The 72089-nt window shown below is 39.1% G+C and overlaps 5 protein-coding genes across 5 annotated transcripts; all 5 read right to left on the reverse strand.

The window, feature by feature from the left end:
* Positions 1-8316: 8316 nt before the first annotated feature.
* LOC138404668 (uncharacterized) lies at positions 8317-9514 on the reverse strand. The gene is made up of 2 exons (XM_069509244.1): positions 8574-9514; positions 8317-8393 (listed from the first exon to the last, which is right to left on the reverse strand). Exons 1-2 carry the CDS (start codon positions 9490-9492, stop codon positions 8317-8319), a joined length of 996 nt encoding a protein of 331 aa, XP_069365345.1. The 5' UTR covers positions 9493-9514.
* Positions 9515-11482: 1968 nt separating this feature from the next.
* LOC138404669 (uncharacterized) lies at positions 11483-18158 on the reverse strand. The gene is made up of 3 exons (XM_069509245.1): positions 17218-18158; positions 15969-16159; positions 11483-11578 (listed from the first exon to the last, which is right to left on the reverse strand). The coding sequence occupies exons 1-3, from the start codon at positions 18134-18136 to the stop codon at positions 11483-11485; spliced, it is 1206 nt and encodes a 401-aa protein (XP_069365346.1). The 5' UTR covers positions 18137-18158.
* Positions 18159-39375: 21217 nt separating this feature from the next.
* Positions 39376-46076, reverse strand: LOC138404670 (uncharacterized). Its single transcript, XM_069509246.1, has 2 exons — positions 45207-46076; positions 39376-39471 (listed from the first exon to the last, which is right to left on the reverse strand). Exons 1-2 carry the CDS (start codon positions 46062-46064, stop codon positions 39376-39378), a joined length of 954 nt encoding a protein of 317 aa, XP_069365347.1. The 5' UTR covers positions 46065-46076.
* Positions 46077-46710: 634 nt separating this feature from the next.
* On the reverse strand, positions 46711-58843 carry LOC117996057 (uncharacterized). Its single transcript, XM_069509247.1, has 3 exons — positions 57988-58843; positions 53136-53321; positions 46711-52416 (listed from the first exon to the last, which is right to left on the reverse strand). The coding sequence occupies exons 1-3, from the start codon at positions 58819-58821 to the stop codon at positions 46711-46713; spliced, it is 6726 nt and encodes a 2241-aa protein (XP_069365348.1). The 5' UTR covers positions 58822-58843.
* A 10155-nt stretch (positions 58844-68998) lies between these two features.
* On the reverse strand, positions 68999-70220 carry LOC138404671 (uncharacterized). Its single transcript, XM_069509248.1, has 2 exons — positions 69256-70220; positions 68999-69075 (listed from the first exon to the last, which is right to left on the reverse strand). The coding sequence occupies exons 1-2, from the start codon at positions 70196-70198 to the stop codon at positions 68999-69001; spliced, it is 1020 nt and encodes a 339-aa protein (XP_069365349.1). The 5' UTR covers positions 70199-70220.
* Positions 70221-72089: the final 1869 nt, after the last annotated feature.

The raw sequence follows: 72089 nt of genomic DNA on the forward strand, positions 1-72089 counted from the left end.
GCACCCTGTATAGGATATCGATTGTGAACTGGCATAATGTCCTATCTCAAATTTTGGGTGGTTTAATTTTGCAATATTTCGTACACCGCAGTGTCACAGTTCAAGATGACTTGGAAGTAAAAATTTGAAAAACACGCACACTTCTTCTTCTTTGCTCTGGGCTGGTTTCCGCACTTAAACGTTTCCGTCTGTTGTGCGTGCATTGCCTATTGAACCTAAATGGCGCTCGCGTTGATCTGCTACGCCCGTGCACTCCAGGAGTACGTGCGTCGGTGTTTCATCAACCTCCATGCAGGCCCTGCACAGAGGACTGTCGGTGACACCTATAACGAAAAGGTTTTTGTTTAGTGGGCTATGCCCTGTTATGAGTCCCACCACCTTCCTAAGTTTACCTCTGTCCAGGCGGAGTAGTATGTTAGTTTGTCGTTTGTCTATGTTGGGGAAAGCCTCTTTGGCTAACCTGCAGTCTGTTGTGTTAGCCCATAGTTTAGAATGTTCTTTTAGTGTTAGTTCATGCAGCCAGGTTTTATACTCACTGAAGGGTATGGGTACGATAGGTTCTGGCCCTGTCACCTTCAGTGTCGTAGCCTTTCGTGCTAGTGCGTCTGCCGCCCCGTTCCCCTGGTCTCCATCATGTCCTTTGACCCACCTTAGGGTGATGTCGTTTGACATGGCGAGAGTTTGCAGAGCCTTGTGGCAGTCTTGTATAAGTTGGGAGGTCGTCGAGAATCTAGCCAAGGCTTTAAGAGCAGCTTGGCTATCAGAGTTAATGTTAATCTTAAAGTTTGTTACCTGTCTATTGGTCATGGATATAGCCGCGGTCATAATGCCTACACACTCTGCCTGGAAGACAGAGTTATCCTTACCAAGTGCGTGACTTATCCTAATGTTCAGTTCTTGGCAATAGGCTCCTGCACCTGTGCCAGTTTTGGTTTTGGATCCGTCGGTGTACACTTCTATTGCGTCTTGTTTTGACCTCGGATTCATGTTCTTTCCTGTGTTTATCTTGTAGTTTTTGTCTAGTATGTGTTTATTACCACTTGTGCTACTATCTGATTCATGAGAGACTTTTGACACCTCTTTTGTTTTGACCAAAGCACCTTTTAACTCGGCTTTATAATCCGTGTACATTTCTTCAGTAATGTAACGATAATCGTCAGTAAAATATCTTGCCTTAAGATCTGATTTAGGAGCAGCAACTATTTCTTTGTGCCGCTCAACAAAATCAGACCACAAGGACTCTAAAGACTCTAGTCGTGTTTCAATGTATACCCGAGTTAAACGGTCCTTCGGAGACTTTTTGAAGTTTTTGAAAGCTTTTTCTATACTAGCATTAACATCGCATTGAAGATTAAATAATGCGTCCATTGTGACGGATTACTTAATGACTAAGTGTAATTACAACAATATTAGGGGTTGCTATAGAGTACAATACCATCCATTGGGATAGGGGGCAGTAAAGGGGGTGCTCCTGAAACTCTAAGTTAAAATTTCAGAGCTCGAAAATCATTTTTTTAAATAAAATTAATCACTTTAATCACAATTAGCATTTTTAGAATAAACTAAACTAACACAATACAAAATCGCAAAATACAATAGATACTGTCATAGGTTACCACCGTTAACACCTGTAATACTTTTTTTTTTACTGATTTTACGGCTCTGGGTTCTAATCTATAATACTTTTGCTGCTGCTGTACAGACTACAGACCAGTAAAGTAAACTTTTTTTTTCTAAACGGCTTTAAAGCGAGTCTTCTGGCATAGCCTGTTTTACAAAACTTAAGGATTGGGTAGGTTAGGGGGGGGGGTTTATCCCCTTCTAACCTAACCATTCCGACTCGGAGTGCCCCAAGTCCCGAGCTCGCTTCGCTCGCTCTTGATGGTGGGAGCGGGGGGGAGGAAAGAGACCCCCCACCATAGTGGCGGTCTCTTCTCGTCGACCGGGGCCCGTCGACGGAGCCCCGCTTCGCGGGGCTCCTTTTTTCTGGGTGGTAAAAAAAGAAATAACCCACGAAGGGGATGGCGGGGTCTGTAAGACCCCGCCATCCCCTTCTAACCTAACCGTTCCGAGTCGGAGTGCCCCAAGTCCCGAGCTCGCTTCGCTCGCTCTTGATGGTGGGAGCGGTGGGGAGGAAAGAGACCCCCCACCATAGTGGTGGTCTCTTCTCGTCGACCGGGGCCCGTCGACGGAGCCCCGCGAAGCGGGGCTCCTTTTTTCTGGGTGGTAAAAAAAGAAATAACCCACGAAGGGGATGGCGGGGTCTTACAGACCCCGCCATCCCCTTCTAACCTAACCCTTCCGAGTCGGAGTGCCCCAAGTCCCGAGCTCGCTTCGCTCGCTCTTGATGGTGGGAGCGGGGGGGAGGTATAGATTAGAACCCAGAGCCGTAAAACCAGTTAAAAAAAAAGTATCTTGCTAAGTTTACTTTATTGGTCTTTGGTTCCCAGCAAGATTATTATAGATCCCAGAGCCGTAAAACCAGTTAAAAAAAAAAGTATTATAGGTTTATGTTATGGTAATCTTTATATGTGTTCGTAGTTCATACTTTGCGGTTTTGTGTTTCTAAAAATGCTAGGGACCTAATTAATTTCATTTTATTTACATAAATCTGTATAAAATACGCGATTACGCGTGTCTTGAAATTAAGAAATTACGTAAAGATCAGTGCAAATTAATATCTTTCCAGTGAATATTAACGAAATCTATGTAGTAATCGTGTTTTCTATTTATAATGTTAATCATTTTAAAATTGTATAAATGTCTATAAATACGTGTCTCCGAAACTTGAAATTACAGATATGTAAAGTGCAAATGAACCTCTTTATACTGAATATTACCGCTATACCTATATAGTATAATATTCGTGAATAAATAGTGGTGAACCTTTCTATAGTGGAGCCCAATATTATCATGCAACTAGTTGGGGTTTATCTGTCATATATAAACCTTAAAATGATATAGACTCGACTCAAAATTAACATTTAAATCCTATATAGAACTAAAATTGAGATATTTTATACCCAATAATTTATCTTATTTATTTCTTTTTTTAAGTTTCATTCATCATTGATGGTTATGATAAGTTACAAAAATGCCTACAAAAACTCAATAAGGAACTATTTTCAATCTCAAAGAATTAAGTTGAGTAGGTAATTATTTAAACCTCGCCTTACACTTTACAACAGTTAATGTTATACTAATGTTTAAAACTAAAATTTATATTAAACATACAGAAAGTTGAACTATGTTAAAGTTTAATTTGAACTTCTTGAGTTTGTTTGAAAATACTTTTAAACTTAAGTCAAACTTGTCAAGATTGAATGTCACCCTACCTCACTTGAACTCCTAACATTCACTTTTCACTTTGCAAACAACATAAAAGTACTCACAGCTATTCTTGATACCTTGCAACCTCTTATTGACTTCACCTGCAATGATGGTGCTACTTTTTCTTCATAACTTTGAGCAGCTTTGTTGAAACTTGAGAGCTAGTTTGCCCATCTCACTTTGCACAACTTTGGCGTTACCGCCCACCAAAACTGCATGACTCCATGCATGCATGTACTCTGTGACTCCTTCTATAACTCTTTATACTCGTTAGGGCCGTGTAGATTTGTCTCCGCCGAATGAGACACCCCCATGAAACTGGCCTATATGATAATACTTAAGTATTTCGGACTACATCAGCACAAAAATCCGACATTTAAGGACCACAATGTTCACTATTATAACAAGAAAAACCCGGGGAGAAAGTATTAATCTTTAATTTGCTCATAAACTTTCTAACAAAAACTTTTTAACAAAACTTTTTATCTATATAGAAACAAAAAACGTCTTTGACATACACAGAATATATTCGGACGGCGCTGCCTACTGTGGTAGCCGGTAACTTTGGTATAATTTGCTGAATCTCATTTCAACAGGGGTGTCCCCCGCCTTATACCCCGATTGCTATCTCAACCTGTCGCGGACTTATAGGTACGTGACAAGTACTTTTTATTAAAAAAGTGAAATACTCCTTTAGAAAGTTTTTGTAAATTAAGTTTTCATAAAATGATGATCAGTTACTTACGGGTTTTTATTCGTGACGGCATTTTTAATCATAGGCATTAAAGCGATGGACCAAAAGTAGAGGCTGGCGTTTAGAACGTTGGGAAAATTAAAAACAATTTTTCTGTATCGTGAAGTATGTTGAGACCGTAGGTAATAATAAAATGCGGCAACCGTAAAAGATGTTTACTCAGAGCCGGCTTATGATCTACAAAACTTATGGGCTAACAATACCAATAAAGAAATCTTACATACTATTGTCTTAATCGTATTGCTTAACTACCTAACCTACATAATTTTGCATCACCTCTCTTTCAATCCGATGTGCAGGCAACCTAATTCGATATATTGAGGAGTTGCATTTTTATGTTACTTAAACTGACAATTCGTACATATTACAACTCCCCTGAAAATGTATGCGGTTACCCCTCCCCTTAAAAGAAAAAAAATGTTTAGACGCTGGAATTGAAAAAAAGATGATTCACAAATGTGACAAATTATAATTAACACACATACAACCATATTTTTTTTTTTTTTTTTTTAATCACTAATTCTAAACAGTTTTGTATTATTCTTATGTACTAAATACTCTTTTCCATGTTTAATGATTTTTACATTTGGTGCAACTTCTTCTATCACTTCGTAAGGGCCTTTATACACGCTATCTAACTTATCTCCTAAAAAATTCTTAATTAAAACTAAATTACCTTGTTTATAGGTTATAGGGTTACATTTCTTGTCGTACTGGTGTTTTCTTAGTAATTTACTTTGGATTAAACTCTCTCTAGCATCATGTTGTGCTTTTTGGAGCCTAAATTTCATTTCTAACGGGTAACTATCGTAGTTATACAGAGAGTCGATACCACTCTCTAAATTATTCGGTAGAGAGCATTGTTTGTCAAAAACTAATTCAAAAGGTGTGTATTTCGTTTCGGTGTGCACTGTAGTATTGAAGCTAAAACACCAATAGGGTAACCAACTACTCCAATTGTTTTTATTCTTCTCGCATTGAATTCTAAGGTATGCACCAAGATTTTTGTGTGTATTTTCTAAACTGCCTATTGTTTCATGATGGTATGATGTTGAATTTAATTTTTGAATATGCAGTAATTCACATACTTCTCTCATCGTGGATGATAAAAATTCAGACCCCTGGTCAGAAATGATCTCTAGTGGCTTCCCAAATCTTAGAATAAAGTTATTGACGAAGGCTTTTGCTACGCTTTCCGTGTCCTTGCGTTGTAGCGGGTAAGCTTCTACGAATTTTGATAAGTCACACTGCAGGGTAAGTATATACCTATAGTCATCGTCGTCTCGCGGCAAAGTACCCATAATATCCATACTTACACGCTCAAAGGCACTATTGGCCGTTGAAGTTATAACTAAAGGTTCTCTAACCTGTCTGTTTGCATATTTTCGTAACTTGCATTGTTTGCATTCGTTAACGTACTGAGCAACATCTTTTGACATGCCTGTCCAAAAATAATGTTTTTTGATATTATTTAACATCCTATTAATTCCAGCATGACCACTAGTCGGTAATAAATGAAAATCATTTAGAATAACTCTCTTTTCGTCTTTATCTGTAATTCTATTCACTTCTTTGCAAATCAATAAACGCGGCGCGGACACTCCTAAATATTTAAAATTACTTGCAAGTAATTTTATATCAGCTCCATTATACTTATTTCTCATAAGAAGTATTTCGTTAATATTCAACTTTTTACATAATAATTCTAGGTCTCTCACTAACACCTGCGGGGTAGATAATGATCGAGAGTCTAGATAAATAGTGGATTTTGGAGCAACAAATGCGCAATTTTTCGCGTCTGAAAGAATAACATCTTTTTTGTTTATAAAGTCACGAGAAATATTTTCCGTGATTATTATTTCTCTAATATTATTAGTTTTCTTTAAAACTTCCACAGCCGACGGTTGTATTAACCTTTGACCTGCAGTATCATTGGTTGTCATAGCCGGGCTTATATTATTTAACTTATTTAACTTACGAGTTTGCGCGCGAGTCAGAACTGATACTACTTGTTCTTTTAATAATTTAAGTCATTAGATGACATTGTTATTCTACTCAATGCATCCGCCGCGGCGTTTTCTTTACCTGGCACGTATTCAACTTCAAAATCATACTCCTCTAAGTAAAGTCTGAATTTCGCTAGTCGACTTGAAGGGTCTTTCAATCCAAAAAGATAGACAAGTGGGCGATGGTCTGTAAATATTTTAAACTTCCTGCCATACAAGTATGGACGGAAATGTCTTACTGCCCAAACAATTGCTAACAATTCTAAGTCAATAATTGGGTATCTAGTTTCCGCTGGTTTTAAGTTGCGACTAGCATACGCTACTACTTGTCCATTAAAATTTGATAATACCGCGCCTAATCCTATTTTTGATGCATCTGTTTGCAATCTAAAAACGTTGTTATCGGAAAAGTCTGGGTATGATAATAAGGGTGGTTGAATAAGTACATTTTTTAATTTCTGGAAAGAATTCTCACAGTCTATGGTCCATGAAAATACAGAATTTTTCTTGCACAGCTTATTTAATGGAAAACTTATTTTGAAAAACTGTGGAATAAATCGTCGATAATAATTTGCGAAGGCAATGAAGCGTTTTACATCATCGGCATTTTTGGGGGTGGGATAGTTAAGTAAGGCATCTATTTTACTTGAATCGGGTAAAATACCCTCTGATGTTATCTTGTGTCCTAGATAAACTATTTCTTTGCGTAAAAATTCACACTTCAAAGGGTTAAGTTTAAGGTTTACTTTTCTCAACCTTTCTAATACTGACATGAGATTTCTACCATGATCAGAAATAGACTTTCCAATGACAACTACGTCATCCAAGTATAAAAATGCTTGGCTATAGTTAATACCAGACATTGCTATAGTCATCAATCTCGAGAAAACACTAGGGGAAGTCTTAAGACCCATTGGGCATCTTTTCATCTGATACATTTTATCTGTTGTAAAAGCTGTGTAGCCCCGTGAATTTTCATCTAGTGACAGTTGATACATTTTGTCTACATTGAAAGCTGTATATTTTCTACTTTTTTCATTAAGATTCAATTGGTAGTAACTTTGGGAAAGATCTAATTTGGAATAGTAAATATTGCCTGAAAGTGCGTCAAGAATATCTGTAATATTTGGGAGTGGGAACTTGTCGTCAGCGATTCTATTATTAAGCTGCCTGTAGTCGACAACAAGTCCCCACTTCTTTTCATTAGACCTATCAGCTGCTTTTTTTGGTACAAGGAGGACTGGACTAGACCACTCAGATGTAGATTCCTCTATGATATCATTATCTAACATTTCCTGTATTTGTTTTTGGACCTCCGACTTTAATGCATGCGGAATTCTGTAAGGCTTAACATACACTGGAGTAGCGTTGTCTTTAAGAGTTATAGTGTGTTCCATTAAATATGTGACCGATAATTTGTCACCTGGTAGATGAAAAACGTCTGCATACTTCGCGCAAATTTGCTTAAAATGCAGATTTTCTTCCGGATTTAAATACTTTAAATCTAAAAGATTAAATAGGGTTTTTACTCTATTTGCAGAATTTTTTTTCCTCACTAAAAGCGCATAAATCAAATTCTTGTTAATCATATATTTTCATATTCGAAAAATCAATTTCAATATCTTCATCCTTCAGGGTGTTTAACACCCTGAGAGGAATTAAACCCTCCTTCGGTTTAGATATAACACCGGCTACAAATACACCTTTCATAATCTCATCCGCTAAAGTTACACAATCGCCACTACAAGTACTACTTATGTATTTGATAGTCTCACACCGGGCTGGAATTGTATGCTTATTACAATTTCTTGACTCATTTAAACTAATCGATACATTATTATTGTTTAAACTTAATTCCAAGACATTTTTCCTATAATTTATAATAGCATTATATGTTTTGAAAAAAATTTCGCCTAGTATTCCATCAAAAGAACACCCTATATTCCTAAAAACATAGAATTTACAACTGAAAATAGCGTCTCTACACTGTAAATTTAAGTAGCCGTGACCTTCTGATACTAACTTGCCACTTATTCCTTTAATTGTTATTCTATCCTGCACTATTTTGTTCAATAGATAGCTATACATTGCTAGCCATTCATATTTAATAACACATAGACTTGCCCCGCTATCTATTAATAAATTCACAGTAGAATTAATTCCTACCCCAAGAGTGACGCTACTGCAATTATTATAGCTATAAAAATAAAATGTCTATCATGTTCGTTAGGAACGAAAAAAATTATCTTCTGGTTGCGAATTTACATTATCATTTTCAGCAGTATTGTTTTCATCCACCTGTTCTGCAATTTGCACTCGAGACAATTGGCTCGAATTTCCTGCTGACGCGAAATCACGCGCGTGTCGTTGACCGCGCGATGACATTGTTAAGTGTGAGTTATTAATATTTCGATTAGAAAAATTTCTATGGAACTGATTACTATTTCGATACCTCTGAAATTGATTATTATAAGAATCCTGACCTGGGTTGGGATATCTATTGTAACGCGTGTTGTTAAAACCTCTACGATTTCCACGATTATAATAATTTTTTGTTCGATGTCCTACAGTCATGACGTCATAAGTTTGTTGGGATTGTAATTGCTCATCAATTGCAGTTCTGATAGCCTCCGGCAACGAGTCAAACTGCCGAGAGGCGACAATAGTGCTGAGCCTAGTATCCGACAACCCATCCGCAAAGCGTTTTATCGCTATCTTTTCATTAATTGGCCTTAGTATCTGGAAATTGTCGTCGTTTCCGTCTGCTTGCGCTAACGTAAGATTTACAAAAAGTTCCTCGAGCTCAGTACCGAAAGACTCGATTGTTTTGTTGCCTTGATTTGTCCGTAATAGCTGTGTATGCAAGGCAACAGCAGATTTTTTTTGTATAAGAAACTTTTTCATATCCGCAATTAAGTCATCTGTAGAAGCGTACGACGATTTTAATCTTAGTTTACCGCTCGCGGAAAGCCTAGTTTTTAAGACAAATTCTATGAGGGTGGGTTTACTTACTTCGGAAATCATGGAACTGTAGAGTTTTATGGCGTCTTGGCCTGTCATCACAGGTAACAAGGCGATAGCTGTTTTTATGTCAAATGAAGCCATTGCGATTTTTGATCTCTCTGTGTTTGATTTTGGTCTAAATGTAACTAAGCTTTCTATATCCCGGTAAAAGGACTCTATTTCCTCAAAGACTAGATTATTTACTATTTTATCGGATGTGCTAATTGTTAACTTTTGTTTTTCTAACTCAAAGCAAATTTTAAGGCTCTGTTGATATATTGATTCTGCTTCTTGAAATTTTTTGTAAGCTAATTCTGTGTTTCTTTTCGTTCCTAATTTAACAACATACTCCTTTAAATATTTTAATTTTCCATGTAATACATTTAATTCGGTAGTCATTTAATTTATAAGCTTAATTCCTAATTTCTCTTCAGTTTTTCTTGTGAAATAAAATAAGTAAGATTATTAATATACATTAACGATTTGAACAGTTTAAAATATAACACCTACTGGCCCATTACAAAGTGATAAAATAAATATTGCACTCACTTTAGCAGTCTGCAAATCTTCAGCCTTGGGTGGGCCTCGTCGGTAGATCTCGATGTAGTCTTGACTTCGATGCGACTTTATTTCTGAACCGGTCTTGTAGCGTGGATTGGGCCGGGATAACCCTGGACACCTCTGCAACTGGGCCGGGGACACACTGGACACCTCCTGGTCGTGGCCGGGATAACCCTGGACGCACAGTGATGGCCGAGTTGACGATGGACTGATGATTCTCGTATTTTGAGCAGCTGTAGTTATGAAGCTGGTATTATTGGTCTTGCGCCGAAATGATTTTCTTAAATAATTTGCTTGCCGTTTTTCCTTGATTTCACTTGAAGTATTTTACTCAATTGGTCCGAATGGCTTGGTCGCCATGAAGTATGTTGAGACCGTAGGTAATAATAAAATGCGGCAACCGTAAAAGATGTTTACTCAGAGCCGGCTTATGATCTACAAAACTTATGGGCTAACAATACCAATAAAGAAATCTTACATACTATTGTCTTAATCGTATTGCTTAACTACCTAACCTACATAATTTTGCATCACCTCTCTTTCAATCCGATGTGCAGGCAACCTAATTCGATATATTGAGGAGTTGCATTTTTATGTTACTTAAACTGACAATTCGTACATATTACAATCGATGTTCAACATTTTTTTCTGGTCTTGTAACGCATGTGCCGCTGCCATGAAAACCTGTGAACAATTTAACTTGGATTTGGTATAGGTAAATACAACTATTGAGATGTCCTCTCAAATTAAACTTGCGCGGGATACAGGTCACGTCTTGTACCTATTCCCTTTAAAAAGTGAAACAATAATAATATGCATAGGCTCTGCAGTAATATTTTAATCAGAGCGTCGTCCCCAGCGTCCTGCGAAAGAAAATCCAAAATTAAAATTTTCAAAAAAATTTCACTTACCAAATTTTTCGGCAAAATTTATACCCCAAATTTTCGTAGTTTTCCTGTCTTTTCCGACTCGGACGGTGCCCGCGCGTGAGGACCGTGCGCCTGACCGCTTTTCCGCCATTTTCCGCGCGGAAAACGCGGAAAATCGTGCGCCGATCTCAGCATAGACATCTGTACCGAGGTGATATAGCAAAGCAAAATTTTGTCATACAAACTTTATAGATTTGCTTAAAAAGAAACTGCATAAATCCTGCGTCGTTGTCCCGGTTCTTCGAATTTTCACGTGAAAATCTCTCAGGGCGTTGCTTTCCACCGGCCCCAGCGTCCTGCGAAAGAAAATGCAAAATTAAAATTTTCAAAAAATTTTCACTTACAAAATTTATACCCCAAATTTTCGTAGTTTTCCTGTCTTTTCCGACTCGAACGGTGCCCGCGCGTGAGGACCGTGCGCCTGACCGCTTTTCCGCCATTTTCCGCGCGGAAAATCGCGGAAAATCGTGCGCCGATCTCAGCATGGACATCTGTACCGAGGTGATATAGCAAAGCAAAATTTTGTCATACAAACTTTATAGATTTGCTTAAAGAAACTGCATAAATCCTGCGTCGTTGTCCCGGTTCTTTGAATTTTCCCGTGAAAATCTCTCAGGGCGTTGCTTTCAACCGGCCCCAGCGTCCTGCGAAAGAAAATCCAAAATTAAAATTTTCAAAAAAATTTCACTTACAAAATTTTTCGGCAAAATTTATACCCCAAATTTTCGTAGTTTTCCTGTCTTTTCCGACTCGGACGGTGCCCGCGCGTGAGGACCGTGCGCCTGACCGCTTTTCCGCCATTTTCCGCGCAGAAAATCGTGCGCCGATCTCAGCATAGACATCTGTACCGAGGTGATATAGCAAAGCAAAATTTTGTCATACAAACTTCATAGATTTGCTTAAAGAAACTGCATAAATCCAGCGTCGTTGTCCCCGTTCTTCGAATTTTCACATGAAAATTTCTCAGGGCGTTGCTTTCCACCGGCCCCAGCGTCCTGCGAAAGAAAATTCAAAATTAAAATTTTCAAAAAATTTTCACTTACAAAAATTTTCGCCAAAATTTATACCCCAAATTTTCGTAGTTTTCCTGTCTTTTCCGACTCGGACGGTGCCCGCGCGTGAGGACCGTGCGCCTGACCGCTTCACACTAGCGAGACTTCACCTACATTGGCAGACGAAAACAAAAACTATTTAGCTGCAGGAAACAAACTCATAAAATTGAGATAGAACACGTTATGATAGCCGATACAAATAATAATATTACATCGACTGTGAACTGGTAACGGGTAGGTATTATGTTATCGATGACGTGTTTCTGTTTAGCCATTCCAAAAATTGCCTCACTTACCTTCTGCTTTCTTTTTGGTGGTAGCACCAGGAGAGATATAAAGAAAACTCAGGGTCGTTTTGCTTGGAACGGTAGTACTCGAGGAGTTTGTTCTGCTCAGCAATAAACCTTTCATATGGACCCATTACTTCACGGAAGTTCATAAATCCAATCCTCATTAATTCCCTATTGAAACTGCCGAAAGAATCTACTAATAGATTTTTTAATAAATAGATAAATATTTCCAAATATGTTATTTAGATTATGGTTTTTAAAAAGCAATAGCCGAGAATTTATGCAGATTTTCTCGGCACGATCCACGTGGAAGACGCACGGCAACTATGTAGTATGCGACCGATCGAGATGACATTCGGGGAAGGAACGCCCCGCACATCCGCAATTCTCCCGCGTTAACCCGGTGCCGGCGAGTGTGGGTGACGTGCGGGTGTGTGGGGTGTTCACTATTATAACAAGAAAAACCCGAGGAGAAAGTATTAATCTTTAATTTGCTCATAAACTTTCTAACAAAAACTTTTTAACAAAACTTTTTATCTATATAGAAACAAAAAACGTCTTTGACATACACAGAATATATTCGGACGGCGCTGCCTACTGTGGTAGCCGGTAACTTTGGTATAATTTGCTGAATCTCATTTCAACAGGGGTGTCCCCCGCCTTATACCCCGATTGCTATCTCAACCTGTCGCGGACTTATAGGTACGTGACAAGTACTTTTTATTAAAAAAGTGAAATACTCCTTTAGAAAGTTTTTGTAAATTAAGTTTTCATAAAATGATGATCAGTTACTTACGGGTTTTTATTCGTGACGGCATTTTTAATCATAGGCATTAAAGCGATGGACCAAAAGTAGAGGCTGGCGTTTAGAACGTTGGGAAAATTAAAAACAATTTTTCTGTATCGTGAAGTATGTTGAGACCGTAGGTAATAATAAAATGCGGCAACCGTAAAAGATGTTTACTCAGAGCCGGCTTATGATCTACAAAACTTATGGGCTAACAATACCAATAAAGAAATCTTACATACTATTGTCTTAATCGTATTGCTTAACTACCTAACCTACATAATTTTGCATCACCTCTCTTTCAATCCGATGTGCAGGCAACCTAATTCGATATATTGAGGAGTTGCATTTTTATGTTACTTAAACTGACAATTCGTACATATTACAACTCCCCTGAAAATGTATGCGGTTACCCCTCCCCTTAAAAGAAAAAAAATGTTTAGACGCTGGAATTGAAAAAAAGATGATTCACAAATGTGACAAATTATAATTAACACACATACAACCATATTTTTTTTTTTTTTTTTTTTAATCACTAATTCTAAACAGTTTTGTATTATTCTTATGTACTAAATACTCTTTTCCATGTTTAATGATTTTTACATTTGGTGCAACTTCTTCTATCACTTCGTAAGGGCCTTTATACACGCTATCTAACTTATCTCCTAAAAAATTCTTAATTAAAACTAAATTACCTTGTTTATAGGTTATAGGGTTACATTTCTTGTCGTACTGGTGTTTTCTTAGTAATTTACTTTGGATTAAACTCTCTCTAGCATCATGTTGTGCTTTTTGGAGCCTAAATTTCATTTCTAACGGGTAACTATCGTAGTTATACAGAGGGTCGATACCACTCTCTAAATTATTCGGTAGAGAGCATTGTTTACCAAAAACTAATTCAAAAGGTGTGTATTTCGTTTCGGTGTGCACTGTAGTATTGAAGCTAAAACACCAATAGGGTAACCAACTACTCCAATTGTTTTTATTCTTCTCGCATTGAATTCTAAGGTATGCACCAAGATTTTTGTGTGTATTTTCTAAACTGCCTATTGTTTCATGATGGTATGATGTTGAATTTAATTTTTGAATATGCAGTAATTCACATACTTCTCTCATCGTGGATGATAAAAATTCAGACCCCTGGTCAGAAATGATCTCTAGTGGCTTCCCAAATCTTAGAATAAAGTTATTGACGAAGGCTTTTGCTACGCTTTCCGTGTCCTTGCGTTGTAGCGGGTAAGCTTCTACGAATTTTGATAAGTCACACTGCAGGGTAAGTATATACCTATAGTCATCGTCGTCTCGCGGCAAAGGACCCATAATATCCATACTTACACGCTCAAAGGCACTATTGGCCGTTGAAGTTATAACTAAAGGTTCTCTAACCTGTCTGTTTGCATATTTTCGTAACTTGCATTGTTTGCATTCGTTAACGTACTGAGCAACATCTTTTGACATGCCTGTCCAAAAATAATGTTTTTTGATATTATTTAACATCCTATTAATTCCAGCATGACCACTAGTCGGTAATAAATGAAAATCATTTAGAATAACTCTCTTTTCGTCTTTATCTGTAATTCTATTCACTTCTTTGCAAATCAATAAACGCGGCGCGGACACTCCTAAATATTTAAAATTACTTGCAAGTAATTTTATATCAGCTCCATTATACTTATTTCTCATAAGAAGTATTTCGTTAATATTCAACTTTTTACATAATAATTCTAGGTCTCTCACTAACACCTGCGGGGTAGATAATGATCGAGAGTCTAGATAAATAGTGGATTTTGGAGCAACAAATGCGCAATTTTTCGCGTCTGAAAGAATAACATCTTTTTTGTTTATCAAGTCACGAGAAATATTTTCCGTGATTATTATTTCTCTAATATTATTAGTTTTCTTTAAAACTTCCACAGCCGACGGTTGTATTAACCTTTGACCTGCAGTATCATTGGTTGTCATAGCCGGGCTTATATTATTTAACTTATTTAACTTACGAGTTTGCGCGCGAGTCAGAACTGATACTACTTGTTCTTTTAATAATTCTAAGTCATTAGATGACATTGTTATTCTACTCAATGCATCCGCCGCGGCGTTTTCTTTACCTGGCACGTATTCAACTTCAAAATCATACTCCTCTAAGTAAAGTCTGAATTTCGTTAGTCGACTTGAAGGGACTTTCAATCCAAAAAGATAGACAAGTGGGCGATGGTCTGTAAATATTTTAAACTTCCTGCCATACAAGTATGGACGGAAATGTCTTACTGTCCAAACAATTGCTAACAATTCTAAGTCAATAATTGGGTATCTAGTTTCCGCTGGTTTTAAGTTGCGACTAGCATACGCTACTACTTGTCCATTAGTATTTGATAATACCGCGCCTAATCCTATTTTTGATGCATCTGTTTGCAATCTAAAAACGTTGTTATCGGAAAAGTCTGGGTATGATAATAAGGGTGGTTGAATAAGTACATTTTTTAATTTCTGGAAAGAATTCTCACAGTCTATGGTCCATGAAAATACAGAATTTTTCTTGCACAGCTTATTTAATGGAAAACTTATTTTGGAAAACTGGAATAAATCGTCGGTAATAATTTGCGAAGGCGATGAAGCGTTTTACATCATCGGCATTTTTGGGGGTGGGATAGTTAAGTAAGGCATCTATTTTACTTGAATCGGCTAAAATACCCTCTGATGTTATCTTGTGTCCTAGATAAACTATTTCTTTGCGTAAAAATTCACACTTCAAAGGGTTAAGTTTAAGGTTTACTTTTCTCAACCTTTCTAATACTGACATGAGATTTCTACCATGATCAGAAATAGACTTTCCAATGACAACTACGTCATCCAAGTATAAAAATGCTTGGCTATAGTTAATACCAGACATTGCTATAGTCATCAATCTCGAGAAAACACTAGGGGAAGTCTTAAGACCCATTGGGCATCTTTTCATCTGATACATTTTATCTGTTGTAAAAGCTGTGTAGCCCCGTGAATTTTCATCTAGTGACAGTTGATACATTTTGTCTACATTGAAAGCTGTATATTTTCTACTTTTTTCATTAAGATTCAATTGGTAGTAACTTTGGGAAAGATCTAATTTGGAATAGTAAATATTGCCTGAAAGTGCGTCAAGAATATCTGTAATATTTGGGAGTGGGAACTTGTCGTCAGCGATTCTATTATTAAGCTGCCTGTAGTCGACAACAAGTCCCCACTTCTTTTCATTAGACCTATCAGCTGCTTTTTTTGGTACAAGGAGGACTGGACTAGACCACTCAGATGTAGATTCCTCTATGATATCATTATCTAACATTTCCTGTATTTGTTTTTGGACCTCCGACTTTAATGCATGCGGAATTCTGTAAGGCTTAACATACACTGGAGTAGCGTTGTCTTTAAGAGTTATAGTGTGTTCCATTAAATTTGTGACCGATAATTTGTCACCTGGTAGATGAAAAACGTCTGCATACTTCGCGCAAATTTGCTTAATATGCAGATTTTCTTCCGGATTTAAATACTTTAAATCTAAAAGATTAAATAGGGTTTTTACTCTATTTGCAGAAATTTTTTCCTCACTAAAAGCGCATAAATCAAATTCTTGTTAATCATATATTTTCATATTCGAAAAATCAATTTCAATATCTTCATCCTTCAGGGTGTTTAACACCCTGAGAGGAATTAAACCCTCCTTCGGTTTAGATATAACACCGGCTACAAATACACCTTTCATAATCTCATCCGCTAAAGTTACACAATCGCCACTACAAGTACTACTTATGTATTTGATAGTCTCACACCGGGCTGGAATTGTATGCTTATTACAATTTCTTGACTCATTTAAACTAATCGATACATTATTATTGTTTAAACTTAATTCCAAGACATTTTTCCTATAATTTATAATAGCATTATATGTTTTGAAAAAAATTCGCCTAGTATTCCATCAAAAGAACACCCTATATTCCTAAAAACATAGAATTTACAACTGAAAATAGCGTCTCTACACTGTAAATTTAAGTAGCCGTGACCTTCTGATACTAACTTGCCACTTATTCCTTTAATTGTTATTCTATCCTGCACTATTTTGTTCAATAGATAGCTATACATTGCTAGCCATTCATATTTAATAACACATAGACTTGCCCCGCTATCTATTAATAAATTCACAGTAGAATTAATTCCTACCCCAAGAGTGACGCTACTGCAATTATTATAGCTATAAAAATAAAATGTCTATCATGTTCGTTAGGAACAAAAAAAATTATCTTCTGGTTGCGGATTTACATTATCATTTTCAGCAGTATTGTTTTCATCCACCTGTTCTGCAATTTGCACTCGAGACAATTGGCTCGAATTTCCTGCTGACGCGAAATCACGCGCGTGTCGTTGACCGCGCGATGACATTGTTAAGTGTGAGTTATTAATATTTCGATTAGAAAAATTTCTATGGAACTGATTACTATTTCGATACCTCTGAAATTGATTATTATAAGAATCCTGACCTGGGTTGGGATATCTATTGTAACGCGTGTTGTTAAAACCTCTACGATTTCCACGATTATAATAATTTTTTGTTCGATGTCCTACAGTCATGACGTCATAAGTTTGTTGGGATTGTAATTGCTCATCAATTGCAGTTCTGATAGCCTCCGGCAACGAGTCAAACTGCCGAGAGGCGACAATAGTGCTGAGCCTAGTATCCGACAACCCATCCGCAAAGCGTTTTATCGCTATCTTTTCATTAATTGGCCTTAGTATCTGGAAATTGTCGTCGTTTCCGTCTGCTTGCGCTAACGTAAGATTTACAAAAAGTTCCTCGAGCTCAGTACCGAAAGACTCGATTGTTTTGTTGCCTTGATTTGTCCGTAATAGCTGTGTATGCAAGGCAACAGCAGATTTTTTTTGTATAAGAAACTTTTTCATATCCGCAATTAAGTCATCTGTAGAAGCGTACGACGATTTTAATCTTAGTTTACCGCTCGCGGAAAGCCTAGTTTTTAAGACAAATTCTATGAGGGTGGGTTTACTTACTTCGGAAATCATGGAACTGTAGAGTTTTATGGCGTCTTGGCCTGTCATCACAGGTAACAAGGCGATAGCTGTTTTTATGTCAAATGAAGCCATTGCGATTTTTGATCTCTCTGTGTTTGATTTTGGTCTAAATGTAACTAAGCTTTCTATATCCCGGTAAAAGGACTCTATTTCCTCAAAGACTAGATTATTTACTATTTTATCGGATGTGCTAATTGTTAACTTTTGTTTTTCTAACTCAAAGCAAATTTTAAGGCTCTGTTGATATATTGATTCTGCTTCTTGAAATTTTTTGTAAGCTAATTCTGTGTTTCTTTTCGTTCCTAATTTAACAACATACTCCTTTAAATATTTTAATTTTCCATGTAATACATTTAATTCGGTAGTCATTTAATTTATAAGCTTAATTCCTAATTTCTCTTCAGTTTTTCTTGTGAAATAAAATAAGTAAGATTATTAATATACATTAACGATTTGAACAGTTTAAAATATAACACCTACTGGCCCATTACAAAGTGATAAAATAAATATTGCACTCACTTTAGCAGTCTGCAAATCTTCAGCCTTGGGCGGGCCTCGTCGGTAGATCTCGATGTAGTCTTGACTTCGATGCGACTTTATTTCTGAACCGGTCTTGTAGCGTGGATTGGGCCGGGATAACCCTGGACACCTCTGCAACTGGGCCGGGGACACACTGGACACCTCCTGGTCGTGGCCGGGATAACCCTGGACGCACAGCGATGGCCGAGTTGACGATGGACTGATGATTCTCGTATTTTGAGCAGCTGTAGTTATGAAGCTGGTATTATTGGTCTTGCGCCGAAATGATTTTCTTAAATAATTTGCTTGCCGTTTTTCCTTGATTTCACTTGAAGTATTTTACTAAATTGGTCCGAATGGCTTGGTCGCCATGAAGTATGTTGAGACCGTAGGTAATAATAAAATGCGGCAACCGTAAAAGATGTTTACTCAGAGCCGGCTTATGATCTACAAAACTTATGGGCTAACAATACCAATAAAGAAATCTTACATACTATTGTCTTAATCGTATTGCTTAACTACCTAACCTACATAATTTTGCATCACCTCTCTTTCAATCCGATGTGCAGGCAACCTAATTCGATATATTGAGGAGTTGCATTTTTATGTTACTTAAACTGACAATTCGTACATATTACAATCGATGTTCAACATTTTTTTCTGGTCTTGTAACGCATGTGCCGCTGCCATGAACACCTGTGAACAATTTAACTTGGATTTGGTATAGGTAAATACAACTATTGAGATGTCCTCTCAAATTAAACTTGCGCGGGATACAGGTCACGTCTTGTACCTATTCCCTCTAAAAAGTGAAACAATAATAATATGCATAGGCTCTGCAGTAATATTTTAATCAGAGCGTCGTCCCCAGCGTCCTGCGAAAGAAAATCCAAAATTAAAATTTTCAAAAAAATTTCACTTACCAAATTTTTCGGCAAAATTTATACCCCAAATTTTCGTAGTTTTCCTGTCTTTTCCGACTCGGACGGTGCCCGCGCGTGAGGACCGTGCGCCTGACCGCTTTTCCGCCATTTTCCGCGCGGAAAACGCGGAAAATCGTGCGCCGATCTCAGCATAGACATCTGTACCGAGGTGATATAGCAAAGCAAAATTTTGTCATACAAACTTTATAGATTTGCTTAAAAAGAAACTGCATAAATCCTGCGTCGTTGTCCCGGTTCCTCGAATTTTCACGTGAAAATCTCTCAGGGCGTTGCTTTCCACCGGCCCCAGCGTCCTGCGAAAGAAAATGCAAAATTAAAATTTTCAAAAAATTTTCACTTACAAAATTTATACCCCAAATTTTCGTAGTTTTCCTGTCTTTTCCGACTCGAACGGTGCCCGCGCGTGAGGACCGTGCGCCTGACCGCTTTTCCGCCATTTTCCGCGCGGAAAATCGCGGAAAATCGTGCGCCGATCTCAGCATGGACATCTGTACCGAGGTGATATAGCAAAGCAAAATTTTGTCATACAAACTTTACAGATTTGCTTAAAGAAACTGCATAAATCCTGCGTCGTTGTCCCGGTTCTTTGAATTTTCCCGTGAAAATCTCTCAGGGCGTTGCTTTCCACCGGCCCCAGCGTCCTGCGAAAGAAAATCCAAAATTAAAATTTTCAAAAAATTTCACTTACAAAATTTTTCGGCAAAATTTATACCCCAAATTTTCGTAGTTTTCCTGTCTTTTCCGACTCGGACGGTGCCCGCGCGTGAGGACCGTGCGCCTGACCGCTTTTCCGCCATTTTCCGCGCAGAAAATCGTGCGCCGATCTCAGCATAGACATCTGTACCGAGGTGATATAGCAAAGCAAAATTTTGTCATACAAACTTCATAGATTTGCTTAAAGAAACTGCATAAATCCAGCGTCGTTGTCCCCGTTCTTCGAATTTTCACATGAAAATTTCTCAGGGCGTTGCTTTCCACCGGCCCCAGCGTCCTGCGAAAGAAAATTCAAAATTAAAATTTTCAAAAAATTTTCACTTACAAAAATTTTCGCCAAAATTTATACCCCAAATTTTCGTAGTTTTCCTGTCTTTTCCGACTCGGACGGTGCCCGCGCGTGAGGACCGTGCGCCTGACCGCTTCACACTAGCGAGACTTCACCTACATTGGCAGACGAAAACAAAAACTATTTAGCTGCAGGAAACAAACTCATAAAATTGAGATAGAACACGTTATGATAGCCGATACAAATAATAATATTACATCGACTGTGAACTGGTAACGGGTAGGTATTATGTTATCGATGACGTGTTTCTGTTTAGCCATTCCAAAAATTGCCTCACTTACCTTCTGCTTTCTTTTTGGTGGTAGCACCAGGAGAGATATAAAGAAAACTCAGGGTCGTTTTGCTTGGAACGGTAGTACTCGAGGAGTTTGTTCTGCTCAGCAATAAACCTTTCATATGGACCCATTACTTCACGGAAGTTCATAAATCCAATCCTCATTAATTCCCTATTGAAACTGCCGAAAGAATCTACTAATAGATTTTTTAATAAATAGATAAATATTTCCAAATATGTTATTTAGATTATGGTTTTTAAAAAGCAATAGCCGAGAATTTATGCAGATTTTCTCGGCACGATCCACGTGGAAGACGCACGGCAACTATGTAGTATGCGACCGATCGAGATGACATTCGGGGAAGGAACGCCCCGCACATCCGCAATTCTCCCGCGTTAACCCGGTGCCGGCGAGTGTGGGTGACGTGCGGGTGTGTGGGGTGTTCACTATTATAACAAGAAAAACCCGAGGAGAAAGTATTAATCTTTAATTTGCTCATAAACTTTCTAACAAAAACTTTTTAACAAAACTTTTTATCTATATAGAAACAAAAAACGTCTTTGACTCTCTCTAAATTATTCGGTAGAGAGCATTGTTTACCAAAAACTAATTCAAAAGGTGTGTATTTCGTTTCGGTGTGCACTGTAGTATTGAAGCTAAAACACCAATAGGGTAACCAACTACTCCAATTGTTTTTATTCTTCTCGCATTGAATTCTAAGGTATGCACCAAGATTTTTGTGTGTATTTTCTAAACTGCCTATTGTTTCATGATGGTATGATGTTGAATTTAATTTTTGAATATGCAGTAATTCACATACTTCTCTCATCGTGGATGATAAAAATTCAGACCCCTGGTCAGAAATGATCTCTAGTGGCTTCCCAAATCTTAGAATAAAGTTATTGACGAAGGCTTTTGCTACGCTTTCCGTGTCCTTGCGTTGTAGCGGGTAAGCTTCTACGAATTTTGATAAGTCACACTGCAGGGTAAGTATATACCTATAGTCATCGTCGTCTCGCGGCAAAGAACCCATAATATCCATACTTACACGCTCAAAGGCACTATTGGCCGTTGAAGTTATAACTAAAGGTTCTCTGACCTGTCTGTTTGCATATTTTCGTAACTTGCATTGTTTGCATTCGTTAACGTACTGAGCAACATCTTTTGACATGCCTGTCCAAAAATAATGTTTTTTGATATTATTTAACATCCTATTAATTCCAGCATGACCACTAGTCGGTAATAAATGAAAATCATTTAGAATAACTCTCTTTTCGTCTTTATCTGTAATTCTATTCACTTCTTTGCAAATCAATAAACGCGGCGCGGACACTCCTAAATATTTAAAATTACTTGCAAGTAATTTTATATCAGCTCCATTATACTTATTTCTCATAAGAAGTATTTCGTTAATATTCAACTTTTTACATAATAATTCTAGGTCTCTCACTAACACCTGCGGGGTAGATAATGATCGAGAGTCTAGATAAATAGTGGATTTTGGAGCAACAAATGCGCAATTTTTCGCGTCTGAAAGAATAACATCTTTTTTGTTTATCAAGTCACGAGAAATATTTTCCGTGATTATTATTTCTATAATATTATTAGTTTTCTTTAATACTTCCACAGCCGACGGTTGTATTAACCTTTGACCTGGAGTATCATTGGTTGTCATAGCCGGGCTTATTTAGCATTTAACTTACGAGTTTGCGCGCGAGTCAGAACTGATACTACTTGTTCTTTTAATAATTTTAAGTCATTAGATGACATTGTTATACTACTCAATGCATCCGCTGCGGCGTTTTCTTTACCTGGCACGTATTCAACTTCAAAATCATACTCCTCTAAGTAAAGTCTGAATTTCGTTAGTCGACTTGAAGGGTCTTTCAATCCAAAAAGATAGACAAGTGGGCGATGGTCTGTAAATATTTTAAACTTCCTGCCATACAAGTATGGACGGAAATGTCTTACTGTCCAAACAATTGCTAACAATTCTAAGTCAATAATTGGGTATCTAGTTTCCGCTGGTTTTAAGTTGCGACAAGCATACGCTACTACTTGTCCATTAGTATTTGATAATACCGCGCCTAATCCTATTTTTGATGCATCTGTTTGCAATCTAAAAACGTTGTTATCGGAAAAGTCTGGGTATGATAATAAGGGTGGTTGAATAAGTACATTTTTTAATTTCTGGAAAGAATTCTCACAGTCTATGGTCCATGAAAATACAGAATTTTTCTTGCACAGCTTATTTAATGGAAAACTTATTTTGGAAAACTGTGGAATAAATTGTCGGTAATAATTTGCGAAGGCAATGAAGCGTTTTACATCATCGGCATTTTTGGGGGTGGGATAGTTAAGTAAGGCATCTATTTTACTTGAATCGGGTAAAATACCCTCTGATGTTATCTTGTGTCCTAGATAAACTATTTCTTTGCGTAAAAATTCACACTTCAAAGGGTTAAGTTTAAGGTTTACTTTTCTCAACCTTTCTAATACTGACATGAGATTTCTACCATGATCAGAAATAGACTTTCCAATGACAACTACGTCATCCAAGTATAAAAATGCTTGGCTATAGTTAATACCAGACATTGCTATAGTCATCAATCTCGAGAAAACACTAGGGGAAGTCTTAAGACCCATTGGGCATCTTTTCATCTGATACATTTTATCTGTTGTAAAAGCTGTGTAGCCCCGTGAATTTTCATCTAGTGACAGTTGATACATTTTGTCTACATTGAAAGCTGTATATTTTCTACTTTTTTCATTAAGATTCAATTGGTAGTAACTTTGGGAAAGATCTAATTTGGAATAGTAAATATTGCCTGAAAGTGCGTCAAGAATATCTGTAATATTTGGGAGTGGGAACTTGTCGTCAGCGATTCTATTATTAAGCTGCCTGTAGTCGACAACAAGTCCCCACTTCTTTTCATTAGACCTATCAGCTGCTTTTTTTGGTACAAGGAGGACTGGACTAGACCACTCAGATGTAGATTCCTCTATGATATCATTATCTAACATTTCCTGTATTTGTTTTTGGACCTCCGACTTTAATGCATGCGGAATTCTGTAAGGCTTAACATACACTGGAGTAGCGTTGTCTTTAAGAGTTATAGTGTGTTCCATTAAATTTGTGACCGATAATTTGTCACCTGGTAGATGAAAAACGTCTGCATACTTCGCGCAAATTTGCTTAAAATGCAGATTTTCTTCCGGATTTAAATACTTTAAATCTAAAAGATTAAATAGGGTTTTTACTCTATTTGCAGAAATTTTTTCCTCACTAAAAGCGCATAAATCAAATTCTTGTTAATCATATATTTTCATATTCGAAAAATCAATTTCAATATCTTCATCCTTCAGGGTGTTTAACACCCTGAGAGGAATTAAACCCTCCTTCGGTTTAGATATAACACCGGCTACAAATACACCTTTCATAATCTCATCCGCTAAAGTTACACAATCGCCACTACAAGTACTACTTATGTATTTGATAGTCTCACACCGGGCTGGAATTGTATGCTTATTACAATTTCTTGACTCATTTAAACTAATCGATACATTATTATTGTTTAAACTTAATTCCAAGACATTTTTCCTATAATTTATAATAGCATTATATGTTTTGAAAAAAAATTCGCCTAGTATTCCATCAAAAGAACACCCTATATTCCTAAAAACATAGAATTTACAACTGAAAATAGCGTCTCTACACTGTAAATTTAAGTAGCCGTGACCTTCTGATACTAACTTGCCACTTATTCCTTTAATTGTTATTCTATCCTGCACTATTTTGTTCAATAGATAGCTATACATTGCTAGCCATTCATATTTAATAACACATAGACTTGCCCCGCTATCTATTAATAAATTCACAGTAGAATTAATTCCTACCCCAAGAGTGACGCTACTGCAATTATTATAGCTATAAAAATAAAATGTCTATCATGTTCGTTAGGAACGAAAAAAATTATCTTCTGGTTGCGGAATTTACATTATCATTTTCAGCAGTATTGTTTTCATCCACCTGTTCTGCAATTTGCACTCGAGACAATTGGCTCGAATTTCCTGCTGACGCGAAATCACGCGCGTGTCGTTGACCGCGCGATGACATTGTTAAGTGTGAGTTATTATATTTCGATTAGAAAAAATTCTATGGAACTGATTACTATTTCGATACCTCTGAAATTGATTATTATAAGAATCCTGACCTGGGTTGGGATATCTATTGTAACGCGTGTTGTTAAAACCTCTACGATTTCCACGATTATAATAATTTTTTGTTCGATGTCCTACAGTCATGACGTCATAAGTTTGTTGGGATTGTAATTGCTCATCAATTGCAGTTCTGATAGCCTCCGGCAACGAGTCAAACTGCCGAGAGGCGACAATAGTGCTGAGCCTAGTATCCGACAACCCATCCGCAAAGCGTTTTATCGCTATCTTTTCATTAATTGGCCTTAGTATCTGGAAATTGTCGTCGTTTCCGTCTGCTTGCGCTAACGTAAGATTTACAAAAAGTTCCTCGAGCTCAGTACCGAAAGACTCGATTGTTTTGTTGCCTTGATTTGTCCGTAATAGCTGTGTATGCAAGGCAACAGCAGATTTTTTTTGTATAAGAAACTTTTTCATATCCGCAATTAAGTCATCTGTAGAAGCGTACGACGATTTTAATCTTAGTTTACCGCTCGCGGAAAGCCTAGTTTTTAAGACAAATTCTATGAGGGTGGGTTTACTTACTTCGGAAATCATGGAACTGTAGAGTTTTATGGCGTCTTGGCCTGTCATCACAGGTAACAAGGCGATAGCTGTTTTTATGTCAAATGAAGCCATTGCGATTTTTGATCTCTCTGTGTTTGATTTTGGTCTAAATGTAACTAAGCTTTCTATATCCCGGTAAAAGGACTCTATTTCCTCAAAGACTAGATTATTTACTATTTTATCGGATGTGCTAATTGTTAACTTTTGTTTTTCTAACTCAAAGCAAATTTTAAGGCTCTGTTGATATATTGATTCTGCTTCTTGAAATTTTTGTAAGCTAATTCTGTGTTTCTTTTCGTTCCTAATTTAACAACATACTCCTTTAAATATTTTAATTTTCCATGTAATACATTTAATTCGGTAGTCATTTAATTTATAAGCTTAATTCCTAATTTCTCTTCAGTTTTTCTTGTGAAATAAAATAAGTAAGATTATTAATATACATTAACGATTTGAACAGTTTAAAATATAACACCTACTGGCCCATTACAAAGTGATAAAATAAATATTGCACTCACTTTAGCAGTCTGCAAATCTTCAGCCTTGGGCGGGCCTCGTCGGTAGATCTCGATGTAGTCTTGACTTCGATGCGACTTTATTTCTGAACCGGTCTTGTAGCGTGGATTGGGCCGGGATAACCCTGGACACCTCTGCAACTGGGCCGGGGACACACTGGACACCTCCTGGTCGTGGCCGGGATAACCCTGGACGCACAGCGATGGCCGAGTTGACGATGGACTGATGATTCTCGTATTTTGAGCAGCTGTAGTTATGAAGCTGGTATTATTGGTCTTGCGCCGAAATGATTTTCTTAAATAATTTGCTTGCCGTTTTTCCTTGATTTCACTTGAAGTATTTTACTAAATTGGTCCGAATGGCTTGGTCGCCATGAAGTATGTTGAGACCGTAGGTAATAATAAAATGCGGCAACCGTAAAAGATGTTTACTCAGAGCCGGCTTATGATCTACAAAACTTATGGGCTAACAATACCAATAAAGAAATCTTACATACTATTGTCTTAATCGTATTGCTTAACTACCTAACCTACATAATTTTGCATCACCTCTCTTTCAATCCGATGTGCAGGCAACCTAATTCGATATATTGAGGAGTTGCATTTTTATGTTACTTAAACTGACAATTCGTACATATTACAATCGAGGTTCAACATTTTTTTCTGGTCTTGTAACGCATGTGCCGCTGCCATGAACACCTGTGAACAATTTAACTTGGATTTGGTATAGGTTGCAACGATGACGTAACGAGGCGGCCGACGGGACGGGCCGCGCGTCATCGCTGCGAGAAACTTCGAGAAGCTTCACTGCCCCGCTACCCGCGCCGCGCGTACGCCCCGCGCGCGCCTAGCACACCACCGTCACCGCGCCGGCTTGCCTGCCTGCAGCCGGCTATAAATAGCTGAGCCCGTCCACGGACAGGCAGTCCACTCGTGACTGTCTGGGGCGCTCGGCCTGATCTTAATCGTGGGTCGATACCAGACAGTTCTCGTGGGCACTGGGGGTGCTAGTCATACCTCGGCTTCAGAAGCCAGGCTTGCGTAGCATCACCGTCCGCCACTCCCCCTCGTCCCCTCGTAGGTGCCTTCCGCGCACTCCCCGCGTGCCGCGTAAGCAGCCGACGGCGGCTGACAGCTCGCGCATCAAACCTGGCAGTGTTGCCCGCTGCCAGGGGAAAATCTCCCCGGCTCCCTCAGAGCCGGTGCGGTAGCAGATAAGGATAGAATATGTACGTTAGTTGTTAAGGGAATAAAACATAGTTATTGTCCGTGTTACCAATGTTTAATTTCTAATCTCCCCACAAAGGAGGGAAAACCTCGAATATAGGTTCGAACCCTATTTTAATGTAGGTAGTGAAGACGCGCTGAGGCCCAGGCGCCTTCCACTACGTTACATTTGGCGCCCAACCAAAAAACCCATCCGTTTGGGGTTTCGCGACGCGGAAAGCTAGATCGCGCCACGTCTGTAACCCGTATAAAATAAATAGGCACGCACTGAACGTACGCAGTGGTGTCACCGGTATAGGGCGAACCATCTAGAAAGCATAGCACGTTTATATTTTATATTTTATTTATTATAGGAAAATCAACAGCGAAATAATGCAATAAGTTTCTTAAATGCTAATTACAGAAGTATGGCCAATTATAGATTTTCTCGAAAAATTAACAATATATAAGAGTGAGTTAAAATTATTTCATACAGAGGAACAAAAAAAAAAAAAAAACAATTATTGGCTAAGTACATGACATTATATCAAAACTAAGTGTATGAAGGAAATAAAAACATAGTATCCTTGGAAGCCTAGATTAAAAAGGAAAAAAAAAACAAGTAAATTATGAAACAAATATAAAGTGTGTGTGCGTGTGTGTGTGTGTGTGTGTGTGTGTGTGTGTGTGTGTGTGTGTGAGTCGTGTGTGTGTGTTCAGTGTATGTGTAGCGTTAATTACGCGTCCATGTATGTGAAGTTAAGTATGTTACGTTTAAATAAAATAAAGTAAAATAGTTATTAGTGAAATTGTGAAATGTGTCGCTTATATGTCTTTTTAGAATAGCGGAAAATGTCAATATCGGAATAATGTTTGTTATAGGTGCGTGTCATTCTAGTAATAGCAGAGTTTTGGGAGTAATTTTTCCTTTTAAAAGGCACACGGAGTAGTGATGTATGACGAGTACGTTTGGGGGGTGCAACTAATTTAATTTTGGATAAAAGATTCGTAATATTTAAGTACCGTAGATTTTTCGTGGCACTACTTAGAAACGGATATAAACCCTCCAAGTGGTCCACTCGCGACTATCTGGGGAGCTCGGCCTGATCGTAATCGAGGGTCGACACCAGGTGGTACCTGTGGACGCTGGAAAAAACCCTGTCAACAAAGTCAGCTAGTGACCACTCAGGAAGCTCGGCCTGATCGTTATCGTGGTGCCGATACTGAGTGGGAACTCGCAGACACTGGAGACACTAGCCGCCCCGAAGGGGACGACTAGCTTCACCGGTTGTTCAGGGTTGGTCATAAGGGTATATATCTGGCCGGGAGTATTAAAAATAAAGTAACCACGCGAATAGGAAATTGAAACCCGCACACAGGATACCTATTCTTAAAGAAAAAGGATAGACATCCCGTCGAGATAAACAAAAGCGCTCGAAAATTCAGAGGGGAAGAATTAGGGACCGGGAGCGCCCCAAAGGCAAACCGTTAGCAGCGCGTAGGCGCTAATAAATAAAAATAAATAATACAGTCCGCGAATTGGAAACATAGAAGAAACGTAGACAGTAGAATAAACTCTAAAATAGTAGAAATAAGTTAAACAGATAACTAGGAAGAAGATTTTTTTTTAACAAGATATAGTACTTAGTAAGCCGGGTAAGAAAATACAATAAAAACCCAAGATAGTATAAATAAAGTAGATAGTAATTACTAACAAACAAACAAGAACAAAAACATGCCCACAGCTCTTACGCAGGCGAAGCCAGCGGCTGATACATAGTGAGCCAGCGCAACATGCATTCCCATTCCCACGTACGAATACGACCCGTATAGCTGACGCGGCGTAATACCAGAACCCGCGCGATGTGGGAATCGTAATATTAAGTTAGAATATTCTCATCCTTAGAGATAAGCACTAGTTATTAGTCTTTTCATTTAAATGTAACTTTGAATATAATTATTATAAGGATATTATCGCCGACTAGTTTTTTTCCATCCACCTCCTGCGAGCCTAAACATTACTGGCGCAGTGACGGGGTAGGATAAGCTGTACCTGTAGCTGTATCGGACAACTGTGACGGAGAACAACTTATCCTGAGAACCTACTATTCGGAGGCCGCAGTGTAGTGGAGAATCTAAACTTCGATTCGTGGAAAGAAATAGATCGGCGATGCGGTAAGTACTTGAATCGTTCAAGTTCCTTTTACCTATCCTTTTCCGACTAACAAGAAAAAGAGGTATTGTGTTTAATTTTTTTTAATTGTACGTTTATTGAATCCTCATTTATATATCGTCCTTATTCCTAAAATTTTATAATCTAGGTTTATACAAAATCTATAGACCTATTTAATATAATTTTACGTGAACTTTAGGGAAGTAATTTTTTTATTGAGTGGTTTTTTATAAAAGTTTTTTGAGTGTCTTTTTTGTGTGTGTTAGTTTAATTTTTATTCGTCAAGATTTTTCATCCAAGGTCAGGACGTAGTTTCGTAGGTTCGGTTAATAGGTCAAGAGCCGTAGACGAATCTAGGAACTTAGTAGACATGGCATCAAACGATTTAGATACTATCTATAAATCTATTAGATTTTTACCCGAATTTGACGGAAATCCTCATGTGTTAACACGGTTTATAAATTTGTGTGACCAATTAGTGATTGCCCATTTTGACATTAGTCCGGGACATGAGTTACAAAATTCGGCATTAATTAGTGGAATATTAAATAAAGTGACAGGTTCCGCGGCTAGGTTAATTAATGCAAACGGTATCCCAGATAGTTGGAATGGCATACGAAATGCCCTTATTAATAAGTTCGCAGACCATCGCGATGAGACCGCTTTATACAATGATTTGTCTCTACAGACACAAGGCTCTAGCACCCCGCAAGAATTTTACGAAAAGTGCCAAAACCTGTTTAGCACAATTATGACCTACATTTCCCTACATGAATCCGTACCTACCACAATAGAGGCTAAACGGCAACTTTACCAAAAGTTAACCCTGCAGTGTTATTTACGTGGTCTAAAAGACCCGCTAGGCTCAAGGATACGGTGCATGCGGCCAGTGTCAATGGAAAAAGCCCTTGAATTTGTACAAGAGGAACTTAACACCCTATATATACAACAGCGAAATGAAGGCGGGTTTTCTCAGAAAAATTTTGGACATAAATTTTCCGTATCAAATTACACTAGTCCTTCAAGGTCACAAGGTTTCGCTATGCCTGGGCCATCTTGGCAGCAGCCTATATATTTAGACCACCTCAGAGTCAGCAACCTATGCATTTTAGACCTGGTTGGAAACCTAACCCTCAAATGCATCCGCGTGGTCCTAGTCGTACCCAATTAATGTTTCGCGCTCCTCCACCGAATTATAACCCGAAGAGCAACGTTTTCAAATTACCAAATCGACACCAATCGCCTAACAATTCTAATTTCCCACGTCCCATGAGCGGTGTGAGTCATTTCACCCCTAGACATTTACCACCATCGGGACATGATTGGCGTAAATTTGGTAATCCACCACCAACTAACTATATGAAATCACGCGACGTCAATTTTAATGAACTTTACTATAACTATGACTATGGTTATAATTATGATTATGACTATGACTATGACTATGATTATGACTATAACTACGATTATGACTATGACAATTACGAACAATTTCCGGATGAATACTATGATTTCTATGAGGAAAGCTCCTCGAAAGTTGAACCGAGTCCTATAATGAAAGAAGATTACTGCTCGAACGCATTATCGCGCATTGAAGTTCATGTGCAAGAGCTAAGTTCGATTGCTTTAAATCAATCGGACGGAGCTCCCTCTATAGATGACTCTGGAACTCTCTCAGCTCCGGAGGCTGAAGATGGTTCTAGAACAGCAACTGTCCATACTGATGACGAAAGCCCCATCTTGGAAATCCCGATTACAGAAGATCCATTGAATAAATTTACTAGGCAAATCGTTTTTAACGTTTTAGGTGATATTAAAACCAAACCAGTCACTACAAACCCCTTTGAAAACCATAAGCGTACGACTGTTCAATTATCTGAATCTAATTTAGAAGAAGATGTCATCAATGCTATTAAAGAATTTATTCAACCTAAAATTAAAACCGGTTTATTAATCAATCCACCATTGGCTATGTATAAGATAATTCCAATAATACAGAAACTTTTAAAAATTCGTCAATTATACTCAATTTAGCTAAAACAGAAGTGGAAAATGTTCGAGAATATTTAAAGCAGCAACAAATTATAGATAAGTACCATGATGGCAAGACAAACCATCGCGGTATCAATGAATGCTTTCTTGCTTTATCTCGAAAATTTTACTGGCCTAAAATGCGAGACCATATTTCAAAATTTATCAACGACTGTGCAGTATGCGGACAGGCTAAGTATGACCGTAATCCGATCCGACAGCAATTTCAAGTAGTTCCACCACCCAGTAAACCTTTTGAGCTTGTGCACTTAGACCTTTTAAGTGTAGAAAGCTGTAAGTTTCTGACAATAGTCGACTCTTTCTCCAAATATGCTCAAGCATATTTCTTAGGAGACAGCGCGGCAGTCAGTGTAGTTCAAGCATTACTTAAATTTAGTACGCATCATGGAAATCCTTTGACTGCAGTAGATCCAACATGATAGAGTTAGGATATTATAGTGTTAGGATATTATAGTGTTAGGTTAGTATTATGTAAGAAATTAAATATTCATAGTTTTAAAATTTCCTGTTAGTTTATGTATTAATTTCCCATTACCACATACGCATCATGATATCCTTATCTCTTATTATCCATTCCTTGCAATAAGCTTGAACGAATACAGGTACACAGAGGCTGAATGCCCGAAGACCAGCAATTATATAGCACACTTACCCAGAATAGAAGAAGACATAGCCATCCAAGTTATAGTTTTACCTAAAGAAGAATCCTTTGACTCAAAACCATCTCCACATTATGAATAATTGAAGTCCACAAAACTGGATCACCTACATGATGCAAGTGCAAAGGTTTCATCTCAAACGCCTATCACTCTACCTCCAAGTACGGACCATGGAGTTATTTATCACACAATCATTACCATACGCCATATTAATTGGAACCTGCAGACTGAATATGATCATTACAGTTTATCAGAAAATACATCGCACGAAGAACTTGCAGTTAAGAAACATAACCAAAATTCACAGTTCTTCATCCGATGACCTTCCGGCGCAATTCACAGCCAAGGTGTTCCATATGCGCCGATCTGATGGGGGAGGTGTTACGCAGGCGAAGCCAGCGGCTGATACATAGTGAGCCAGCGCAACATGCATTCCCATTCCCACGTACGAATACGACCCGTATAGCTGACGCGGCGTAATACCAGAACCCGCGCGATGTGGGAATCGTAATATTAAGTTAGAATATTCTCATCCTTAGAGATAAGCACTAGTTATTAGTCTTTTCATTTAAATGTAACTTTGAATATAATTATTATAAGGATATTATCGCCGACTAGTTTTTTTCCATCCACCTCCTGTGAGCCTAAACATTACTCAGCTTGGATATACAAACTTAACAAACAAGAACTGACCGAAGAATTAGAAACCAGGAATATCGAAGTCCCAACCACAAGTACAGTAGAGGAACTACGCAAACAGTTGTCACAGATAATCAAGACCGAGGACGAAACATCTCAAGAGAGTAACATGTCGAGCGAAAGCGAAATAAAAGAATTCGACAAAGCAATATCTCGATGGAAAATACAATTTGACACGACAGGGGACGCCGTAGAATTCCTAGAAAGAGTGGAAGAACTGGCCGAGACCCTAGGGGTCAATAAAAACAAAATAGTACAAGTAATACCGAGATGTCTTCACGGAAAAGCATCACAGTGGTACCGAAATAATAAACAACATTGGGAAAACTGGGACGACTTCACAAACGCCTTCAAACTTTACTATTACCCAAGTAATTATGAAAGGAATCTATTAGAAACAATCATCAACAGAAGACAACGAATGCAAGAAAAATTCGTAAACTACCTAACCGAGATACAAACACTGATACGGAGGTACGGGAAATTAACTCCAACCGAACAGTTAGAAAGGATTTATGACAACATGAAACCAAACTACCAATACTACATAAAGAGGAAGGACTTCAATACAATGGCGGAACTAATACAACTGACAGGGGATTACGAGAGAATAAATGTAGACCGATACAGTGACACATATAGAAGATCCGGATACACAAGAAGAGAAAACCGAGCAGGAAATACCAACAATTATACGAAATACCAAGGGCCGGAGGAACGCAAGACAGAAGGAAATAAATCCATGCTAACTACGATCCAGAGACATGCTGCTACAAGTGCGGAAAAAGAAACCACACAAGGCGAGAATGCCAAGCGAAGCAAGTGATCTTTTGCACCCGATGTGGACTGCTAGGAAAACTGACCCGAGATTGTTGCAATGCAAAAGAAAAAGGCAAAACAGAAAATTACACAACAAAAACCAAAGACAAGAAGGACAATAGAATATTCATAGACGTGAAAATATACGGAAAACCTTTCAGAGCATTGATAGACACGGGCTCAACTAACTCATACATCAACAAAGAAATAATGGACACCATCAAAGACAGGGTAAAAGGAACAATAAATAAAACACACACAATCAAATTGGCAGATGGATCAAAAATAGAAACAAAAGCAGCTCTAAACGTGGAAATAGACATAAAAGGACGGTCCATAACACACCAAGTAATCTACCTACCATCGACGACGGTAATGATCATAGGCATGGACCTCCTATCCAGACTAGGACTCGCAATAAACTGGACCGAGACAACATGCGAAAAAACAAACATAGAAAAAACAGAAACCAAGGTCGACACAGAGACAAACCTAACAACAAAACAATACAAAGAACTACAAAACGTATTACAAGAAGAATTTGAAAAGGCCGATAAAAGCCCAAAAGGAAACAACTGGATAAAACATAAAATAAAATTAAAACACAAAGAACCCATTAAACAAAAATACTATCCGAGAAATCCGAAAATGCAAGAGAAAATAAACGAACACGTGAACAAAATGTTAGCAGAAGGAATCATAGAAAGATCAGACAGTCCATACAGTTCACCGATAGTCATGGCAAAGAAAGACAACGGCGAATATCGATTTTGTATAGACTTCAGAAAACTGAACGAAATCACGGAAAAAGACGCGTACCCACTACCCCAGATAGATAACACACTTGAGAAATTGAACAAGGGAAAATACTTCTCCAAATTCGACCTAAAGAACGGGTATTGGAACGTCAAACTAGACGACGCGAGCAAACCACTCACAGCATTCACAGTCCCGGGAAAAGGACTATTCCAATTCAAAGTAATGCCTTTTGGACTACACTCGAGCGGCGCAACATTTCAAAGACTACTAGACAGGGTAATAGGCCCAGAACTAGAACCAAACGCATATGTGTACTTAGACGACATAATAGTATGTAGTAAAACGTTCGAAGAGCACATATTACACGTAAAGGAAATATTCCGAAGAATTCGAGAAGCAGGCCTAAGAATTAATAAAGAAAAATGCGAGTTCTGTAAACACCAAGTAGAATATCTGGGTCACATAGTTACAAAAGAAGGACTAAAAATGAACGAGGGAAAAATCCAGGCAATTAAGGAACTAAAAGCCCCTAGTAACACCAAAGACGTCAGACGATTCATCGGAATGACTTCATGGTATAGGAAGTTCATACCGAAATATGCAGAGGTGACAGCACCGTTGGTAAAATTATTAAAGAAAGACACAAAGTTCGACTGGGGAGAAGAACAGCAAAAACAATTCGAGAGAATAAAAACCTTATTAATGGAAGACCCAATACTGACAAGAGCAGACTTCTCCAAACCATTCGTACTACAGACAGACGCGAGCGACACAGGCCTGGGAGCAGTACTTATGCAAGAAAACGAAGGAGAACATAAGATAGTAATGTACGCGAGCCGAACATTACAACCACCGGAAACCAGATATACAACTACAGAAAAGGAATGCCTCGCAGTTATATGGGGAATAAGGAAAATGAGACCGTTCCTAGAAGGATACCACTTCACGGTGATAACAGACCACCAAGCTCTTAGGTGGTTAAACACCCTGAAAAATCCATCAGGCAGGTTAGCAAGATGGGCATTGGAGCTACAACAGTATAACTTTGATATAGTGTACAGACCAGGGAAACAAAACGTAATAGCCGACGAACTGTCAAGGAACCCAGTTTGTGCAACAACGATCGAAGACAGAGACTGGTACACACAAAAATTCAGCAAAATAAAGAACAACCCCGAAACAGACCAAGACTACCGGATTGAAGAAGGAAAACTCTACAGGAGAATAAGCAACCCAAAATATGGGGGAAAATTAGACCCAGCGACAGAATGGAAGCTATGCGTAAAAAACACAGATAAACACAGAGTCCTAGCACAAAATCACGATGAGCCAAATGCAGGACACCTAGGAATATACAAGACATTTAATAAGGTAGCACAACGATACTACTGGCCAGGATCGTTCAGAGACGTAGCCACATACATAAACAAATGCCAGATCTGTCAAAAACATAAAACCTCACAGGAAAAAAAACCAGGACTAATGCACATCAAGAACGCAGGAGAACCCTGGGAAGTAGTAACGACTGACCTCATAGGACCACTGCCCAGATCCACCAAAGGATTCCAGTGGATAATAGTCTTCCATGATAAATTCACAAAATGGTCGGAAATAAAACCATTACGGACCGCAACATCGAAAACAGTTGCAAATGCACTAAAAGAATGCATCCTCATGAGACACGGCGGAATCAAAACACTGTTGAGTGACAACGCGAAAATATTTACAAGCAAACACTTTAAAGAGACACTAGCAAAATACGGCATAGAACAGAGACTAACGGCACCATACACACCTCAATGCAACCCAACAGAACGAGTAAACAAAACACTAGAGACAATGATAGCTGCGTATATAGAGAAAAACCATAAAAAATGGGACGAACACTTGACTGAATTCAATTTCGCACTGAATACATCAGTACAAGAGGCAACAAAATACACACCAGCGTTCTTACTGTTTGGAAGGGAACTGAGAAATATCCATGACGAGAACGAATTACCAACACCAGCACTAAAAGAAAGGGAAAATTTAGCAGAAATCCATGAAATAGTCAAAAATAATCAAAACCGAGCTTCCGTTCAGCAAAAATATTATTACGACAGAAACAGGCAAAACTAGAAACCGAGTGTAGGAGAACTCGTGCTTAAGAGGGAATTCCCGTTATCAAACGCCAGCAAACAATTCTGCGCGAAACTAGCCCCGAAATTCGCAGGCCCATATAAAGTAGTACAGCAAAAATCACCAGTAATATTTCTAATTAAAGCACTAGAAGGAAACAAAATATGTACGGCACACGTCAAAGACTTAAAGAGGTACTACATGTAACAACGGAAAAAAAAAAATTACCAGGGTACAATAAATAACGCAACTTCTGTCGGTAATATATCCATGGCACAACATTAGACGCGAAAACGCAATCTAGTCGTAACATATCCATGGCACCATAAATAATACCGCTTCTATCGGTAGTATATCCACGGCATCATACAAGCAAAAACACAATCTAGAAGTATTAGATCTATGGCATTATGAATAATACAACTTCTAGGGGTAATGAGTCGATGGCAATTACAAAAAAAAAAAAAAAAAAAAAGTTAATATCTAGTAGTAGAAAATCTAGGACGGCATACAGAGTAAATAGAAACGTCACATAAAATAAATATTTTTTCTTAACCTACCCACAAGAAAGAAAAAAAAAAAAAATAAAAAATAAGGAACCACAATCTGGTAAGGAAAATTCTAGAACCACATAGAAGCGTCAAACAGAATTTTTTTTTTTTTTGGGACCTACCCACGAGGAAAGGAGGTAACAAGAAAAGTGAAACGAATTATCAGTCACGCATACGTGGTCATCCGTGTACGTGTCGGAGCCGTGAATCATGGCGCAAATACTGAGGAACGAAGTAGTAATCGGGACCTGGAAAGGGAAAAGAGTGGGATATAACCCAGGGGTGAAGGTGGAGGGACCCGGCTCCCAAATCATCCGGTTATACCCACGGGGTACAGAAAGGCGAGGCGGAGACAGCCCCGCACCGGGACCATCCGACCGCGGCGACTGCCTGGAGATAGACTACCACACAGAAAATGGAGAGTACCAGGCGTTCGTCGCCGCGGTGGAGGACGCCGAGGCAAGCAAAAAAAAAAAAACGTAAAAAGAGGCGCCGAGGGCGGAAACGCATGGGGAACCACTGGAGGGGCCTGGTCCGCCTCCCGCAGTACAAAGGAAAACTAAATTGGTAAGGTAACAAAAATAACGAAAGAAAGGGGGAACAACGAGAACAGACCAAAAAGGAAACAATAGAATACGGGGATAGGGTAAAAACGGATTACAAACAGAGAGATAACCAAGTGATTTTTACAGGTAAAAATCTCCAGAGGTGGACGGGGGATGCAACGATGACGTAACGAGGCGGCCGACGGGACGGGCCGCGCGTCATCGCTGCGAGAAACTTCGAGAAGCTTCACTGCCCCGCTACCCGCGCCGCGCGTACGCCCCGCGCGCGCCTAGCACACCACCGTCACCGCGCCGGCTTGCCTGCCTGCAGCCGGCTATAAATAGCTGAGCCCGTCCACGGACAGGCAGTCCACTCGTGACTGTCTGGGGCGCTCGGCCTGATCTTAATCGTGGGTCGATACCAGACAGTTCTCGTGGGCACTGGGGGTGCTAGTCATACCTCGGCTTCAGAAGCCAGGCTTGCGTAGCATCACCGTCCGCCACTCCCCCTCGTCCCCTCGTAGGTGCCTTCCGCGCACTCCCCGCGTGCCGCGTAAGCAGCCGACGGCGGCTGACAGCTCGCGCATCAAACCTGGCAGTGTTGCCCGCTGCCAGGGGAAAATCTCCCCGGCTCCCTCAGAGCCGGTGCGGTAGCAGATAAGGATAGAATATGTACGTTAGTTGTTAAGGGAATAAAACATAGTTATTGTCCGTGTTACCAATGTTTAATTTCTAATCTCCCCACAAAGGAGGGAAAACCTCGAATATAGGTTCGAACCCTATTTTAATGTAGGTAGTGAAGACGCGCTGAGGCCCAGGCGCCTTCCACTACGTTACAAGGTAAATACAACTATTGAGATGTCCTCTCAAATTAAACTTGCGCGGGATACAGGTCACGTCTTGTACCTATTCCCTCTAAAAAGTGAAACAATAATAATATGCATAGGCTCTGCAGTAATATTTTAATCAGAGCGTCGTCCCCAGCGTCATGCGAAAGAAAATCCAAAATTAAAATTTTCAAAAAAATTTCACTTACCAAATTTTTCGGCAAAATTTATACCCCAAATTTTCGTAGTTTTCCTGTCTTTTCCGACTCGGACGGTGCCCGCGCGTGAGGACCGTGCGCCTGACCGCTTTTCCGCCATTTTCCGCGCGGAAAACGCGGAAAATCGTGCGCCGATCTCAGCATAGACATCTGTACCGAGGTAATATAGCAAAGCAAAATTTTGTTTCATAGATTTGCTTAAAAAGAAACTGCATAAATCCTGCGTCGTTGTCCCGGTTCTTCGAATTTTCACGTGAAAATCTCTCAGGGCGTTGCTTTCCACCGGCCCCAGCGTCCTGCGAAAGAAAATGCAAAATTAAAATTTTCAAAAAATTTTCACTTACAAAATTTATACCCCAAATTTTCGTAGTTTTCCTGTCTTTTCCGACTCGAACGGTGCCCGCGCGTGAGGACCGTGCGCCTGACCGCTTTTCCGCCATTTTCCGCGCGGAAAATCGCGGAAAATCGTGCGCCGATCTCAGCATGGACATCTGTACCGAGGTGATATAGCAAAGCAAAATTTTGTCATACAAACTTCATAGATTTGCTTAAAGAAACTGCATAAATCCTGCGTCGTTGTCCCGGTTCTTTGAATTTTCCCGTGAAAATCTCTCAGGGCGTTGCTTTCCACCGGCCCCAGCGTCCTGCGAAAGAAAATCCAAAATTAAAATTTTCAAAAAAATTTCACTTACAAAATTTTTCGGCAAAATTTATACCCCAAATTTTCGTAGTTTTCCTGTCTTTTCCGACTCGGACGGTGCCCGCGCGTGAGGACCGTGCGCCTGACCGCTTTTCCGCCATTTTCCGCGCAGAAAATCGTGCGCCGATCTCAGCATAGACATCTGTACCGAGGTGATATAGCAAAGCAAAATTTTGTCATACAAACTTCATAGATTTGCTTACAGAAACTGCATAAATCCAGCGTCGTTGTCCCCGTTCTTCGAATTTTCACATGAAAATTTCTCAGGGCGTTGCTTTCCACCGGCCCCAGCGTCCTGCGAAAGAAAATTCAAAATTAAAATTTTCAAAAAATTTTCACTTACAAAAATTTTCGCCAAAATTTATACCCCAAATTTTCGTAGTTTTCCTGTCTTTTCCGACTCGGACGGTGCCCGCGCGTGAGGACCGTGCGCCTGACCGCTTCACACTAGCGAGACTTCACCTACATTGGCAGACGAAAACAAAAACTATTTAGCTGCAGGAAACAAACTCATAAAATTGAGATAGAACACGTTATGATAGCCGATACAAATAATAATATTACATCGACTGTGAACTGGTAACGGGTAGGTATTATGTTATCGATGACGTGTTTCTGTTTAGCCATTCCAAAAATTGCCTCACTTACCTTCTGCTTTCTTTTTGGTGGTAGCACCAGGAGAGATATAAAGAAAACTCAGGGTCGTTTTGCTTGGAACGGTAGTACTCGAGGAGTTTGTTCTGCTCAGCAATAAACCTTTCATATGGACCCATTACTTCACGGAAGTTCATAAATCCAATCCTCATTAATTCCCTATTGAAACTGCCGAAAGAATCTACTAATAGATTTTTTAATAAATAGATAAATATTTCCAAATATGTTATTTAGATTATGGTTTTTAAAAAGCAATAGCCGAGAATTTATGCAGATTTTCTCGGCACGATCCACGTGGAAGACGCACGGCAACTATGTAGTATGCGACCGATCGAGATGACATTCGGGGAAGGAACGCCCCGCACATCCGCAATTCTCCCGCGTTAACCCGGTGCCGGCGAGTGTGGGTGACGTGCGGGTGTGTGGGGTGTTCACTATTATAACAAGAAAAACCCGAGGAGAAAGTATTAATCTTTAATTTGCTCATAAACTTTCTAACAAAAACTTTTTAACAAAACTTTTTATCTATATAGAAACAAAAAACGTCTTTGACATACACAGAATATATTCGGACGGCGCTGCCTACTGTGGTAGCCGGTAACTTTGGTATAATTTGCTGAATCTCATTTCAACAGGGGTGTCCCCCGCCTTATACCCCGATTGCTATCTCAACCTGTCGCGGACTTATAGGTACGTGACAAGTACTTTTTATTAAAAAAGTGAAATACTCCTTTAGAAAGTTTTTGTAAATTAAGTTTTCATAAAATGATGATCAGTTACTTACGGGTTTTTATTCGTGACGGCATTTTTAATCATAGGCATTAAAGCGATGGACCAAAAGTAGAGGCTGGCGTTTAGAACGTTGGGAAAATTAAAAACAATTTTTCTGTATCGTGAAGTATGTTGAGACCGTAGGTAATAATAAAATGCGGCAACCGTAAAAGATGTTTACTCAGAGCCGGCTTATGATCTACAAAACTTATGGGCTAACAATACCAATAAAGAAATCTTACATACTATTGTCTTAATCGTATTGCTTAACTACCTAACCTACATAATTTTGCATCACCTCTCTTTCAATCCGATGTGCAGGCAACCTAATTCGATATATTGAGGAGTTGCATTTTTATGTTACTTAAACTGACAATTCGTACATATTACAACTCCCCTGAAAATGTATGCGGTTACCCCTCCCCTTAAAAGAAAAAAAATGTTTAGACGCTGGAATTGAAAAAAAGATGATTCACAAATGTGACAAATTATAATTAACACACATACAACCATATTTTTTTTTTTTTTTTTTTTTTTAATCACTAATTCTAAACAGTTTTGTATTATTCTTATGTACTAAATACTCTTTTCCATGTTTAATGATTTTTACATTTGGTGCAACTTCTTCTATCACTTCGTAAGGGCCTTTATACACGCTATCTAACTTATCTCCTAAAAAATTCTTAATTAAAACTAAATTACCTAAATTACCTTGTTTATAGGTTATAGGGTTACATTTCTTGTCGTACTGGTGTTTTTTTAGTAATTTACTTTGGATTAAACTCTCTCTAGCATCATGTTGTCCTTTTTGGAGCCTAAATTTCATTTCTAACGGGTAACTATCGTAGTTATACAGAGGGTCGATACCACTCTCTAAATTATTCGGTAGAGAGCATTGTTTACCAAAAACTAATTCAAAAGGTGTGTATTTCGTTTCGGTGTGCACTGTAGTATTGAAGCTAAAACACCAATAGGGTAACCAACTACTCCAATTGGGTTTATTCTTCTCGCATTGAATTCTAAGGTATGCACCAAGATTTTTGTGTGTATTTTCTAAACTGCCTATTGTTTCATGATGGTATGATGTTGAATTTAATTTTTGAATATGCAGTAATTCACATACTTCTCTCATCGTGGATGATAAAAATTCAGACCCCTGGTCAGAAATGATCTCTAGTGGCTTCTTAAATCTTAGAATAAAGTTATTGACGAAGGCTTTTGCTACGCTTTCCGTGTCCTTGCGTTGTAGCGGGTAAGCTTCTACGAATTTTGATAAGTCACACTGCAGGGTAAGTATATACCTATAGTCATCGTCGTCTCGCGGCAAAGGACCCATAATATCCATACTTACACGCTCAAAGGCACTATTGGCCGTTGAAGTTATAACTAAAGGTTCTCTAACCTGTCTGTTTGCATATTTTCGTAACTTGCATTGTTTGCATTCGTTAACGTACTGAGCAACATCTTTTGACATGCCTGTCCAAAAATAATGTTTTCTGATATTATTTAACATCCTATTAATTCCAGCATGACCACTAGTCGGTAATAAATGAAAATCATTTAGAATAACTCTCTTTTCGTCTTTATCTGTAATTCTATTCACTTCTTTGCAAATCAATAAACGCGGCGCGGACACTCCTAAATATTTAAAATTACTTGCAAGTAATTTTATATCAGCTCCATTATACTTATTTCTCATAAGAAGTATTTCGTTAATATTCAACTTTTTACATAATAATTCTAGGTCTCTCACTAACACCTGCGGGGTAGGTAATGATCGAGAGTCTAGATAAATAGTGGATTTTGGAGCAACAAATGCGCAATTTTTCGCGTCTGAAAGAATAACATCTTTTTTGTTTATCAAGTCACGAGAAATATTTCCGTGATTATTATTTCTCTAATATTATTAGTTTTCTTTAAAACTTCCACAGCCGACGGTTGTATTAACCTTTGACCTGCAGTATCATTGGTTGTCATAGCCGGGCTTATATTATTTAACTTATTTAACTTACGAGTTTGCGCGCGAGTCAGAACTGATACTACTTGTTCTTTTAATAATTTTAAGTCATTAGATGACATTGTTATTCTACTCAATGCATCCGCCGCGGCGTTTTCTTTACCTGGCACGTATTCAACTTCAAAATCATACTCCTCTAAGTAAAGTCTGAATTTCGTTAGTCGACTTGAAGGGTCTTTCAATCCAAAAAGATAGACAAGTGGGCGATGGTCTGTAAATATTTTAAACTTCCTGCCATACAAGTATGGACGGAAATGTCTTACTGCCCAAACAATTGCTAACAATTCTAAGTCAATAATTGGGTATCTAGTTTCCGCTGGTTTTAAGTTGCGACTAGCATACGCTACTACTTGTCCATTAGTATTTGATAATACCGCGCCTAATCCTATTTTTGATGCATCTGTTTGCAATCTAAAAACGTTGTTATCGGAAAAGTCTGGGTATGATAATAAGGGTGGTTGAATAAGTACATTTTTAATTTCTGGAAAGAATTCTCACAGTCTATGGTCCATGAAAATACAGAATTTTTCTTGCACAGCTTATTTAATGGAAAACTTATTTTGGAAAACTGTGGAATAAATCGTCGGTAATAATTTGCGAAGGCAATGAAGCGTTCTACATCATCGGCATTTTTGGGGGTGGGATAGTTAAGTAAGGCATCTATTTTACTTGAATCGGGTAAAATACCCTCTGATGTTATCTTGTGTCCTAGATAAACTATTTCTTTGCGTAAAAATTCACACTTCAAAGGGTTAAGTTTAAGGTTTACTTTTCTCAACCTTTCTAATACTGACATGAGATTTCTACCATGATCAGAAATAGACTTTCCAATGACAACTACGTCATCCAAGTATAAAAATGCTTGGCTATAGTTAATACCAGACATTGCTATAGTCATCAATCTCGAGAAAACACTAGGGGAAGTCTTAAGACCCATTGGGCATCTTTTCATCTGATACATTTTATCTGTTGTAAAAGCTGTGTAGCCCCGTGAATTTTCATCTAGTGACAGTTGATACATTTTGTCTACATTGAAAGCTGTATATTTTCTACTTTTTTCATTAAGATTCAATTGGTAGTAACTTTGGGAAAGATCTAATTTGGAATAGTAAATATTGCCTGAAAGTGCGTCAAGAATATCTGTAATATTTGGGAGTGGGAACTTGTCGTCAGCGATTCTATTATTAAGCTGCCTGTAGTCGACAACAAGTCCCCACTTCTTTTCATTACACCTATCAGCTGCTTTTTTTGGTACAAGGAGGACTGGACTAGACCACTCAGATGTAGATTCCTCTATGATATCATTATCTAACATTTCCTGTATTTGTTTTTGGACCTCCGACTTTAATGCATGCGGAATTCTGTAAGGCTTAACATACACTGGAGTAGCGTTGTCTTTAAGAGTTATAGTGTGTTCCATTAAATTTGTGACCGATAATTTGTCACCTGGTAGATGAAAAACGTCTGCATACTTCGCGCAAATTTGCTTAAAATGCAGATTTTCTTCCGGATTTAAATACTTTAAATCGAAAAGATTAAATAGGGTTTTTACTCTATTTGCAGAAATTTTTTCCTCACTAAAAGCGCATAAATCAAATTCTTGTTAATCATATATTTTCATATTCGAAAAATCAATTTCAATATCTTCATCCTTCAGGGTGTTTAACACCCTGAGAGGAATTAAACCCTCCTTCGGTTTAGATATAACACCGGCTACAAATACACCTTTCATAATCTCATCCGCTAAAGTTACACAATGCCACTACAAGTACTACTTATGTATTTGATAGTCTCACACCGGGCTGGAATTGTATGCTTATTACAATTTCTTGACTCATTTAAACTAATCGATACATTATTATTGTTTAAACTCAATTCCAAGACATTTTTCCTATAATTTATAATAGCATTATATGTTTTGAAAAAAATTTCGCCTAGTATTCCATCAAAAGAACACCCTATATTCCTAAAAACATAGAATTTACAACTGAAAATAGCGTCTCTACACTGTAAATTTAAGTAGCCGTGACCTTCTGATACTAACTTGCCACTTATTCCTTTAATTGTTATTCTATCCTGCACTATTTGTTCAATAGATAGCTATACATTGCTAGCCATTCATATTTAATAACACATAGACTTGCCCCGCTATCTATTAATAAATTCACAGTAGAATTAATTCCTACCCCAAGAGTGACGCTACTGCAATTATTATAGCTATAAAAATAAAATGTCTATCATGTTCGTTAGGAACGAAAAAAATTATCTTCTGGTTGCGAATTTACATTATCATTTTCAGCAGTATTGTTTTCATCCACCTGTTCTGCAATTTGCACTCGAGACAATTGGCTCGAATTTCCTGCTGACGCGAAATCACGCACGTGTCGTTGACCGCGCGATGACATTGTTAAGTGTGAGTTATTAATATTTCGATTAGAAAAATTTCTATGGAACTGATTACTATTTCGATACCTCTGAAATTGATTATTATAAGAATCCTGACCTGGGTTGGGATATCTATTGTAACGCGTGTTGTTAAAACCTCTACGATTTCCACGATTATAATAATTTTTTGTTCGATGTCCTACAGTCATGACGTCATAAGTTTGTTGGGATTGTAATTGCTCATCAATTGCAGTTCTGATAGCCTCCGGCAACGAGTCAAACTGCCGAGAGGCGATAATAGTGCTGAGCCTAGTATCCGACAACCCATCCGCAAAGCGTTTTATCGCTATCTTTTCATTAATTGGCCTTAGTATCTGGAAATTGTCGTCGTTTCCGTCTGCTTGCGCTAACGTAAGATTTACAAAAAGTTCCTCGAGCTCAGTACCGAAAGACTCGATTGTTTTGTTGCCTTGATTTGTCCGTAATAGCTGTGTATGCAAGGCAACAGCAGATTTTTTTTGTATAAGAAACTTTTTCATATCCGCAATTAAGTCATCTGTAGAAGCGTACGACGATTTTAATCTTAGTTTACCGCTCGCGGAAAGCCTAGTTTTTAAGACAAATTCTATGAGGGTGGGTTTACTTACTTCGGAAATCATGGAACTGTAGAGTTTTATGGCGTCTATTAATTGTTGTGTTACCTGTTCTTGGCCTGTCATCACAGGTAACAAGGCGATAGCTGTTTTTATGTCAAATGAAGCCATTGCGATTTTTGATCTCTCTGTGTTTGATTTTGGTCTAAATGTAACTAAGCTTTCTATATCCCGGTAAAAGGACTCTATTTCCTCAAAGACTAGATTATTTACTATTTTATCGGATGTGCTAATTGTTAACTTTTGTTTTTCTAACTCAAAGCAAATTTTAAGGCTCTGTTGATATATTGATTCTGCTTCTTGAAATTTTTTGTAAGCTAATTCTGTGTTTCTTTTCGTTCCTAATTTAACAACATACTCCTTTAAATATTTTAATTTTCCATGTAATACATTTAATTCGGTAGTCATTTAATTTATAAGCTTAATTCCTAATTTCTCTTCAGTTTTTCTTGTGAAATAAAATAAGTAAGATTATTAATATACATTTGTGCGCTTCTGCACATCTCACTATGCTGGATTGGTTGGAATTCTTCAGGAAAACACTTGTTGAAGTTCTTTATTCCTTAGGTACTGCTACCGCTAGGTCTGGAGGAGAACTGTGCCGGCATACAAAACCGGGCCAGTATTTATTTGAAAATCCCATAAAAAAGGTAGACCATCTGATTGGCTGGCCAATCAGAGGATCTTTACATTGACCAATCAGGAGAGAGCAAGCTCGAGAGGTGTGGCCTACTCAGAGGGGTCTTTTCGACTCTGGGCTATACCGTAGTGAGAGCCGCGCCTCTCGCTCTATAATTATTCCTATCCCTTTCTACAACTATCTCGCTCTATCACTGTTGCTATCTCTATCTACGCTATTTCTCCCGCTCTAAACTATTGCTTTCTCTGTCTATTTCTATTTATGAAATCTTTATCAAAGGCTATTAAATCTAAGTTATTTACATAGTAAAATCTTAACAAATCCTATCATAACTATGCTACTGTTAAACTATTAATTGTCAATCAATACACACACTAGGCACTATATCGTCCCGCACATCCTCCCGCCGTGCGATTATGTCGCATTGTCTGTCGGTGCGGGCGCGTCGTCCGTCGATACAGGCAGGACCACCAGCTTCCTAACCGGCCGTCTCAGCACTGCGCCTTTGGTCCGGATGTCCACTGCGCGCACGACGTTGTCTGGTCCTGGATACGTTGCGATGACTCTGCCTCGGATCCACACGTTTCGGGGCAGGTTGGCGTCGACGACTTGCACCAGGTCGTTGCTCTGGATCGCTGGACCTCGTCCATGCGGCTCCCGCCGGTTTTGGAGTTCCGGCAGGTACTCCTTCACCCAGCGCGTCCAGAAGATGTCGGCCAATCGCTGCGAAGCTCGCCACGTAGATCTGGAGACCGCATCCTCTTCGTCGAATGTACCTGGCAGCGGTACACGTCCTGGACCTCCCAGCAGGAAATGGTTCGGTGTCAGCGCTTCTGGATCATCTGGACTGACTGAGACGTGAGTCAGTGGTCTGCTGTTGACTGTATATTCCACTTCGGCCAGCAGGGTGGAGAGGACCTCTTCTGTAGGATGGCGTTCGTGGAGTGTTGCTGTCAGCGCCGTCTTCACGGAGCGCACCAGTCGCTCCCAAGCTCCGCCCATGAACGGCGCCCCGGGTGGAATGTAGCGCCAGGAGATTGTCTTCTTGGCTGCTTCCTCTGCTGTTGCTTCGTCGAGTGCTTGACGGAGCTCCTTGTCTGCTGCTTTCAGGTTGCTACCGTTATCTGACCAGACTTCAGTTGGAGTCCCTCGTTTCGCCATCATTCTCCTCAGTGCCATCACCGCCGAGTCTGCGCTGAGTGAGCCGGCGATTTCAAGGTGTATGGCCCTCATGGTCAGGCAGGTGAAGATGGCCACCCATCTCTTCTGTCTTGTTCGGCCGACGGTCACGGAGAGAGGCCCGAAGTAGTCTACCCCGGTGAATGTGAAGGGACGTCTGTGATGAGCTAGGCGGCATCCTGGCAGGTCTCCAGTCCTGGGGTATGGTGGCTTCTGAGTCTTCATTCGGCAGAAAAGGCAGCGTCGTATGACCATTCTTGTTACAGGTGTCAGGCGTAGCACCCAGTACTGCTGTCGGCACTCGTTCACTGTCGTCTCGACGCCGGCGTGGTGAAGCTGCTGATGCACTGCATTCACCCAGAGTCTGATTGTCGAGTGGTCACCGTCGAGCACCATTGGACTCTTCAGATGTTCTGTTATGCCTTCTGTTGCTTGAATTCGGCTTCTCAGTCTGATGGTGTTGTTGACGTACTCGACGCTCAGCTGGTGTAGGCGGCTCTCCTTGTTCAGTGTCTTGCTATTGTTCAAGACTTCTATTTCTTCTCCGAAGGAGTCCTCTTGAGATGAGCGCATCAGGAGTTCTTCGGCTCTTCGGAGATGTTCTGCAGTGACTGGGAGAAACTTCCTGCTGGACGATGCTGTTGTCTTCACTGTTTGTTTCTGTTTCGTCGCAGGCTTGTTCGTCTTCTTCCAGTTTGGGTCCTTTTCTGTGTTCTTTCTTGTCCTTCTGTAGTTGACACTCTGTTTGGTGGCTCTACAGAGTTCGATGAACTGCAGAACTCGAGCTGTGGTGTACCGGAGTCTGTCCCAGTTTGAGAAGCGGGACACCTCAGGTAAGGCTTGTGAAAGCTTCGGCTTGCTTCTGTCTATGACATGGTGTATTCTCTCTTCGCCAGAAGGTTCTTCTTTTTCTGTAGACACTTCGACGGGCCATTGGTCTTCTGCCTCGTAGAGAAAGTCGGGTCCCTTGTACCAGCGGTGCTTCTCGTCGAATGATGTTGGCACGTCTCGCGTAGCGTCGTCTGCTACGTTCAGCTTCGTTGGCACCCAGCGCCATTCGTTGACTTTGGAAGACTCTTCTATTGCAGCCAGGCGATGTGCTACGTAGGGCTTGTATGAGCGTGCTCCTGTTCGGATCCAGGTGAGTACGGTCTTGCTGTCTGTCCAGAATACCTTGCAGTCTGGTTTTCTCTCGTGCTCTTCTATGACTGTTTCGGCGAGTCTTGTACCCATCACTGCTGCCTGGAGCTCCAACCTCGGGATGGACGTCAACTTCAGCGGCGCAACCTTCGCTTTGGCCATGATGAGCGATAGGCTGACTTCACCCTCCGGTGTCACTGTCCTCCAGAAGACGACTGCTGAGTAGGCTGCTTCGCTTGCATCGGTGAACACGTGTAGCTGGATTGAAGTGGCGTCGTTGTACTGGAGGTAACGCCTTGGGATTGCCACGCTGCTGAGGTTCTTCAGATGATTCATCCAGTCTTGCCACTGCTCAGCCAGGTCTTCATCTATTTCGTCATCCCACGACGTGCCTCTTCGCCATACTTCTTGCAGCAGCTGTTTCGCTCTTATGGTGACAGGTGATGCGAGCCCGAGCGGATCGAAGAGTGACATGACCACTCGCAGCGCTTCTCTCTTCGTCGGTGTCTTCCCACTGATGAGTGTTGGTGCGACGCGTGCCAAGTTGAGGTTGAAGGTGAGTTCGTCTGTGTTGAGCTTCCAAATGACACCCAGCACCCTTTCTGTCTTCTCTTCTGGCTTGTAGAGTTCCATGTCTTCTGTTGGTTCAACTTCGCCCAGTGCTTCTAACAGTTGAGGCGAGTTCGACTTCCATTGTTTCAACTCAAAGCTGGCCTTTGAGTGCACTTCGCGTACTGACTTCGTGATGCGCACTGCTTCTTCGAGGTTTCTGAAGCTGTCCAAGTAGTCGTCCACGTAGTGCTTCTGTATGATGGCAGCTGCGGCTTCAGGGTGAGCTTCTTTGTGCTGTTCAGCATTCAAGTTCTTGATGTAGATTGCTGTAGATGGAGAACTTGATGCACCGAAGATCAACGAAGTCATTCTATATTCTTCAGGTGGTTGGCTGTCTCTTCGTTCCCCTCGCCACAGATAGCGCAGTGCGTCCCTGTCTTCAGCTCGCAGCTTGACTTGCATGAACATCTCCTTGATATCCGCTGTGACTGCTACTGCGTGTTGCCGGAATCGCATGATGACGCCAGGCAACGACTGCAGGAGATCAGGTCCTTTGAGTAGCATGTCGTTGAGAGCTACTCCTTTTGTTTTCGCTGCTGCGTCGTGTACCACTCGGAGCTTCTCAGGCTTCATCGGGTTGATCACTGCGAAATGTGGCAGGTACCATGTCTTGCCAGCAGTCTTCTGTTTCGGAGCGAGTTCAGCATATCCTTTTGAGATGAGAGCTTCCATCTGTTCTGTGTACTTCTGTTTCAGCTTGGGGTCTCGATCGATCTTCTTTTCTATGTTGTGAAGTCGCTTCAGTGAGTTGTTGTAGTTGTCCGGGAACGTAACATCTTCTTTGCGCCAGAGAAGTCCTGTTTCATATCTTCCATCTTCCTGTTTGGTAGTGGTCTTCTCCAGGATACGAAGTGCTTGTTCTTCCGGATCTGTCTTCGGTTTCTTCGGCTGTATGCAGAGTGCGTCCATCTCGAAATACTGCTTAACGAGGCTGTCCAGGTCGTCTTCTGTTCCCTCTGTGACGTGTGATACGAAATCGATGCTACGTCCGGCGGCGCGGCTCTGGCTGCCGTGTAGCACCCACCCCAGCGGTGTGAGAGAGGCTACTGGTTGATTGCTATTTCCTCTTCTCACTTCTGTTGTCAGCAGGAGGTGCCAATTATCTTGACCGATCAGGACTCGAGGCTTGATGTCTGCATATACGAGGTAGTCGCGGATGTCTGCCAGGTGTGTGCAGCCGTCCACCAACTCTCTTGAAACCCGTTGTGATGACACTTGAAGGTTCTTCACTGTTCGTGCTTGTATACGTTCTTCATGATTGTTGAGACCTCTCAGCTTGATGTTCACTCTTCTTGAGGCTGACTCTGATGTCTTCATGTCGTTGATAGTTTCTATCTTCAAGGGATCGATGGGTCCTGTTGCTCCGATGAGTTCGGCTATGCTGTTGTCTATTAATGTCACTGTTGACCCGTCGTCCATCAAGGCGAATGTGTTGAGAGCTCCTTTGGGCCCCTCAACTTGCACTGGAATAATCTTCAGATAGGATTGTTTCTTCTGTATAGTCCACGCCGAGTTGATAATTTCTGTGATTTCGACGCCTTCTTTCTTCTCCGGTGCCTTGGTGTAGTGCAGCATCTTGTGGTGAAAGTATTTGCAGCTGTTGACGCCACACGCCTTGACCCGGCAGTTGTGTGTTCTGTTTCTGTACCGAAGACATCGAAAACATAGGCGTTTGGACTTGGCTATGTCCCATCTTCCGTTTGCATCCGCATTCTTAAATTGTTCACAATCGCTTTCCCCGTGCTCTCCTTCACAGATGGCGCACTTGGGTGTATACTGTTTTTCTGTTACGTTGTGAATTTTCTGCGGTCTTCTCTGTTGCGTGGCAGGCGCATGTGATGTATGTGGTGCCACTTGTTCAGGAAGCGCGTACGGCCCGCAGAGCTCCGCTTCTCTCTTGAGGAACTTCTCCATCTTCATCAGTTCCGGATCTTCTTTCGGCTGTAGCACTGCGAAGTCGTAGTATCTATAGCGCAGCGTAGGTGTGAGCTTGTCCACGACTGTCTTCGAAACCTCCGGGTTGAACATGTAGTTCACGCAGCTGAGTGTCTTCAGAGTCGCGACCACATTGGAGACCTTTGTCGAGAAGATGCAGATGTCGCGCGGTGACTCGGTAAGGCGCGGCAATCCACGTAGAGCTTCTATCTCCATCATAGCGATGGATTCTGGTCTTCCGAATCTGGATTCCAATGTCTTCATTACTTCTGTTGGGTGCGCGCTGGTGATGAGAAGACCTTCAACTGCTTCTTTCGCTCTTCCCTTCAAGTTTCTTCTTAGACGATTTGTGTTTTCTATTGTGGTGAACATGCTTTCTGTTTCGTAATATGCGGCGCGGAACGGTAGCCATTCCTGATGTGATCCTCCGAAGATGGGTAGCTCGATAAACTTTGGCCGTCGTGCTGCTTTGACGGCGAGCGTGATGGCTTCGGCGAGTTCTGTTAGACCCGGTTGCACTCCCGCCGGTGACTGAAGTGGATTCTGGTGCTTCTGTTGTCCCGTGCTGTTGACCACTGGTTCTATAGGGTAGTGTGGCTCGCTGGTGATCGCTAGCGCGGGGCGTGGGGGCTGTGACTCCAACCAGTTGCCCACTCGTTCGCTCGTCTCGGCTCCGGAGTGGATGGATGCACCATCATCTTCTATTTCATCTTCTGTTTCTTCAGCTTCCATGGCGGTGATGCGGGCAGCGGCTAGTTCGACCTGAAGACGTAGCAGTTCTTCCTTGGCCTTCGCTATTCTATGCGCCTTGCTGCGGCTGTGGGTCGACCCCTCCCCCTTCTTGCTAGGGGGGAGTGGTACTTCTTGCGGCTTGACAGTCCTCCTCCTCTTCTGGATGGCCGACGCTTCTCTAGCCTGGCTACGCCCCTGTTCTATAGCAGAGGCCTCCACGGCAGCGGGGGGCCCCAACTGTGTCGCATCGGCGGGCAGTGCCAACGCGACGGTGGTGGGCGCAGACATCTGTGAGGCGGCGGCGGTTGCAGTCATCTCTCTGACTGACGCGGAGGAAGGCACGGCGGACGTCGATGTCTCGGAGGATGGCACGGCCGTCGACCTGGATGTCGCGGAGGTGTCTGTTGCCGCCCTCGACGCCGTTCGCTCCGACACTGTAGTTTCTGTTGCGGTGGTGGTAGCAGTATCCTCTGATGCGGCCGGAGACTCTTCTTCTGTTGAAGCCTTGCGGTTCTTGAGCTCCTGCCGTGTCACTGGCATATTTTCCGAATTCGATGAATATTCTTCAATTTTTCCGATTTTCCAACGGATCCGGTTCGAAGGACCATTCAATGTGCGCTTCTGCACATCTCACTATGCTGGATTGGTTGGAATTCTTCAGGAAAACACTTGTTGAAGTTCTTTATTCCTTAGGTACTGCTACCGCTAGGTCTGGAGGAGAACTGTGCCGGCATACAAAACCGGGCCAGTATTTATTTGAAAATCCCATAAAAAAGGTAGACCATCTGATTGGCTGGCCAATCAGAGGATCTTTACATTGACCAATCAGGAGAGAGCAAGCTCGAGAGGTGTGGCCTACTCAGAGGGGTCTTTTCGACTCTGGGCTATACCGTAGTGAGAGCCGCGCCTCTCGCTCTATAATTATTCCTATCCCTTTCTACAACTATCTCGCTCTATCACTGTTGCTATCTCTATCTACGCTATTTCTCCCGCTCTAAACTATTGCTTTCTCTGTCTATTTCTATTTATGAAATCTTTATCAAAGGCTATTAAATCTAAGTTATTTACATAGTAAAATCTTAACAAATCCTATCATAACTATGCTACTGTTAAACTATTAATTGTCAATCAATACACACACTAGGCACTATATCGTCTCGCACAACATTAACGATTTGAACAGTTTAAAATATAACACCTACTGGCCCATTACAAAGTGATAAAATAAATATTGCACTCACTTTAGCAGTCTGCAAATCTTCAGCCTTGGGCGGGCCTCGTCGGTAGATCTCGATGTAGTCTTGACTTCGATGCGACTTTATTTCTGAACCGGTCTTGTAGCGTGGATTGGGCCGGGATAACCCTGGACACCTCTGCAACTGGGCCGGGGACACACTGGACACCTCCTGGTCGTGGCCGGGATAACCCTGGACGCACAGCGATGGCCGAGTTGACGATGGACTGATGATTCTCGTATTTTGAGCAGCTGTAGTTATGAAGCTGGTATTATTGGTCTTGCGCCGAAATGATTTTCTTAAATAATTTGCTTGCCGTTTTTCCTTGATTTCACTTGAAGTATTTTACTAAATTGGTCCGAATGGCTTGGTCGCCATGAAGTATGTTGAGACCGTAGGTAATAATAAAATGCGGCAACCGTAAAAGATGTTTACTCAGAACCGGCTTATGATCTACAAAACTTATGGGCTAACAATACCAATAAAGAAATCTTACATACTATTGTCTTAATCGTATTGCTTAACTACCTAACCTACATAATTTTGCATCACCTCTCTTTCAATCCGATGTGCAGGCAACCTAATTCGATATATTGAGGAGTTGCATTTTTATGTTACTTAAACTGACAATTCGTACATATTACAACTCCCCTGAAAATGTATGCGGTTACCCCTCCCCTTAAAAGAAAAAAAATGTTTAGACGCTGGAATTGAAAAAAAGATGATTCACAAATGTGACAAATTATAATTAACACACATACAACCATATTTTTTTTTTTTTTTTTTTTAATCACTAATTCTAAACAGTTTTGTATTATTCTTATGTACTAAATACTCTTTTCCATGTTTAATGATTTTTACATTTGGTGCAACTTCTTCTATCACTTCGTAAGGGCCTTTATACACGCTATCTAACTTATCTCCTAAAAATTCTTAATTAAAACTAAATTACCTAAATTACCTGTTTATAGGTTATAGGGTTACATTTCTTGTCGTACTGGTGTTTTTTTAATAATTTACTTTGGATTAAACTCTCTCTAGCATCATGTTGTGCTTTTTGGAGCCTAAATTTCATTTCTAACGGGTAACTATCGTAGTTATACAGAGGGTCGATACCACTCTCTAAATTATTCGGTAGAGAGCATTGTTTACCAAAAACTAATTCAAAAGGTGTGTATTTCGTTTCGGTGTGCACTGTAGTATTGAAGCTAAAACACCAATAGGGTAACCAACTACTCCAATTGGGTTTATTCTTCTCGCATTGAATTCTAAGGTATGCACCAAGATTTTTGTGTGTATTTTCTAAACTGCCTATTGTTTCATGATGGTATGATGTTGAATTTAATTTTTGAATATGCAGTAATTCACATACTTCTCTCATCGTGGATGATAAAAATTCAGACCCCTGGTCAGAAATGATCTCTAGTGGCTTCCCAAATCTTAGAATAAAGTTATTGACGAAGGCTTTTGCTACGCTTTCCGTGTCCTTGCGTTGTAGCGGGTAAGCTTCTACGAATTTTGATAAGTCACACTGCAGGGTAAGTATATACCTATAGTCATCGTCGTCTCGCGGCAAAGGACCCATAATATCCATACTTACACGCTCAAAGGCACTATTGGCCGTTGAAGTTATAACTAAAGGTTCTCTAACCTGTCTGTTTGCATATTTTCGTAACTTGCATTGTTTGCATTCGTTAACGTACTGAGCAACATCTTTTGACATGCCTGTCCAAAAATAATGTTTTTTGATATTATTTAACATCCTATTAATTCCAGCATGACCACTAGTCGGTAATAAATGAAAATCATTTAGAATAACTCTCTTTTCGTCTTTATCTGTAATTCTATTCACTTCTTTGCAAATCAATAAACGCGGCGCGGACACTCCTAAATATTTAAAATTACTTGCAAGTAATTTTATATCAGCTCCATTATACTTATTTCTCATAAGAAGTATTTCGTTAATATTCAACTTTTTACATAATAATTCTAGGTCTCTCACTAACACCTGCGGGGTAGATAATGATCGAGAGTCTAGATAAATAGTGGATTTTGGAGCAACAAATGCGCAATTTTTCGCGTCTGAAAGAATAACATCTTTTTTGTTTATCAAGTCACGAGAAATATTTTCCGTGATTATTATTTCTCTAATATTATTAGTTTTCTTTAAAACTTCCACAGCCGACGGTTGTATTAACCTTTGACCTGCAGTAACATTGGTTGTCATAGCCGGGCTTATATTATTTAACTTATTTAACTTACGAGTTTGCGCGCGAGTCAGAACTGATACTACTTGTTCTTTTAATAATTCTAAGTCATTAGATGACATTGTTATTCTACTCAATGCATCCGCCGCGGCGTTTTCTTTACCTGGCACGTATTCAACTTCAAAATCATACTCCTCTAAGTAAAGTCTGAATTTCGTTAGTCGACTTGAAGGGTCTTTCAATCCAAAAAGATAGACAAGTGGGCGATGGTCTGTAAATATTTTAAACTTCCTGCCATACAAGTATGGACGGAAATGTCTTACTGTCCAAACAATTGCTAACAATTCTAAGTCAATAATTGGGTATCTAGTTTCCGCTGGTTTTAAGTTGCGACTAGCATACGCTACTACTTGTCCATTAGTATTTGATAATACCGCGCCTAATCCTATTTTTGATGCATCTGTTTGCAATCTAAAAACGTTGTTATCGGAAAAGTCTGGGTATGACAATAAGGGTGGTTGAATAAGTACATTTTTTAATTTCTGGAAAGAATTCTCACAGTCTATGGTCCATGAAAATACAGAATTTTTCTTGCACAGCTTATTTAATGGAAAACTTATTTTGGAAAACTGTGGAATAAATCGTCGGTAATAATTTGCGAAGGCAATGAAGCGTTTTACATCATCGGCATTTTTGGGGGTGGGATAGTTAAGTAAGGCATCTATTTTACTTGAATCGGGTAAAATACCCTCTGATGTTATCTTGTGTCCTAGATAAACTATTTCTTTGCGTAAAAATTCACACTTCAAAGGGTTAAGTTTAAGGTTTACTTTTCTCAACCTTTCTAATACTGACATGAGATTTCTACCATGATCAGAAATAGACTTTCCAATGACAACTACGTCATCCAAGTATAAAAATGCTTGGCTATAGTTAATACCAGACATTGCTATAGTCATCAATCTCGAGAAAACACTAGGGGAAGTCTTAAGACCCATTGGGCATCTTTTCATCTGATACATTTTATCTGTTGTAAAAGCTGTGTAGCCCCGTGAATTTTCATCTAGTGACAGTTGATACATTTTGTCTACATTGAAAGCTGTATATTTTCTACTTTTTTCATTAAGATTCAATTGGTAGTAACTTTGGGAAAGATCTAATTTGGAATAGTAAATATTGCCTGAAAGTGCGTCAAGAATATCTGTAATATTTGGGAGTGGGAACTTGTCGTCAGCGATTCTATTATTAAGCTGCCTGTAGTCGACAACAAGTCCCCACTTCTTTTCATTACACCTATCAGCTGCTTTTTTTGGTACAAGGAGGACTGGACTAGACCACTCAGATGTAGATTCCTCTATGATATCATTATCTAACATTTCCTGTATTTGTTTTTGGACCTCCGACTTTAATGCATGCGGAATTCTGTAAGGCTTAACATACACTGGAGTAGCGTTGTCTTTAAGAGTTATAGTGTGTTCCATTAAATTTGTGACCGATAATTTGTCACCTGGTAGATGAAAAACGTCTGCATACTTCGCGCAAATTTGCTTAAAATGCAGATTTTCTTCCGGATTTAAATACTTTAAATCGAAAAGATTAAATAGGGTTTTTACTCTATTTGCAGAAATTTTTTCCTCACTAAAAGCGCATAAATCAAATTCTTGTTAATCATATATTTTCATATTCGAAAAATCAATTTCAATATCTTCATCCTTCAGGGTGTTTAACACCCTGAGAGGAATTAAACCCTCCTTCGGTTTAGATATAACACCGGCTACAAATACACCTTTCATAATCTCATCCGCTAAAGTTACACAATCGCCACTACAAGTACTACTTATGTATTTGATAGTCTCACACCGGGCTGGAATTGTATGCTTATTACAATTTCTTGACTCATTTAAACTAATCGATACATTATTATTGTTTAAACTTAATTCCAAGACATTTTTCCTATAATTTATAATAGCATTATATGTTTTGAAAAAAATTTCGCCTAGTATTCCATCAAAAGAACACCCTATATTCCTAAAAACATAGAATTTACAACTGAAAATAGCGTCTCTACACTGTAAATTTAAGTAGCCGTGACCTTCTGATACTAACTTGCCACTTATTCCTTTAATTGTTATTCTATCCTGCACTATTTTGTTCAATAGATAGCTATACATTGCTAGCCATTCATATTTAATAACACATAGACTTGCCCCGCTATCTATTAATAAATTCACAGTAGAATTAATTCCTACCCCAAGAGTGACGCTACTGCAATTATTATAGCTATAAAAATAAAATGTCTATCATGTTCGTTAGGAACAAAAAAAATTATCTTCTGGTTGCGGATTTACATTATCATTTTCAGCAGTATTGTTTTCATCCACCTGTTCTGCAATTTGCACTCGAGACAATTGGCTCGAATTTCCTGCTGACGCGAAATCACGCGCGTGTCGTTGACCGCGCGATGACATTGTTAAGTGTGAGTTATTAATATTTCGATTAGAAAAATTTCTATGGAACTGATTACTATTTCGATACCTCTGAAATTGATTATTATAAGAATCCTGACCTGGGTTGGGATATCTATTGTAACGCGTGTTGTTAAAACCTCTACGATTTCCACGATTATAATAATTTTTTGTTCGATGTCCTACAGTCATGACGTCATAAGTTTGTTGGGATTGTAATTGCTCATCAATTGCAGTTCTGATAGCCTCCGGCAACGAGTCAAACTGCCGAGAGGTGATAATAGTGCTGAGCCTAGTATCCGACAACCCATCCGCAAAGCGTTTTATCGCTATCTTTTCATTAATTGGCCTTAGTATCTGGAAATTGTCGTCGTTTCCGTCTGCTTGCGCTAACGTAAGATTTACAAAAAGTTCCTCGAGCTCAGTACCGAAAGACTCGATTGTTTTGTTGCCTTGATTTGTCCGTAATAGCTGTGTATGCAAGGCAACAGCAGATTTTTTTTGTATAAGAAACTTTTTCATATCCGCAATTAAGTCATCTGTAGAAGCGTACGACGATTTTAATCTTAGTTTACCGCTCGCGGAAAGCCTAGTTTTTAAGACAAATTCTATGAGGGTGGGTTTACTTACTTCGGAAATCATGGAACTGTAGAGTTTTATGGCGTCTTGGCCTGTCATCACAGGTAACAAGGCGATAGCTGTTTTTATGTCAAATGAAGCCATTGCGATTTTTGATCTCTCTGTGTTTGATTTTGGTCTAAATGTAACTAAGCTTTCTATATCCCGGTAAAAGGACTCTATTTCCTCAAAGACTAGATTATTTACTATTTTATCGGATGTGCTAATTGTTAACTTTTGTTTTTCTAACTCAAAGCAAATTTTAAGGCTCTGTTGATATATTGATTCTGCTTCTTGAAATTTTTTGTAAGCTAATTCTGTGTTTCTTTTCGTTCCTAATTTAACAACATACTCCTTTAAATATTTTAATTTTCCATGTAATACATTTAATTCGGTAGTCATTTAATTTATAAGCTTAATTCCTAATTTCTCTTCAGTTTTTCTTGTGAAATAAAATAAGTAAGATTATTAATATACATTAACGATTTGAACAGTTTAAAATATAACACCTACTGGCCCATTACAAAGTGATAAAATAAATATTGCACTCACTTTAGCAGTCTGCAAACTTCAGCCTTGGGCGGGCCTCGTCGGTAGATCTCGATGTAGTTTTGACTTCGATGCGACTTTATTTCTGAACCGGTCTTGTAGCGTGGATTGGGCCGGGATAACCCTGGACACCTCTGCAACTGGGCCGGGGACACACTGGACACCTCCTGGTCGTGGCCGGGATAACCCTGGACGCACAGCGATGGCCGAGTTGACGATGGACTGATGATTCTCGTATTTTGAGCAGCTGTAGTTATGAAGCTGGTATTATTGGTCTTGCGCCGAAATGATTTTCTTAAATAATTTGCTTGCCGTTTTTCCTTGATTTCACTTGAAGTATTTTACTAAATTGGTCCGAATGGCTTGGTCGCCATGAAGTATGTTGAGACCGTAGGTAATAATAAAATGCGGCAACCGTAAAAGATGTTTACTCAGAGCCGGCTTATGATCTACAAAACTTATGGGCTAACAATACCAATTAAGAAATCTTACATACTATTGTCTTAATCGTATTGCTTAACTACCTAACCTACATAATTTTGCATCACCTCTCTTTCAATCCGATGTGCAGGCAACCTAATTCGATATATTGAGGAGTTGCATTTTTATGTTACTTAAACTGACAATTCGTACATATTACAATCGATGTTCAACATTTTTTTCTGGTCTTGTAACGCATGTGCCGCTGCCATGAACACCTGTGAACAATTTAACTTGGATTTGGTATAGGTAAATACAACTATTGAGATGTCCTCTCAAATTAAACTTGCGCGGGATACAGGTCACGTCTTGTACCTATTCCCTCTAAAAAGTGAAACAATAATAATATGCATAGGCTCTGCAGTAATATTTTAATCAGAGCGTCGTCCCCAGCGTCCTGCGAAAGAAAATCCAAAATTAAAATTTTCAAAAAAATTTCACTTACCAAATTTTTCGGCAAAATTTATACCCCAAATTTTCGTAGTTTTCCTGTCTTTTCCGACTCGGACGGTGCCCGCGCGTGAGGACCGTGCGCCTGACCGCTTTTCCGCCATTTTCCGCGCGGAAAACGCGGAAAATCGTGCGCCGATCTCAGCATAGACATCTGTACCGAGGTGATATAGCAAAGCAAAATTTTGTCATACAAACTTCATAGATTTGCTTAAAAAGAAACTGCATAAATCCTGCGTCGTTGTCCCGGTTCTTCGAATTTTCACGTGAAAATCTCTCAGGGCGTTGCTTTCCACCGGCCCCAGCGTCCTGCGAAATAAAATGCAAAATTAAAATTTTCAAAAAATTTTCACTTACAAAATTTATACCCCAAATTTTCGTAGTTTTCCTGTCTTTTCCGACTCGAACGGTGCCCGCGCGTGAGGACCGTGCGCCTGACCGCTTTTCCGCCATTTTCCGCGCGGAAAATCGCGGAAAATCGTGCGCCGATCTCAGCATGGACATCTGTACCGAGGTGATATAGCAAAGCAAAATTTTGTCATACAAACTTCATAGATTTGCTTAAAGAAACTGCATAAATCCTGCGTCGTTGTCCCGGTTCTTTGAATTTTCCCGTGAAAATCTCTCAGGGCGTTGCTTTCCACCGGCCCCAGCGTCCTGCGAAAGAAAATCCAAAATTAAAATTTTCAAAAAAATTTCACTTACAAAATTTTTCGGCAAAATTTATACCCCAAATTTTCGTAGTTTTCCTGTCTTTTCCGACTCGGACGGTGCCCGCGCGTGAGGACCGTGCGCCTGACCGCTTTTCCGCCATTTTCCGCGCAGAAAATCGTGCGCCGATCTCAGCATAGACATCTGTACCGAGGTGATATAGCAAAGCAAAATTTTGTCATACAAACTTCATAGATTTGCTTAAAGAAACTGCATAAATCCAGCGTCGTTGTCCCCGTTCTTCGAATTTTCACATGAAAATTTCTCAGGGCGTTGCTTTCCACCGGCCCCAGCGTCCTGCGAAAGAAAATTCAAAATTAAAATTTTCAAAAAATTTTCACTTACAAAAATTTTCGCCAAAATTTATACCCCAAATTTTCGTAGTTTTCCTGTCTTTTCCGACTCGGACGGTGCCCGCGCGTGAGGACCGTGCGCCTGACCGCTTCACACTAGCGAGACTTCACCTACATTGGCAGACGAAAACAAAAACTATTTAGCTGCAGGAAACAAACTCATAAAATTGAGATAGAACACGTTATGATAGCCGATACAAATAATAATATTACATTGACTGTGAACTGGTAACGGGTAGGTATTATGTTATCGATGACGTGTTTCTGTTTAGCCATTCCAAAAATTGCCTCACTTACCTTCTGCTTTCTTTTTGGTGGTAGCACCAGGAGAGATATAAAGAAAACTCAGGGTCGTTTTGCTTGGAACGGTAGTACTCGAGGAGTTTGTTCTGCTCAGCAATAAACCTTTCATATGGACCCATTACTTCACGGAAGTTCATAAATCCAATCCTCATTAATTCCCTATTGAAACTGCCGAAAGAATCTACTAATAGATTTTTTAATAAATAGATAAATATTTCCAAATATGTTATTTAGATTATGGTTTTTAAAAAGCAATAGCCGAGAATTTATGCAGATTTTCTCGGCACGATCCACGTGGAAGACGCACGGCAACTATGTAGTATGCGACCGATCGAGATGACATTCGGGGAAGGAACGCCCCGCACATCCGCAATTCTCCCGCGTTAACCCGGTGCCGGCGAGTGTGGGTGACGTGCGGGTGTGTGGGGTGTTCACTATTATAACAAGAAAAACCCGAGGAGAAAGTATTAATCTTTAATTTGCTCATAAACTTTCTAACAAAACTTTTTAACAAAACTTTTTATCTATATAGAAACAAAAAACGTCTTTGACTCTCTCTAAATTATTCGGTAGAGAGCATTGTTTACCAAAAACTAATTCAAAAGGTGTGTATTTCGTTTCGGTGTGCACTGTAGTATTGAAGCTAAAACACCAATAGGGTAACCAACTACTCCAATTGTTTTTATTCTTCTCGCATTGAATTCTAAGGTATGCACCAAGATTTTTGTGTGTATTTTCTAAACTGCCTATTGTTTCATGATGGTATGATGTTGAATTTAATTTTTGAATATGCAGTAATTCACATACTTCTCTCATCGTGGATGATAAAAATTCAGACCCCTGGTCAGAAATGATCTCTAGTGGCTTCCCAAATCTTAGAATAAAGTTATTGACGAAGGCTTTTGCTACGCTTTCCGTGTCCTTGCGTTGTAGCGGGTAAGCTTCTACGAATTTTGATAAGTCACACTGCAGGGTAAGTATATACCTATAGTCATCGTCGTCTCGCGGCAAAGGACCCATAATATCCATACTTACACGCTCAAAGGCACTATTGGCCGTTGAAGTTATAACTAAAGGTTCTCTGACCTGTCTGTTTGCATATTTTCGTAACTTGCATTGTTTGCATTCGTTAACGTACTGAGCAACATCTTTTGACATGCCTGTCCAAAAATAATGTTTTTTGATATTATTTAACATCCTATTAATTCCAGCATGACCACTAGTCGGTAATAAATGAAAATCATTTAGAATAACTCTCTTTTCGTCTTTATCTGTAATTCTATTCACTTCTTTGCAAATCAATAAACGCGGCGCGGACACTCCTAAATATTTAAAATTACTTGCAAGTAATTTTATATCAGCTCCATTATACTTATTTCTCATAAGAAGTATTTCGTTAATATTCAACTTTTTACATAATAATTCTCTCACTAACACCTGCGGGGTAGATAATGATCGAGAGTCTAGATAAATAGTGGATTTTGGAGCAACAAATGCGCAATTTTTCGCGTCTGAAAGAATAACATCTTTTTTGTTTATCAAGTCACGAGAAATATTTTCCGTGATTATTATTTCTCTAATATTATTAGTTTTCTTTAAAACTTCCACAGCCGACGGTTGTATTAACCTTTGACCTGCAGTATCATTGGTTGTCATAGCCGGGCTTATATTATTTAACTTATTTAACTTACGAGTTTGCGCGCGAGTCAGAACTGATACTACTTGTTCTTTTAATAATTTTAAGTCATTAGATGACATTGTTATTCTACTCAATGCATCCGCCGCGGCGTTTTCTTTACCTGGCACGTATTCAACTTCAAAATCATACTCCTCTAAGTAAAGTCTGAATTTCGTTAGTCGACTTGAAGGGTCTTTCAATCCAAAAAGATAGACAAGTGGGCGATGGTCTGTAAATATTTTAAACTTCCTGCCATACAAGTATGGACGGAAATGTCTTACTGCCCAAACAATTGCTAACAATTCTAAGTCAATAATTGGGTATCTAGTTTCCGCTGGTTTTAAGTTGCGACTAGCATACGCTACTACTTGTCCATTAGTATTTGATAATACCGCGCCTAATCCTATTTTTGATGCATCTGTTTGCAATCTAAAAACGTTGTTATCGGAAAAGTCTGGGTATGATAATAAGGGTGGTTGAATAAGTACATTTTTTAATTTCTGGAAAGAATTCTCACAGTCTATGGTCCATGAAAATACAGAATTTTTCTTGCACAGCTTATTTAATGGAAAACTTATTTTGGAAAACTGTGGAATAAATCGTCGGTAATAATTTGCGAAGGCAATGAAGCGTTTTACATCATCGGCATTTTTGGGGGTGGGATAGTTAAGTAAGGCATCTATTTTACTTGAATCGGGTAAAATACCCTCTGATGTTATCTTGTGTCCTAGATAAACTATTTCTTTGCGTAAAAATTCACACTTCAAAGGGTTAAGTTTAAGGTTTACTTTTCTCAACCTTTCTAATACTGACATGAGATTTCTACCATGATCAGAAATAGACTTTCCAATGACAACTACGTAATCCAATCCAAGGAAAGTGTACTCAAAGAGGTAAACAAAAAATTGGAAATAGTCTATAAAATGGAAAAGAAGCTTGAAGACATTAGTGAGGCAGTTGACTTCTATGCCGAGCAATATCAACAAATGATTGCTTTTAAGGAAGAAGCTGAGAGAAAAATCAAGTCTTTAGAACAAAAGAATGTCTACCTAGAAAAATGTAATAAGGCGTTGGAAGAGAGAATATTAGACATTGAGCAGGATATGAAAGCTAATAACATAGAAATTGTGGGCTTAGAGAAGCAAGAAAATAAAAACACAACAGAAATAGTACGACAAATTGCCCAGAAACTAAAGTTAGACCCTGACAACATTAAAGACACCTGTAGGGTAGGCCGAGAAAAGCCTGACGACAGAAAACCGCAGCCGGTAATCGTCACATTAAAAACCAGATCTGCCCGGGACCAATGGATCAGCTCCCGAAAAGTTCGAATCACTAACAGTGACATAAATAAAAATAATAGTGACCAGCCCATTTATATAAACGAGGACCTACCACGCTTTAAGAGACAACTATTCTGGACTGCTAAAACCCAGCTAAAAGGAATATGTAAATATATATGGATTCAAAATTCAAACATTTTAGCACGTAAGGAAGAGGAAAAGAAAATATATCGAATAACAAGTGAAAAGGACATAAATAAACTAACCGAATAAGAGGCAACTAAGGCACCGTACACACGCGAAGTGGTTATGTTAAGTTATAACATTCAACGATCTTATAGATTTCTTACCAGACATAGAATATACTAGATATCAAGACATTGAGTCTTGGTATAAAAACAAAGATTATAGTACAAAAAATATACATATACTACACCTAAATATAAGATCAATACGAAAGCATTTCAATGAGTTATTGGTTTTATTAGATAAAATAAGGTATCAAGTAAATATACTAGTACTATCAGAAATAAATATCAAAGAAGAAGAAGTACCCCTATTCACTATCCAGGGGTTCACAGCTTATGCAAGGACACGACGAATAAACAAGGGGGGAGGATTATTAATTTATGTCAGAGACAATCTAAGCTTTTGTATGAGTGAAACTACAACCACAGCTGCGGAAACTATTCACGGCACGCTAGAATTGAAAAATACTTTTGTACATATCATCGCGTTGTATAGGCCGCCAAGCAAAAACAAACTACACTTTTTAGAGCAATTAAACAGTTTACTGGAATGCATCCCAAAAAATGAGGATATAATTGTCATCGGCGATGTAAATATAGATATAACGGAAAGAAAGTTAAATGCAACTTCAATCAGCTACAAAAATATCCTATGTGAACACGGCCTACAATGTATGATACCTACAACGGAGGTTACGCGCGAAGCGATTGTGGACGGGCGTCTCGAGCAGTCGTGCATAGATCATGCGTGGGGGCGAGTAGGACAGCTGCGGATGCACGAGAATGCGCCGGCCACGTCATTCTTAGTGGAGTGCGATATTTCGGATCACCATATGATAGGCGTTTCAACGGACTTTGACCGTGAGTTATACGATTGTAAGACTGGCAGGTGTAGCAAAAAATGGGTGTTAAATGATAAGCTAGTTCATGAAAAATTAGCTGATTACGATTGGTCTCAACTTTTAAGTATTTTATGTCCACTGTTATTATTTAATAAACTTTACAGTGTGTTTACTAGTGTGTATAGGAATAGTATGACACAGAAACCTGTGAGATCTTTTAGAATAACACAGCCATGGATAGACAAAAAATTATACTTAATGATTGCAAAGAGAGATAGCTTGTTCCGTTTATGGAAAGCTTCACCTAATAATATGAATAAGCGCTTAGAGTACACTAAATTTAGAAATAAAGTAAATAAACTTATAAATAGCGCTAAAAATAGTTATAGAAGAAGAGAAGTTAAAAGTTGTAATGGTGATTATAGGAAAGTTTGGTTAACTGTTAATAGTTGATTAGGTAGGATTAAACCTAATGTTGATAGTGTAATTAAAAAATATCTAGGCCAAATAAATACTATGTATAGCATATGTAATGAATTTTCGAAAACGTTTACTCAAGAAATTGAAAAGATTAAGCATAATTGTTCAGTTAAATTCTTAGATAGAAATACGTATGTCAAACAGTGCGAGGTTTCTTTTAGATATATAAAAGTTAATGCTATAGAAATAAAAAAAATTATTAGAAAATTAAGCAGTGAGAAAGCCCCAGGCTTCGATAAGATAAGAGTCCAAGACATAAAGTTTCTGGCAGATCGATTAAGCTCAGTGCTGGCCAATTTTGTGAATTTGTGTATTCAGGAGGGCGTGTACCCCGAAGAGCTAAAAAAAGCAATTATACGACCTATATATAAAGGTGGCAGCCATCTTGAATACACTAATTACAGACCGATAGCCATACTATCGATAATCAATAAAATAGTTGAAAAAGTAGTGGTCGGTCAAATATCGAGATTCCTAGACAAGTATAATATATTAACTGATGCACAACACGGGTTTAGGAAAGGCCGAAGCACTGTTACGGCTCTCAATCAGTTTGTAAACGAAGTTAACTCCAATCTGAATAGTGGAAAGCAGGTTTTAGCTCTTTTTATAGATTATAAGAAGGCTTTTGATACCCTAGACAAGGATGTATTACTCTTAGCCATGCAGGAGTGTGGCATTGCCGGTGCGACAAATAAGTGGTTCCGTAACTACCTATCGGACAGAACTATACGCACCGCGGTCGATGGGACAACGGGTGACGAGTGGAACGTGTCATTGGGTGTACCGACTGGCTCAATTTATGGGCCAGTGGGCTACCTGATGCTCGTCAATAGTGTGGTTAACGTGATCAAGAAGTGTCGAGTATATATGTATGCCGATGATATGTGTTTGATGTACGCGTCAAAGGACGTGAGCGAGGCGCGCGATAACATCCAGTCAGATTTTGAAAACGTAAATAAATGGGCGCATGATAATGGGATAATTATAAATATGGAAAAAACAAAATGCATACATATATACTCGCCATATAACAGACAGGCTAAGACAGTTAAATATAAAGATATAGGTATAGTTGGTCATAGTTATGACTGCTTGCATAATAATAAGATCTCGTGCGCATGCCAGCAGCTACAATATGTAGATAAATACAAGTACCTAGGGTTGCACATAGATCAAAATTTCAATTGGAAAACTCACGTGGGGCAGGTGTGCAACAAACTGAGGTCGGTGTTAGGTAAGTTTTATCATCTCGATCGAGTGCTAAGTAAACGTACAAAACTAGTTGTATACTACGCACTTGCTGACTCAGTTATCAACTATGGCCTTAGTATTTATGGAAGAACTTTTAGTACCTACCTAAACGAAATTAAAAAATTACAAATTAGACTTTTAAAACACATTCTAGGAAAAAAAGAGAAAAAAAAGTATAAAGGGAACTATGAATGTGTTTTTAAAGATCTAAAAATATTGCCTGTACATAGTAAAGTAGATTACCTAATAGCTAGAGAACATTATTTTTCAAAAAAATTTAAAAACCCCACGAAGCTTAGGGATAACGCTAGAAGTAATAGGAAGACAAGATTCATGTTACCCAAAGTCTGTAACTACTACGGTGAAAGGTTAAGTGAATATTTGGTACCTAAAATTTACAACGGCATAGAGTGGTTAAGGGAAGAGAATAAGGTCAGTGAGGGGGTGCTTAAGAAAAAGTTAAAGGAACACTTCCTTAGGGCCAGCTCGCCAACAAACTGGCTCACCAGTTTGGCGAGAAAATAATAATGTAAATATTTGGTGTACCTACGCTTGTTAAAAAAAAAAAAAAAAAAAAAAAAAAAGTATAAAAATGCTTGGCTATAGTTAATACCAGACATTGCTATAGTCATCAATCTCGAGAAAACACTAGGGGAAGTCTTAAGACCCATTGGGCATCTTTTCATCTGATACATTTTATCTGTTGTAAAAGCTGTGTAGCCCCGTGAATTTTCATCTAGTGACAGTTGATACATTTTGTCTACATTGAAAGCTGTATATTTTCTACTTTTTTCATTAAGATTCAATTGGTAGTAACTTTGGGAAAGATCTAATTTGGAATAGTAAATATTGCCTGAAAGTGCGTCAAGAATATCTGTAATATTTGGGAGTGGGAACTTGTCGTCAGCGATTCTATTATTAAGCTGCCTGTAGTCGACAACAAGTCCCCACTTCTTTTCATTACACCTATCAGCTGCTTTTTTTGGTACAAGGAGGACTGGACTAGACCACTCAGATGTAGATTCCTCTATGATATCATTATCTAACATTTCCTGTATTTGTTTTTGGACCTCCGACTTTAATGCATGCGGAATTCTGTAAGGCTTAACATACACTGGAGTAGCGTTGTCTTTAAGAGTTATAGTGTGTTCCATTAAATTTGTGACCGATAATTTGTCACCTGGTAGATGAAAAACGTCTGCATACTTCGCGCAAATTTGCTTAATATGCAGATATTCTTCCGGATTTAAATACTTTAAATCTAAATTTTTTCCTCACTAAAAGCGCATAAATCAAATTCTTGTTAATCATATATTTTCATATTCGAAAAATCAATTTCAATATCTTCATCCTTCAGGGTGTTTAACACCCTGAGAGGAATTAAACCCTCCTTCGGTTTAGATATAACACCGGCTACAAATACACCTTTCATAATCTCATCCGCTAAAGTTACACAATCGCCACTACAAGTACTACTTATGTATTTGATAGTCTCACACCGGGCTGGAATTGTATGCTTATTACAATTTCTTGACTCATTTAAACTAATCGATACATTATTATTGTTTAAACTTAATTCCAAGACATTTTTCCTATAATTTATAATAGCATTATATGTTTTGAAAAAAATTTCGCCTAGTATTCCATCAAAAGAACACCCTATATTCCTAAAAACATAGAATTTACAACTGAAAATAGCGTCTCTACACTGTAAATTTAAGTAGCCGTGACCTTCTGATACTAACTTGCCACTTATTCCTTTAATTGTTATTCTATCCTGCACTATTTTGTTCAATAGATAGCTATACATTGCTAGCCATTCATATTTAATAACACATAGACTTGCCCCGCTATCTATTAATAAATTCACAGTAGAATTAATTCCTACCCCAAGAGTGACGCTACTGCAATTATTATAGCTATAAAAATAAAATGTCTATCATGTTCGTTAGGAACGAAAAAAATTATCTTCTGGTTGCGAATTTACATTATCATTTTCAGCAGTATTGTTTTCATCCACCTGTTCTGCAATTTGCACTCGAGACAATTGGCTCGAATTTCCTGCTGACGCGAAATCACGCGCTTGTCGTTGACCGCGCGATGACATTGTTAAGTGTGAGTTATTAATATTTCGATTAGAAAAAATTCTATGGAACTGATTACTATTTCGATACCTCTGAAATTGATTATTATAAGAATCCTGACCTGGGTTGGGATATCTATTGTAACGCGTGTTGTTAAAACCTCTACGATTTCCACGATTATAATAATTTTTTGTTCGATGTCCTACAGTCATGACGTCATAAGTTTGTTGGGATTGTAATTGCTCATCAATTGCAGTTCTGATAGCCTCCGGCAACGAGTCAAACTGCCGAGAGGCGACAATAGTGCTGAGCCTAGTATCCGACAACCCATCCGCAAAGCGTTTTATCGCTATCTTTTCATTAATTGGCCTTAGTATCTGGAAATTGTCGTCGTTTCCGTCTGCTTGCGCTAACGTAAGATTTACAAAAAGTTCCTCGAGCTCAGTACCGAAAGACTCGATTGTTTTGTTGCCTTGATTTGTCCGTAATAGCTGTGTATGCAAGGCAACAGCAGATTTTTTTTGTATAAGAAACTTTTTCATATCCGCAATTAAGTCATCTGTAGAAGCGTACGACGATTTTAATCTTAGTTTACCGCTCGCGGAAAGCCTAGTTTTTAAGACAAATTCTATGAGGGTGGGTTTACTTACTTCGGAAATCATGGAACTGTAGAGTTTTATGGCGTCTATTAATTGTTGTGTTACCTGTTCTTGGCCTGTCATCACAGGTAACAAGGCGATAGCTGTTTTTATGTCAAATGAAGCCATTGCGATTTTTGATCTCTCTGTGTTTGATTTTGGTCTAAATGTAACTAAGCTTTCTATATCCCGGTAAAAGGACTCTATTTCCTCAAAGACTAGATTATTTACTATTTTATCGGATGTGCTAATTGTTAACTTTTGTTTTTCTAACTCAAAGCAAATTTTAAGGCTCTGTTGATATATTGATTCTGCTTCTTGAAATTTTTTGTAAGCTAATTCTGTGTTTCTTTTCGTTCCTAATTTAACAACATACTCCTTTAAATATTTTAATTTTCCATGTAATACATTTAATTCGGTAGTCATTTAATTTATAAGCTTAATTCCTAATTTCTCTTCAGTTTTTCTTGTGAAATAAAATAAGTAAGATTATTAATATACATTAACGATTTGAACAGTTTAAAATATAACACCTACTGGCCCATTACAAAGTGATAAAATAAATATTGCACTCACTTTAGCAGTCTGCAAATCTTCAGCCTTGGGCGGGCCTCGTCGGTAGATCTCGATGTAGTCTTGACTTCGATGCGACTTTATTTCTGAACCGGTCTTGTAGCGTGGATTGGGCCGGGATAACCCTGGACACCTCTGCAACTGGGCCGGGGACACACTGGACACCTCCTGGTCGTGGCCGGGATAACCCTGGACGCACAGTGATGGCCGAGTTGACGATGGACTGATGATTCTCGTATTTTGAGCAGCTGTAGTTATGAAGCTGGTATTATTGGTCTTGCGCCGAAATGATTTTCTTAAATAATTTGCTTGCCGTTTTTTCCTTGATTTCACTTGAAGTATTTTACTAAATTGGTCCGAATGGCTTGGTCGCCATGAAGTATGTTGAGACCGTAGGTAATAATAAAATGCGGCAACCGTAAAAGATGTTTACTCAGAGCCGGCTTATGATCTACAAAACTTATGGGCTAACAATACCAATTAAGAAATCTTACATACTATTGTCTTAATCGTATTGCTTAACTACCTAACCTACATAATTTTGCATCACCTCTCTTTCAATCCGATGTGCAGGCAACCTAATTCGATATATTGAGGAGTTGCATTTTTATGTTACTTAAACTGACAATTCGTACATATTACAATCGATGTTCAACATTTTTTTCTGGTCTTGTAACGCATGTGCCGCTGCCATGAACACCTGTGAACAATTTAACTTGGATTTGGTATAGGTAAATACAACTATTGAGATGTCCTCTCAAATTAAACTTGCGCGGGATACAGGTCACGTCTTGTACCTATTCCCTCTAAAAAGTGAAACAATAATAATATGCATAGGCTCTGCAGTAATATTTTAATCAGAGCGTCGTCCCCAGCGTCCTGCGAAAGAAAATCCAAAATTAAAATTTTCAAAAAAATTTCACTTACCAAATTTTTCGGCAAAATTTATACCCCAAATTTTCGTAGTTTTCCTGTCTTTTCCGACTCGGACGGTGCCCGCGCGTGAGGACCGTGCGCCTGACCGCTTTTCCGCCATTTTCCGCGCGGAAAACGCGGAAAATCGTGCGCCGATCTCAGCATAGACATCTGTACCAAGGTGATATAGCAAAGCAAAATTTTGTCATACAAACTTCATAGATTTGCTTAAAAAGAAACTGCATAAATCCTGCGTCGTTGTCCCGGTTCTTCGAATTTTCACGTGAAAATCTCTCAGGGCGTTGCTTTCCACCGGCCCCAGCGTCCTGCGAAATAAAATGCAAAATTAAAATTTTCAAAAAATTTTCACTTACAAAATTTATACCCCAAATTTTCGTAGTTTTCCTGTCTATTGTGACGTTGTAAATTTTGAACTACTAATTAGCGTTTCGCTTTTAATTAAAATCTATTTTGTTCAAAGTATGTTGGTGCCACCTAGCATCAAGGTGCAGAACTACGCGTGGGTCGATGTTCAGAGTTCATTCGAGCCACAATAGATGGCGTTTGCTTCGTTGTCAATTGTCGTAAAAATAAAACAAAATAATTAAATAAAACCATAATATCATTTGTTTATTGTTAAGTCATTAACAAAACGGTTCTTATAATATATCCTTAGGTTCCGCAAATATTCAAAAATGAATTGGCTTTATGATCAAACTAACTGAGAGCGGCCACACTCGGGTTGCGTCTGGCAACACCGATTGGTGAGATTTAGAATTTTTCTGGAGTCAACATGTGAAGACGAATTTTTTCGTTCCAGGAAAATCTC

Source organism: Maniola hyperantus, unplaced genomic scaffold, assembly GCF_902806685.2.
Source record: "Maniola hyperantus unplaced genomic scaffold, iAphHyp1.2, whole genome shotgun sequence".
NCBI lineage: Eukaryota > Metazoa > Arthropoda > Insecta > Lepidoptera > Nymphalidae > Maniola > Maniola hyperantus.

What these genes read in the sequence shown, in the direction of transcription:
- LOC138404669 (XM_069509245.1), bottom strand. Translation starts at nt 18,136, where the DNA reads ATGACTACCGAATTAAATGTATTACATGGAAAATTAAAATATTTAAAG. An exon ending in CAATAGATATCCCAACCCAG is followed by an intron (nt 16,160 to 17,217) that starts GTCAGGATTCTT and finishes TTCATCTACCAG; the next exon opens with GTGACAAATTATCGGTCACA. An exon ending in GGTCTAGTCCAGTCCTCCTT is followed by an intron (nt 11,579 to 15,968) that starts GTACCAAAAAAA and finishes TTTCTTTCGCAG; the next exon opens with GACGCTGGGGCCGGTGGAAA.
- LOC117996057 (XM_069509247.1), bottom strand. Translation starts at nt 58,821, where the DNA reads ATGACTACCGAATTAAATGTATTACATGGAAAATTAAAATATTTAAAG. An exon ending in AAACTTATGACGTCATGACT is followed by an intron (nt 53,322 to 57,987) that starts GTAGGACATCGA and finishes CTGTGCGTCCAG; the next exon opens with GGTTATCCCGGCCACGACCA. An exon ending in AAGATTTGCAGACTGCTAAA is followed by an intron (nt 52,417 to 53,135) that starts GTGAGTGCAATA and finishes GTGACACGGCAG; the next exon opens with GAGCTCAAGAACCGCAAGGC.
- LOC138404671 (XM_069509248.1), bottom strand. Translation starts at nt 70,198, where the DNA reads ATGACTACCGAATTAAATGTATTACATGGAAAATTAAAATATTTAAAG. An exon ending in CAATAGATATCCCAACCCAG is followed by an intron (nt 69,076 to 69,255) that starts GTCAGGATTCTT and finishes TGCAAATTGCAG; the next exon opens with AACAGGTGGATGAAAACAAT.
- LOC138404670 (XM_069509246.1), bottom strand. Translation starts at nt 46,064, where the DNA reads ATGACTACCGAATTAAATGTATTACATGGAAAATTAAAATATTTAAAG. An exon ending in AAACTTATGACGTCATGACT is followed by an intron (nt 39,472 to 45,206) that starts GTAGGACATCGA and finishes TTTCTTTCGCAG; the next exon opens with GACGCTGGGGCCGGTGGAAA.
- LOC138404668 (XM_069509244.1), bottom strand. Translation starts at nt 9,492, where the DNA reads ATGACTACCGAATTAAATGTATTACATGGAAAATTAAAATATTTAAAG. An exon ending in CAATAGATATCCCAACCCAG is followed by an intron (nt 8,394 to 8,573) that starts GTCAGGATTCTT and finishes TGCAAATTGCAG; the next exon opens with AACAGGTGGATGAAAACAAT.